Source organism: Euphorbia lathyris, chromosome 7, assembly GCF_963576675.1.
Source record: "Euphorbia lathyris chromosome 7, ddEupLath1.1, whole genome shotgun sequence".
In the NCBI taxonomy this organism is placed as follows: domain Eukaryota; kingdom Viridiplantae; phylum Streptophyta; class Magnoliopsida; order Malpighiales; family Euphorbiaceae; genus Euphorbia; species Euphorbia lathyris.
The window spans coordinates 84,329,132-84,401,220 of NC_088916.1; the positions used below are offsets into that span (position 1 = coordinate 84,329,132).

At 36.9% G+C, this 72,089-nt stretch overlaps 2 protein-coding genes and 1 non-coding gene across 9 annotated transcripts; all 3 read right to left on the minus strand.

Moving 5' to 3' along the window:
* Nucleotides 1–11,461: 11,461 nt before the first annotated feature.
* Nucleotides 11,462–11,568, minus strand: LOC136201605 (small nucleolar RNA R71). Its single transcript, XR_010673952.1, has one exon. It is a non-coding gene; the product is annotated as a small nucleolar RNA R71 (small nucleolar RNA).
* A 23,136-nt stretch (nucleotides 11,569–34,704) lies between these two features.
* LOC136235604 (uncharacterized) lies at nucleotides 34,705–37,706 on the minus strand. 2 transcript variants are annotated; one of them, XM_066025403.1, is made up of 6 exons: nucleotides 37,500–37,706; nucleotides 37,326–37,400; nucleotides 37,147–37,245; nucleotides 36,771–37,076; nucleotides 35,223–35,257; nucleotides 34,705–34,936 (listed from the first exon to the last, which is right to left on the minus strand). In XM_066025403.1, the coding sequence occupies exons 1-4, from the start codon at nucleotides 37,557–37,559 to the stop codon at nucleotides 37,005–37,007; spliced, it is 306 nt and encodes a 101-aa protein (XP_065881475.1). In that variant the 5' UTR covers nucleotides 37,560–37,706; the 3' UTR covers nucleotides 34,705–34,936; nucleotides 35,223–35,257; nucleotides 36,771–37,004. The 2 variants fall into 2 exon arrangements, with proteins under 2 accessions (XP_065881475.1, XP_065881474.1); XM_066025402.1 differs by having other exon boundaries at nucleotides 37,326–37,424.
* Nucleotides 37,707–37,805: 99 nt separating this feature from the next.
* Nucleotides 37,806–55,215, minus strand: LOC136235603 (uncharacterized). 6 transcript variants are annotated; one of them, XM_066025396.1, is made up of 6 exons: nucleotides 54,851–55,215; nucleotides 44,291–44,459; nucleotides 43,819–44,103; nucleotides 43,525–43,724; nucleotides 43,325–43,442; nucleotides 42,143–43,163 (listed from the first exon to the last, which is right to left on the minus strand). In XM_066025396.1, exons 2-6 carry the CDS (start codon nucleotides 44,451–44,453, stop codon nucleotides 43,039–43,041), a joined length of 891 nt encoding a protein of 296 aa, XP_065881468.1. In that variant the 5' UTR covers nucleotides 44,454–44,459; nucleotides 54,851–55,215; the 3' UTR covers nucleotides 42,143–43,038. The 6 variants fall into 6 exon arrangements, with proteins under 6 accessions (XP_065881473.1, XP_065881468.1, XP_065881467.1 ...); XM_066025395.1 differs by having other exon boundaries at nucleotides 44,291–45,499; XM_066025398.1 differs by lacking the exon at nucleotides 54,851–55,215 and adding an exon at nucleotides 44,690–45,576.
* Between the last annotated feature and the right edge of the window lie 16,874 nt (nucleotides 55,216–72,089).

The window sequence follows — 72,089 nt, forward strand, 5'->3', positions numbered from 1 at the left end:
ATTCAGTAACCTAATTCTATCTAACTAGGGATTAGATACAAGAGATTATAAATACCCCTTCCATTGAGATTTTCGAAATCCAAGAAAGCCATACCCTACTTGTGATTTTCGAAATTCACCTAGTCCAAGAGAGAGAAAATTCGACACCCCTAGTTCGAGGACGAGATTTCTCTACGGCTTCGTTTGATCAATTAATTTTTCATCTATTTCTTTTATCCTTGATCTTGTGTTGATTAATTAGAGACAATCTACTTTGGTTGCTATTCAACGGTTGATTCTAAATTAATCTTCCCGTGTTTTATTTCGTGTTTGGGAACTCGAAGAAGAAAAACAAACAAAAGGGAGAAATTCGTTTTACTACTCCTACATTAGGTCAGTTCACGATTTCACGGATTCCCGGAGATTAAACCGTCGGATCGTCGCGATTTTTGGACAAGAGCTTCTAGACATATTCTTCCACGTTTCCACCGAAGGGATTGTCATTCGGAGGTCTGGAAGGTCTGTTTCGGATAGGGGCAGATTGGTAGACAGTTTCTATCTCTTTTGAAGTTGTGGGCACTTCGTTTGCAACGGTAGATAGAACTTCTAAAAGGTATTTCTTCTTATCCTTCTTTATATGAAATAACGGTTAACGGATCTTGTGGTTAAATGGAAATAGGTTAAAAATTTTATATTTCCGCTGCTATACCTTCGCCTGGATTGGTGACCACTGAATCCGTAGGTTGAGAGGGCAAGAATGCCGAATCGAGATGAGCTCTTGGCCTGAAAAAGGCTGCTTGCCATGCTGATGTACTCGGCCTAGGCGGGCGGTGGTTCAGAGGGGGGACAATCCCTGTTGTGGGTCTACCTACAACGGGATTCTCCAAATAGGTCCTCAATCGATCCGCTGTAACTGGTCCATAGATGTTTCCCACAGCTCCTGCACAAACTGCCATGAAAGAATCTGGCAACATTTCCCTTTCATCGTGAATAATTGGTGCATCAGGATCAATCCGGCCAATTCTTGTTTGGGGATTATTGACTGAAATTGGTATTGACGGTGGTGTTGTTCCAGTTGAGAGGTTAGACCCTCCACTTGCCATTTTTGTGATTGTGAACTAAGACCTTTTTGGATTAGAACTTCCACATTCACCGCACTAATTGATGACTGGTGGTGAATTCTTGATCGGTGATCTTCCCTGCGGGGGGCGCCGTTGGGTTCGGCGGGGGAAGCTCCGATGCTAAAGTCAGTATAATGTAGTAGAATAAACTGTAAGCACAAGGAATGGTTAAGGATAACGTGAATGTGTACCTCAAGAGCTTAGGATGCAAGTTATTTATAGTCATGTAGTTATAACTCTTGGTAACTAGAAAGTCTCCATTAATGCCTCATTAATAGCGGTTATTGATCTTATTCAAGTATGACCGTTAGCTCATTAATGAGTTATTAGTTGCCTTTATCGGAAATTGGCTCAGCCGTTCAAGGGGCGGATCGAGATGAGATGGCGGGTCTCCCGTATGTTTGACTACGGATAGCGTATGGAGGAATCCATGTGATTCGCCATCCAGGTGACTTGCTTGATACGCCATAGCTTTCCCGATCGTCTTAATACGCGGTCGTTTGGTCAATTGCTTTTTTAGTCCTGTAAATAATATCTGGATGTTATAAGTCATATTCCTCACTGAACACTATCTTCAAATATCAAAACCATCAATCCGAATTACTCTAGATGGATATAAAAATCATAAAATCACAATATGATCAAATCTCTTTTCACAATCAAACTTCCAATTTATTCCATGACCATAAAACCACTTGACTTCAATTAACTATTTTCACAAAAATAATCACAATCATTAAAATCAATGAATATTTTAATATAATTAAAATTGGTAAAAATTTATATAAAATCATCAATTCATAATTTAATCAAATTCCAAAAATCAAATAGTTCAAAATATTCTATCGATAAAATTTAATATCGTTTAGAAGTAAATATTTTTATTGGACTATTTTCGGTCACCAAAACAAAATTCTAAACTGAATAATTAATTAGAACTATTAGACTCGTTAAACCATGTTAAACTACTAAGAGTATTGATATTAGTCCTAATTTTATATTCAAATTTATATAGACTCTATTTAACAAATATTGATATTAGTCCTTCTAATTTATAATTTATTTTAACTCGGCAATTTTAAGTCACTTAAATATTATTCAAATAACTTAAAACTAAATTTTAAACCAAACATTTTTATCGGACTATTCTCGTTTGTCACCGAAATTGTAATGTGTAAACTAAACTGATATCGCTAATTCCGACAGGAGATTCAGTTAGACTCGTGACACTGCTAGGAGTCTATCCGTATAAATTTTTCTTTTCAATTTTTTACATTATCATTATTTTTAATATATAAAAGTTCAGACGGACAATTTAATAATTAACTCGCACCAAATCTTTCCGTGACAGAAACTTTTATATAATCGTCGATTGTAATATCTAACTACAACAGTAGTAAAGAGAAAATAATATTACCTCTTAAACGTTACAAATCATATTACCTCGTGAACGTTACAAATATTAATGAGTAATGAAATTTAGGAGTCATGGAATGGTTTATGAAAAACAAATATAAGATTTTAATAGACAAGAAAACTAATTAATTGTATTATAACAAATAAGAAAATAGAACTAAACAAAAAGATAACATATAAAGTTACTAGGAAAAAAAATATAATATGGTTAATTTAATTGTGACATTTAGTTTAAATTGGATATATTTTTTAAACGTTAAGCTTAAATTTGTATTATTTTGTAAACATTAAACCTATATTGGTGCTATTTTGTACTTGAGGCCTAAATTGATGCTATGTTGTAAACCTTAAGCCTGTATTGGTGCTATTTTGAACGTTGAACCTAAATTTGTACTTCCCAAAAAACCTTAGGCCTATTTTGGTATCTTATCCCATAAATGAATAGCTAATTGGAAATCGTAAGAAAAGACAACGCAAAGAGAAGAAGTTTTACCTGAAAATTGACGGTCGGGAGACTCAATGGGAACCTAAAATTTCATAAAGCTGGAGTTCAGCGCCGCCGCCGATTCTAATCGAACTGTGCATTGGATTTATAGAAAAGGCATAAAAGGGGAATACCTAACTTTGGGAAATCTAACTTTATGCGGTGTCCTTTTTACTATATTTTTATATTTTATTTTGTTTATATCCAAATTAAAAGGATAAGGTCAAATTTAATCCTAGGTTTCAAGTGTAAATTTAGTTATAATATATTAAATTATAAACATAATGTGAAAAGTAGATAATCAAACCAATCTGTAACTTAAGTATCGGAGTGTCCCCGACGAATCCAATAGCGCCTCACATGGAAGCATTCCAGTGAAGGAAATTCCGTCAGATATCAAGGCTGAATTAAATAATTAATTATGAAAATGACCCAAATTAAAATACGGGTGAAACAATCAATGTCAATCGTGCCAGATTGTCTGTATAAATCATATTAAGGTGTCTATAATTGTCATCTACAAAATAATGTTTTTTTAGGTATTTTACCAAGACAGAGGAGTAAATTTTAAACATTTTTTACATTAAATATGTACTGCAAATATAACATGTACAAGTTGCAACTTGTCATTAAATATAATTATTTTTTGTTAGAAACATTAATTATTGATTATAATTTCCCACTAAACCTTCTCGTCTATTCAAATTCCAAGTTCCAAAACAAATATAGTTATTACTCTATGTATGCCCAATGATGGAAGGGTTGGGGGATTCGAAGAGACACATGTTTTACATTTATGATGTATTTTGCATTCTTAAATAATTCTTTCGGATGACTATAATATATGCATTATTTACTAGCAAACGTTTCATATTTTTCCAATTTATTGTTCTTCCACCGCAGCTATAGTCAATAAGTAATAATGGAGGAAAGCGATGTTGGGCTTATGGAGACTAATATATATAGGCCCAGCTGAAGCGATTGGCCTAATTGCAGCGATCCAACTGGGTAAATGTAACCTCTTTCTCTGTAATCTGTATCTTATTCATTATAGTGAAATATCCTGGCTTGGTAGTGCCCCCAGACGTAGTCATTCTAATCGAGTGGCGAATTGGGTAAACAATTCTTGTATGTTTGCTTATTTTTCGTTTATCGTAATTTCAATCATTCCTAACAACTGGTATCAGAGCGAGGGTAATTACGATGGGAGACGGAAAAACCCCTGTGGAGAAATTCGATGGTTCGGATTTCGGTTTCTAGAAGATGCAGATCGAGGATTACCTGTACGGTAAAGATTTGTACCAGCCTTTGGGTGAGCAGCCGGAGGATATGTATGATGAAGAGTGGAAGCTGTTGGACAGAAAAGCGATGAGCGTGATTCGCCTGTCGCTGTCCAGAAACGTGGGGCACCACACGGTGAAGGCAAAGACCACGAAGGAGATGTTGGAGATCTTGAGTTCGTTGTATGAGAAGCCTTCCACGGTAAATAAAGTTCATCTGATGCGGCGACTGTTTAATCTGCAGATGACGGAGAATATAGCAGTGGCGACGCACCTGAATGATTTTAATATGACAATCACTCAATTAAGTTCTGTAGATATTGATTTCGATGAAGAGGTATTAGCCCTAATTCTGTTATCTTCTTTACCAGAGAGTTGGAGCGGCACGGTTACTGCCCTAAGTGCTTCAGCAGGGAAAGAAAAACTTAGGTTTGATGATGTCAGAGACTTGATTATAAGCGAGGAGATTCGCAGGAAAGAGTCAGGTTCCACATCTGGATCAGCCTTGAATGCAGAGAATCGGGGCAGGTCAAATCGCAGGTCAAAGCAGAATCGTGGCAGGTCTAAGTCTAAAGGGAGAGGGAAACCTGCGAAGGACAAGAGCCACATCAAGTGCTGGAATTGTAATGAGAATGGTCATTACAAGAGTGAATGCAAGGCACCGCAGAAGGAGAAGTCAGTGAATTCAGCCAGCGAGGATTTTGGTGATGCGTTGATTCTGAGTAATTGAACTGCAGAAACAGCAGCAGAAGCCCTGGTATTGAGTGTAAGAAGTCCTCTGGAGTCTTGGGTATTAGACTCAGGAGCTTCGTTTCATTCATGTAGTAGTGCAGATTTGATGGAAAATTATACCCTTGGGAAATCCGGAAAGGTTTATCTTGCTGATGATGAGCCTTTGGAGATTGTAGGGAAGGGAGATGTTTCGATCAAATCTCCGAATGGATCTGTGATAAAGCTGTCTGGAGTAAAGCATGTTCCTGGCCTAAAGAGAAATCTGTTGTCCATTGGGCAAATGGATGATGAAGGTTATTGTGTAATCTTTGCAGCTGGTGCTTGGAAAATGACCAAAGGAGCCATGGTGGTTGCCCGTGGTGAGAAGGTTGGATCGTTGTACTTAATAGACAACGTTTTCAATAGCATTGATGTCATGAGGGAGAATTTCAATGGAGATTTGTGGCACTATCGTCTTGGTCACATTAGTGAAAAGGGGATGAAAGTGCTATGTTCAAAGGGTCTGTTGCCGGGTCTGAAATCTGCTGATCTTGGGCTGTGTGACGATTGCATCTTTGGGAATAAAAAAAGAGTCAGTTTCTCTAAGGGTGGCAGAACTTTGAAGAAAGAGAAGTTGGAGTTAGTTCACAACGATCTATGGGGTCCTGCACCTGTGAAATCTCTTGGTGGAGCTTTGTATTACATGACCCTCATTGACGACTCCACTAGGAAAGTGTGGATCTATTTTCTGAGAAAGAAATCTGATGCTTTTGATTCCTTTCAAAAATGGAAGGCCCTGGTTGAGAATGAGACAGGTTTGAAGGTAAAGTGCTTGAGGTCTGACAATGGTGGAAAGTATGAGCTTAGGGAATTCAAGGAATTCTGTGCTGAGAATGGAATTCGCATGGAGAAGACTCTGAAAGGAACTCCTCAAGAGAACAGAGTTGCAGAACGAATGAACAAAACTCTGTGTGAGCATGCTAGAAGCATGAGGCTGAAGTGCGGACTTCCGAAGACGTTCTGGGCAGAAGCAGTTAACACTGCAGCATTCTTGATCAACAGAGGGCCATCGAGTCCCTTGGAGAGTGGCATTCCTGAAGAGGCTTGGAGTGCCAAACAGGTAAATCTATCCTTTCTACGAGTATTTGGATGTGATTCATATGTTCATATTGGTCCCCTTGAGAGAAGTAAGTTAGATGTGAAGTCTATTAAGTGCACGTTTATTGGATACGGTGGTAATGATTTCAGATATCGGTTCTGGGACAGTCAGAACAGGAAGATTATTTGCAATTGGGATGTTGTTTTCAACGAGCAGATAATGTACAAGGATAGTCTGGGCGCATCTAATACTGGTGATGCAGGACCAGAGGTCGTGGACCTAGACATCACGAATTTTGGTGGGAGTAAGGAGGTAGTTGTGGAGGAGACAGTTGTGGTGGAGGCAGTTGTGGAGGAGGCAGTAAGGAGGTAGTTATGTTTTCAAAGCTTTATGAAGTCGATACACCTTGCACTCCTCTCCCTTCTTCACATATCCCTTTGGTTGTTCAACATACACTTTTTCACTAAGTTCACCATGTAGAAAAGCACATTTGACATCAAGTTGAAATATTTTCCAACCTTTGTGTGCGGCTACTGCAGTGATGGTTCGAACAATGTCTAGTCTTGCAACTGGAGCATAAACCTCTGAGTAGTCTACTCCTTCCCTTTGCGAGTACCCTTTTGCTACGAGGCGTGCTTTGTATTTTATCACCTCACCATGTTCATTCCTCTTAGTTTTGTAGATCCATTTGACCCCAATTTTCTTAGTACCGCTAGGTAAATCTGTTAGAACCTATGTCCTGTTCTTCTCAATACACTGAATTTCAGAATCCATTGCAATCCTCCATTTTTCTTCGTCAACAGCTTCTTCAAAGAATATAGGATCTTCAACATCACATCACTACAAGAAAATTGATTTTTGGTAACGGAAAAAGTTGTTGCCAAAAATATGTTTGGCAACGACATGTCATATTTTGCAACGACTTTTGGTCGTTTTGATACATCCCGTTACTAAAGGTTTATGCAATGACTTTCTGTTGTTGCTAAAAATATATATTTGGCAACAAAACGCTTATTGTGAAAGCTTTGTCTTTGCGAAATCTTGATCGTAGGTGAGAGAATGAAAGTTATCTTTTGCTACAAGTGTCAGCGTTTCTATATATTATAACGTTTCACAACAAGTTTTGACGTTGTTATATATGTTGGTATTTTGCAACAACATTTATTGTTGCTGTTTATTTTGACGTTTCGCAACAACACCTGTCGTTGCTATATATTTTCCTATTGCGCAGCAATACCATCGTTGCTAATATTATATTAATAGTAACAACTTTCATGTTGCCAAAGTAATTTTTTACTTTTTTTTGTTTTCCAATTATTTTAGAAATTATGATATGTTTTTATGAATTTATTTTGGACTTTCCTGTTGACGGTTCTTGAAACGTTTGGGTTTTCTATTACTTTTAGAGATTGGATTCTTAACATCCTATCCTCATCACGGATTTCAGTTATGCTGGGCGGAGCCCCCAAAGGTTATGTTAGTTGCTCGAGAGGAGTTAGACATGGAGATCCCCATTCCCCTATCTGTTCGGAATCGCTGAGGACTTTTTTTCCAGATGGATGTCGAATCTTGAAACTGAGGGAGCTTTCACTCCTATGTGTTATTCCGGTGGCAACAAATTTTCTTTCCCATCTTCTGTATACTGACGATGTCCTAATTTTTGGGGTTGCCTCCATGAGGAATATTCGCACTCTCAAGTCCGTGTTTCAATTTTATGGTTCAGTCTCGGGTCAACAGGTGAGTTGGAACAAATCGTCAATCTATCTTGGTAAATTTGTCACTCGAACCCGTGCGAACCGCCTCCCGCATTTCCTATGGATCCAGGAGGAAAAGCTACCGTTCACCTATTTGGGTGTGCCGGTCTTTAAGGGAGCTGCAATAGCTCGGTTCCCCTGCAGCCTGGCCGACAAGTTCCTTAGGCAATTCAGTAAATGTAAAGGGACTGCCCTTTCGCTTGCAGGAAGGCTAACTCTTGTGAAATCTGCTGTGACAAGGGCCTTAGTTCATTCTTTTCTTGTCTACAAATGGCCGGTAAGCCTTCTTAAGAAATTAAACAGATGTGTCCGGAACTTCTTGTGGACGGGATGCACTGATAAACGGAAGCTGGTTACGGTGCCATGCCATGTCGGTTGCCAAAGTTTGGAAGCCGGGGGGCTTGGTATCAAGGATTACAGGCTTTTTAATCAGGCATTGCTAGGGAAAATGAGTTGGGATCTGCTACAGGGTGATAGCTGGATCATCAACTTACTGAAATGTCAGTTTTTTTCAAGCACAGGGTCCCGAAACCTTCAATTGCACCTTCTTCAGTATGGTCGTCCTGTAGGCTGTCATATGCTACAGTGAGAGGCCATTCGCATTGGTGGATTGGTCAAATATCCCGTCTGAACTTTTGGACGGACAGTTGGATCCACCCTACTATGGCTGAGCAACTCGGCTGGTCACCTGCACGTCAGCGGCAAACGTTCAGCAGTGTGGATCATTTCCTGACTGACTCGTCCTGGCACCACATTGACCAGCTCCCGATGGCAGTCCAGGGTAATATTCTCGCGGTTTCGCGTGGCTTAGATCCCAGTGACTTGTGCATTTGGAAACCTTCTACTAAAGGAAAATTCACGGTCAATGAGATGTATCAAGCCCTTTGTACGGAGCTGACCCCGGTTAATTGGCACCGGTTTGTATGGGGAACTCACATCCCACCGTCCCGTTCAATAACCTTATGGAAGGTGATGTATGGTAAAATCTTAACACAGAACATTCTTCAGCAGAAAGGAATCCATCTAGTCTCCCGGTGTGTTTTGTGTCTATCATCGGTGGAAAGCATTGATCATCTTTTTCTGCAATGTTCATTCGCAAGACGGCTTTGGTAGGAAATTGGGTCTATTTTCAGTCAGCGGCTAATGCAAAATGACAATTTCGATATTTTTTTAACAGACTCATTCGATGCAGGTTTGGTGCTCAAGTGGCTGCTGTTTGGAGTTTGGCTGTCGTGAGCTGCGTATGGCTGATCTGGCGAACGAAGCCTTTATTTGGCACGGAGCTCCCTTCAATCCAAATCGGTCTCCATATGCTAACCCGCCTAATTCGGGAAGCAAATAGGAAAGTGTTAAGCCCAAAATATACCTAAAATATCATTAACATTTACATCATTTTTATTACAAATTCGTGTTATTTATATCTGTTTAGATTACTTTTACTCTCGAATATCTTTCTTTCTTGCAAGGTACCTAAATATTTGGTAAAATCCAAATAGGAACGAAAAAGGATCTAAAACAGAAGAAAAACCCTACAAAAGGAGTCAAAGACGACGTAAATCGAAAGCGCTAAGTCGAAGACACGAATGAAAGCTAAGAAGTGAGAAAAATCATCGGGCCGCGACAGTGGATCCTCAACCCGCGGCCGCGACACGCGTGGTATAGCTATTTCTCCCCTTCGTCCGAAGCTCAACTCAATGCTACGTCATTCACGGCCGCGGATTACCATCCTCGGTAAGTGCAGAAAATTTACAAAGAGCATTTAACACATGCTGAAAATCCAAGAAACGCGTTCGTTCAAGTGGATAAAGACGTCCTTTCACAACGGACACGACTCTTAACCAACGGATACATCACTTCAAACACAACCCTTCAACATCTATAAATAAAGAGTTGATGTTGAGAAAAAGTGGCTGTGAAATGTTATAATATAGATATAGAATCAGAGCGTAGAACTTATGTCGAAGTTCTAAGTAAACACATTTCGAGAGTTAGAAATTAGATTCTGTACAAAACAAGATGAGGTACACATATTGTTTATAGTTTAATTACAACTCAGTAGCGTTTAGACATTGTTCCAGTTTTAGTTTGCATCATGGTAGTGGCCGACCGAATCCCTATTACGAAGTTACAGCGAGAAGATTGAGTAGAGTGTTCGCCCTTGAGCCTGACAACCTCTTAGGAAACCCAAGGAAGCGGAACTGATCAAGCCCTTCACTTGCACGCCCTCGAAGAACTCGATGCTCCTTGTTCTCTGTAAACTTGTATCAATTTATATTTCATCTAATAAAGTCCGTTCTATTCGACAAATCGTTATGCAGCACTTATGGTAACCAATCCAATATAAGTGAGGCTGGTGTTTTCATTAATATGCACTTGAATTCAAAATCATTACAAGGAAACTTTGTTGAACACTTAGGCAAATTATCATCTCGAAAGAGTTTTAATTTGAGTAAGGGCCACTATCCCGAAAGGGTTTTGTCGCGTTCAAAGCCAATTAATTAGAGGTTCCGTCATTTATTTCATCATCATAATTGATACAAAGTTTAAGTTGTTTTCTTTGCTTAATGCAAATGAATAAATTCTTTCGTTTTTCTAAAAAGTTCTAAATGTTCCTGTTTTGTAAAATTCATCCTTAAAATCAGAAGACCTTTCTAACAATCGATTTATTCTAAATATAAAATCTTATTCCAGCATTTTCAAATACTCAAAGTTCACAAATTCAATTAAACAAATTTCCTAAATTCAATTAAACCAATTTTCACTTTTCATTTACATTTAATAGTAAATCTAACTAGTTCGAAATTAACAAATTCAAAAAATAAGTTTTTTCGTTAAAAAACGTATCCCTGTGGGATCGATATTTTTATTACTATAAGCGAAACCGTGCACTTGCGGAAATCGCTCAACAAGTTTTTGGCGCCGTTGCCGGGGATACGCCAAAATTTTTGACAAAATTTTTATTTTTCGTATTTTATTTTCGAATATAGGTTTATACATTATTTTTATACAATTTTTATATTTTATTTATTTTCAGTTATATAACATACTTGTTTTCAATTTTGTTTTGAAGGTAGTTTGGCTCGTGTAACAATTTCAAGTTCATGCGCAGTTTGCGAAATTCGGGCACGCCACCAGATCCTTTAGATCCAGAAATTGAAAGAACACTTAAGAAAAACAAGAAAAACAAGAAAAACAAAGACAAAACACCCTTAAAAACCAAAGTAGACCAGCCAGAGATTATGGCCGATCCACCGACACTTATGGATTATGCTAGGCCAGGAATGACCGGTGTAACTAATAGTGTAGTTAGACCCCGTATAAACACAAATCAATTTGAAATTAAGCCTGCTTTGCTTAATATGTTGCAAAACAACGTAACGTTTTATGGACTACCTAACGAAAACCCTAATGCACATTTGACAAATTTCTTAGAAATTTGTGACACTTTTAAAATTACTGATGTAACAGCCGAAGCAATCAAACTTCGCCTCTTTCCTTTCACTTTGAAGGATAAGGCAAAAATTTGGTTAACTTCTATGCCTGCTGCAACATTTGAAACTTGGGACCAATTAGCCCAAGCATTTTTACAAAAATATTTTCCCTTAGCAAAAACCGCAAGAGTCATCAAAGAGTTGACATCTTTTACACAAAATGATAATGAAACTCTTTATGAAGCTTGGGAACGTTTTAAAGAACTTCAATGTTTATGCCCACACCACCAACTGCCAGATGCACTTTTAATGTAGACATTCTATAATGGATTAAATCCTACAACTAGAGGTTCATTAGATGCTATGTCTGGAGGGTTATTTATGAAGAAGACGTCCGCCCAAGCAAGAGAACTTTTGGAAGAAATGGCAATCAACAGCAGTATGTGGCCCGCCGAGCGTGGCCATATACCGACGGCGAAACCATCATCCTCAGGTACATCATCGGTTAAAGGTATAATGAATCTTGATCCTGTAGCAATATTACAAGCCCAATTTTCTGCCTTATCGCACAAAATTGATAAATTTATGGCACCATGCGATCCTAATGATCCAATCCAGAGAGACATTGATTACGAAGGTATGAATGAGATAGAATAGGTAAATTTTGTCCAAGGACAAAACCAAACTATTAATCCTTATTCTAATACTTATAATCCTGGATGGAGAAATCATCCTAACTTTAACTGGAAAGATGGTAATAATAATAATAATGCAAATGCTAATCAATATCGGATAAATAATTATCAAAATCAAACAAGAGATACGATTAGCACTTTATCTTCAAAAATCGACAAATTTATTGATGCTATTAATGGAAAGGTAAGTAATCAAGACGATGGTTTTAAACGGATCGAAAATAAATTCGATCAGCTTATCAAAAACCAATCATTTAGCATCCATAATTTGGAGGTTCAAATTGGACAACTTGCTAAATCAATTCCATCCCGCAAAGAGGGAAGTCTTCCCAGCCAAACGGAAGAAAATCCGAAAGAGCATGTTAAGGCTATCACTCTTCGCTCAGGAAAAAACTACATAGGTCCGGAAATGCCCGGAAATTCAACTTTACCTGGAAATGATTTACCAAAATCCAAAGAAGATACATTAAAACAAAAAGATACAAAAATTGACTCTAATCCGAAACCTTTTGTACCAAAACCACATTTTCCACACAGGGTCCGAAATAAGGACCATGATAAACAACTTTTATCATTTTTAGATAAACTTAAAAATTTGCATATAAATTTAACATTCATGGATGCAATTACGCAAATTCCAAACTATGGAAAATTCTTGAAAGATTTAATCTCAAAAAAGAGTAGTTGGGAAGGAATTTCATCCATTTCACTTTCTGAAGAATGTAGTTCGATAGTATCAAGCAAATTACCTACTAAACTCAAAGATCCCGGATGCTTTACCATTCCGTGTACTTTGGGAAATATGGAATTCCCAAGTTGTCTTTGTGATTTAGGAGCTAGTATAAACTTGATGCCATTGTCTATTTTTGAGAAATTAGGTTTAGAAGAAGACATCAAGCGTACCAATATGGTTTTGCAATTAGCGGATCAATCCACTAAAAGACCATATGGTATAATTGAAGACGTTTTGGTGAAAGTTGACAAATTTATTTTTCCTACTGACTTTGTTATCTTAGATTTTGCTTATGATGCTAATTGTCCACTAATCTTTGGTAGACCATTCATGAACACGGGACGTGCTCTAGTTGATGTGTCGGAAGGAAAAGTAGTTTTAAGAATAGGTGACGATAAGATCGAGTTCGATATGAATCAAGCAATGAAATATCCTATGGAGGATTTCGCTTGTATGAAGCTTGATTTAGTTGAAGAATGTGTTAATGAAATTGTTCAAAGAGAAGAAATAATGGAACCTATAATGGGTGAAGAATTAGAAGATAAGGACCCAGAGCCCTTAATTCGAGAAGATGGACCAGTTCCGCCTTCAGTAATAGTTCCACCTAAATTAGAACTTAAATAATTACCAAACCATCTGAGATACACTTTCCTAGGCGGAAGTGATACTCTACCTATAATCATCTCTAACAAATTAACAGAAAATCAAGAAGAAAAATTGAAAGAAGTTGTTAGAAATAGAATAGGAAGTATGGGATGGCAGATTTCAGATTTAAAAGGAATTAATCCTAGTATTGTAATGCATAGGATTCACTTAGAAGAAGATAAGCCACCTAAAGCGGATAGACAAAGACGTTTAAATCCGAACATGAAAGAAGTAGTCAAAAATGAGATTACTAAACTTTTAGACAATGGAATCATTTATCCTATTTCGGATAGTGAATGGGTTAGTCCAATCCATTGTGTACCCAAAAAGGGAGGTATAACTGTAGTAAGGAATGATGAAGGTGAATTAATACCTACGCGAACCACCACTGGTTGGAGGGTTTGTATAGATTATAGGAACCTAAATAAGGCAACTCGGAAAGATCACTTTCCTTTACCTTTCATCGATCAAATGATCGAAAGGATATCCGGTCATGCATTTTATTGTTTTATTGATGGCTATTCCGGATTCTTTCAAATATATATTTACCCGGATGACCAAGATAAAACAACCTTCACATGTCCTTATGGAACATTTGCATATAGAACAATGCCTTTTGGTCTATGTAATGCACCAGCAACTTTTCAACGTTGTATGACTGCAATTTTTAATGATTTCATCGAAGATATCATGGAAGTATTTATGGATGATTTTTCAGTTTATGGAGATTCTTTTGATGCATGTTTAAAAAACTTAGATAAAGTTCTTTCTAGATGCGAAGAAACGAATTTAGTATTAAATTGGGAAAAATGTCATTTCATGGTTGACGAAGGAATTGTTTTAGGTCATAAAATATCCGAAAAAGGATTAGAAGTGGATAGAGCAAAAACTTCAGTAATAGAAAAATTACCCCCACCAACAACTGTCAAGGGAGTAAGATCTTTTCTAGGACATGCAGGTTTTTACAGAAGATTTATAAAAAACTTTTCTGTAATTTCCAAACCACTTACTAATTTACTTATGAAGGATTCAACCTTCGACTTTAATGAAGATTGCATTAAAGCTTTCGAAACATTGAAAACAGCCTTAGTCAGTGCACCCATAATTGCTAAGCCCGATTGGGATTTACCTTTTGAAATCATGTGTGATGCAAGTGACCTAGCAGTGGGATGTGTTTTAGGTCAAAGAAAGGATAAAAGATTAAATGTTATTTATTATGCAAGTCACACATTGTCCGGTGCACAATTAAATTACACAACAACAGAAAAAGAGATGTTAGCCGTAGTATTTGCATGTGATAAGTTTAGGTCATACTTGTTAGGATCTAAAGTTATTATTTATACAGATCACGCAGCTTTACGTTATCTGTTTGCTAAGAAAGATGCAAAACCGCGTCTGATTAGATGGGTTTTGTTGTTACAAGAATTTGATATAGAAATTAAAGACAAAAAGGGAGTAGAAAACCTTGTCGCCAATCATCTATCGAGACTAGAAGATGAAAACGGTCCTATAGGTGAAACTGTCGGTATACGAGATGATTTCCCCGATGAACATCTCTATCAAGTAGAAAGTATCATGTCACCATGGTATGCAGATTTTGCTAATTATCTTGCAACCGATATTGTTCCGGAAGGATTATCTTCCCAACAAAGGAAGAAATTTTTCTTCGATATTAAACAATATTTTTGGGAAGATCCCTTTCTATTCAAATCATGTGGTGACGGGATAATTAGGAGATGTGTTGGAGAAAATGAATATGAATCTATAATAACAGAATGTCATTCCAGCTCATATGGAGGACATAATGGAGTTAATAAAACGGTAGCTAAAATATTAGAATGTGGTTTCTTTTGGCCTACAATGTTTAAGGACGTTGGTTCATTTATTACTCGTTGTGATAAATGCCAAAGAACGGGAAATTTAGGAAGGAAAGATGAGATGCCCCTCAAAAACGTGTTGGAAGTTGAAATCTTCGACATGTGGGGAATTGATTTCATGGGACCTTTTCCACCTTCCAATGGTAAAACTTACATATTAGTAGCCGTTGATTATGTTTCGAAGTGGGTTGAAACAATTGCAACCCCTACGAATGATTCTAAAGTAGTTATTAATTTTCTTGACGATATATTTTATAGATTCGGTTGTCCTAGATTCGTTGTTAGTGATGGCGATACCCATTTCATAAATCGAAATTTTGATATGCTTATGAAAAAATATGGAGTACGCCACCGCGTGTCAACGCCATACCATCCTCAGTCGAATGGTCAGACGGAGATCTCAAATAGAGAACTCAAATGGATTCTAGAGAAAACTGTTTCATCATCAAGAAAAGATTGGTCACAAAAACTCAATAATGCGCTATGGGCATACCGTACTACATTTAAATCACCAATAGGAATGACTCCATACCATTTGGTATATGGAAAAGCATGTCATTTACCAGTTGAATTAGAACATAAAGCCTATTGGGCTATTAGAAAACTTAATTTTGATTTACAACAAGCAGGAAAAAAACGTTTGCTCAATTTAAATGAGTTAGATGAGTTACGACATCTATCGTATGAAAATGCGAGGATTTATAAAGAAAAAGTGAAAAAATGGCACGATGCCAAGATCAAAGTCAAACACTTTAATGTCGGAGATAAGGTGCTGTTATTTAATTCACGGCTTCGTATATTTCCAGGAAAACTTAAGTCCAGATGGGACAGACCGTATTTAGTCGTCAAAACATTCGACTATGGTTCTTTGGAACTTGAGGAAACCAACGGTAATCGTTTTAAAGTTAAAGGTAATCGATGTAAAATTTATTACGAAAATATTTCCGAAATAGGAACTAATTTCGTAACAAGATTTCCTGACATATAAATCATTTCATTTTTCTAATAGTTAGTTTTTATTATTTTTTATTTTTGTTTTGTTTAGATTATATCATTTTATATTAGAATTTTAGATATAGAAAAATATATACAAGTCATGATTTTAATTAATTTTTAGGAATTTAATGAGAATTAGAAGAAATTCAGTGATTCTCAGTTGAGAATTTGAAATTCTCAGTTGAGGATTCACATATATAGAATTCTTAAGGAGGTAAGAAATTTCTGAAATTATAGAGAATTTAAAATTCTCAGTTGAGAATTTGGGTATAATTAGTAGCCAGGAAAATTTCTGGACTTGTAGAGGATTTCAGATTCTCAGTTGAGAATTCTGATTTCAAATTGAAAGGAAAATTTCTGAACTTACCGAGGATGAGGATTCTCGGTAGAGGATCAGAAATTTGGAGTTTTGACAACTGATTTCCGCAAGGAAATCAGCGTGTCGCGACCGCGGGTCAGCATCCTCGGTCGCGACACGGGGAAATTATGCAAAAATTGACCCTTTTTCCAGCAGATGCAACTCTTCAGAAACGAAGCATTAAGTTTCTTCATTTCTAAAAGGTCTGTTTCATGCCTTTTCATTTAAAAAACAACACCTCTTTTCGTCCTAGGATCTTATAAATAGGTTCTAGAGGTTCAGTTTTCTGTCACTTTCTTTTCATCTCAATCAGAACAATTCTCTGATTTTCTTACCATTCAACAATCCAGAAACTAAGTTCAGAACCTTTCTTCCTTAATCATTCCAAACACCATGACTTCCTCAAACACTTCATCTAAGAAAGTTATTGCTTCACGCAATAAGCATGTTGATATATCAGAGCGTTACAGATGTAACTTTCCCATCTTCAATCATGATGAGGGAAGGCGATTCTTGAGGCTTCGATACACATTCTTTGTTGGAATGCTATACATGGATGACTTTCTTAACGATCAGTTGGGAATTAAAGAAGATATGAGTCGCTACATGGAACGCTTAGGATGGACCAGATTTGTTGATATGAAGTTTCCTATAATTGGAGACTGGATATTAGAGTTCTTCTGTACGGTTCGCTTTGTTAACAAGCATCGGGTGCGTCTTAGTTTTCGTCGGGATGGCAAAACTTTCACTTTTGGATATCTAGAATTACATGCTTGGTTTGGTTTTCCCTTGAAGGATACTACCAAACGTCATCATGGAAGAGATATGACGTCCACTGATATCTGGCCTTTCCACCCAAAACTTGCCTATAATAAGTCTTTCTATTCCAACTCTATGCTATATTTGCATAAGTTTCTGAGTCACAGCCTGTTCGGTCGCACGTTCAGTAGTGTCGTCCAAGAATCTGATCTTTATGTCCTTGGCGATATATTTCAAGGCAACGTGGTTGATTCTTCAAAAATTCTGATGGAGGGTCTTGTTGCCGCATCTAGATCCAAGGCTAAGAAGGTTGGATTCGGGAATATTGTATGTGGAATAATTCTAGGGACCAAGGGAAGTATTTCTGTTCCTTGGAGTGATGCTGAGTCTTTCCCAATGCTAGACTATGAGTTTTTACAATATGAAGGTCTAGTGAAATGAGTATTTCGATCAGGACCCAATTTTCTTTCTGCACAAGAACGTCAAGCCTTCGTGCAGTTGAAAATAGAACGCTATAGGGCTAAGAAAATCCCGATTGAAATGGACGAATTTTTAGCATAGCTTTTGTTTCGTTTGTTTGTAAATATGTTTCTATTCAATAAAAATCTTTCTCTTTTGCATTATTTCCTGTTTTTGATTATTTGGTTAAACTAACATTTAATTCCATAATTCTAAACTAATGCACTTATTAAGTGCAAACTTAATCCATTCATTACTAATTAAATGATTAATAACTAAGTTTCAATTCCTTAAATAAAGATTCATTTAACTTACATTAATACATGCACATAAATGCTTCAATTAATTTTAGTTCCAAACCTTTCCTATTCTTAATTTAACAACCATTAATTAAAGCATTTTTCATTTATTTTTCCATTAATAAGGATAAACCTTTGGTTTTCCTTATCATTTAATGTTTTACATTTATGTTTTTAAGTACAGATAACATTTTTAAGGAGTTCAGGATAGGATTTATCAAGAAAATGCACGAAATGAAGTTAATATGCAGATTTGGGTCGCCACGAGGTGATTCGCGGCCGAGAATTAATGGATTCTCGGTAACTTCAGCAAATTTACTCCAAATTCAGACAAAAAATTCGCTGCCAAACGCGATTCGCGGCCGCGAATGGTGTATTTCTCGGTAACTTCAGCAAATTCCCACAACAATTCAAAGAAAAAATTGGCTGAAAAACGCGATCCGCGGCCGCGGATACACATCCACGACCGCGACACACGTGTTAAAGGCAACTCCAAGTCCGGATTTTTGGCCTAATTTTCAACCTTTTTCCTATTTAACCTCTACCTATTACTCTTCCTATTCCTCCTCTACTTACACCTCTTCCTATTCCAACTATACTCATTACTCTTCCTATTCCTACTCTACCTATTAAACTTCCTCTTCAAACCCTATATATATACCTATTCCTTACACAACCCTTACACCACCTCCAATTTTAACCAATTCCCTACTCTTACCTCTTCCCAATACTTCACTTTTACTCTTCCCAATTTCATCATTACCATTTTTAATCACTTACCCCTTTCAATTCAAGTCTACATACAACACTTCTACTTCATCTTCAACCTCAAGCTTTTCTCTCTTTTCATCTTTTTCATCTAAACCCTAAACACCATAACCATGCCTAGAGCAAAGCGTGTTGGACACAAGCCGACTGTCACTGAGGCTAATCGCCTAAGGATTAGTTGCGGGGCTTATTTCGACATTCATTCTGAAGAAGAAGTTGGACGTTTCAAGCACTTTTCAAACGCCAATTGTAAGTTCGTGGATATGCAGTTTCTTGACTTTGATTCGGTAAGGAAGTTGAACTTCACTACACAAATTACTGCTTTTATTGAAACTTTGGGATGGGAAACTTTTTCTTCTATGCGTTTTCCACAAATTCAAGAGTATGTGGTTGAATTTTTGGTTACTTTGACGATGAACAAAAAGAGGACTGAAATTTCTTTTCGGAATAATGGTGTCATCTATACCGTTGATTATGAGGCTATGGGTAACATGTTTGGTTTCCCTACTAGTGATTTTTATGATAAGCCTCGGGATTTTGACAATAACTCTTTTTGGCAAACTCTTTCCGACCAAACTTCTTTTGATTCTAAAAACACTTCAAGCAAGTTGATTAAGGACAATTGTGTGTTCTTCTTTCACAAGTATTTGAGTTTTTCACTTTTTGGTCGTGTTGAGAGTTCGAAGATTCAAGTCCGGGATTTGTTTGTTTGGGATTGTTTGTTCAAGGGTTTACGGGTTGATAGCATTGGAATGATTTTTGACAATTTATATCGTGCTTCGAGGGCTCATACCACTCAAGTCCCTCTCGGTAATTTCATAACCGCTATTGTTTTGGGAGCACGGGATGAATTGGCTACTTTTGATATGTCCACCTACCATGGATATGTTCCGGTTTTGGACATTGCGGCTCTTGAGCGGGCTCATTTGTTGGTTTCTGCGGCTCCTTCGGTTTTTATTTCTTATGCTACCCGTATTGCTCATCTTCGTGGCACTATGGGTGGAGGTGCTTCTAGTTCTCATAATGTAGGTACCGAGGAAGAAGGAGCGGAGGACGGAGCGGAAGATGCCCCACAAGCCCAAGCAACACACGATAATGATCCGGTGGATTTAAGGAGAATTTTGAACCAAATCAATGCCAATAATCGGCAAATGAATTTACGGATTGATGATTTGGTGGAGAACAACATGGTGATGAATGACAACCTCAATTCTTTGAGGCGTGCGCATAGATCGACTCGGCATCGGATGCTTTCGTTTTTCCGACGCCGAAATGTGGAAACTTCACCAACACCTCCGAATTCCCCGCCGCATGCTTAGGTTTTATCTTTTATTTTTATCTTATCTTGTTTTCATTTCAGTTTCGTACATTTTTATTTTCTTATGTTTCGTACAATTTCAGTTTTAATTTAATTTTATGATGCTTGTTTTCTTTGCTATATCTTTCATTTCTTTCCGTTTGTTTTATCTTTAACGTTTTATCTCCATTTTTGCATCAATGAGGACATGGTCCAATTTAAGTGTGGGATGAGATATATACATATTTCATTTTTATACAAACGAATGAATGAACGAATGTATGCAAATGAATGAATGAATGTATGCAACACTTGTTTTCAAAAATACAAAATGCAACGTATATTGCAACACTTTAAGTATATTGCAACAAATGAAAAATTAACATTTTTTATGAAATATCATTTTTACATTTATAAATTAATCATAAGTTAAAATTTTTATGATTATTTTTAGGTTATCATTATCGATAGAAATAAATATTTCTATACGGGTAATATTTTTCAAATTTTTCACAAATCTTCGACACGATTTTAAGTAAAAATTGTCTCGAGTAAATGTATTTAAGTAAAAATTCTTTATTTTCAATCTCTATTTCATATTATGAAATTCATGATATAATAAATCTTATTTTTAATTTTCAATTAGGTTTATAGGCATTAAATTAAACTAACAATTTTTAGCTCGGTTTTGATTTTGTCTTACATTAACACCAATTGAAGTTTTTAAGGAAACTATAGCCATAATACATGTTGAATTTTAAGTCAATATAGGAAGAATGTGCTAATTTTCTTTTTCCCAAGTTATAATCAATAAATCGTATTCTTAACTTTTGGCCACGATTGAGACCAACCTTATCACAATCGAGGTATGAAAGGGAAGAAATTAATAAATAAAGCGTACTTTTGGCCACGGTTGCGACCACCCTTATCACAATCGAGGTATGAAAGGAACGTTTAAATAAGAAAAAATTAAGCGTGTTTAAAGTTTAAAGTAACGATTGCGTCCACCCATGGCATGGTCGGTACCTCTTAAGCGAACACAAAACAAATGCATATAAAGTTACGATCGAGACCACCCTTATCACGGGCGTAACTAAGCAAATAAATTAAACTTAATACTCATATATAATAATTCAAGTTTGGGAAAGGAAATTTGGTGCTTTGAAATGCCTTGAGATGAAAGACTCAATAACATGCGTGCTTACATCGTCCCGAATACTTCAATTTAAACATTGAAATACAAGACGAATGATATACCGTACTTATACTAAGTTAGTTTGATATTTTGCGTATAAATTTTCCATGCAAAGTTAGTCTTTTCGGCTTAACTAATTTAAAAGGTAAACACAAAGATATATGTTTTATTTTCATAAAGAGATTAGTTAAGGAATAAATTCAGTGAAATTTTGCTCGGGACTAGCAAAAGATTAAGTGTGGAGATTTGTTAAGCCCAAAATATACCTAAAATATCATTAACATTTACATCATTTTTATTACAAATTCGTGTTATTTATATCTGTTTAGATTACTTTTACTCTCGAATATCTTTCTTTCTTGCAAGGTACCTAAATATTTGGTAAAATCCAAATAGGAACGAAAAAGGATCTAAAATAAAAGAAAAACCCTACAAAAGGAGTCAAAGACGACGTAAATCGAAAGCGCCAAGTTGAAGACACGAATGAAAGCTAAGAAGTGAGAAAAATCACCGGGCCGCGACAGTGGATCCTCAACCCGCGACCGCGACACGCGTGGTATAGCTATTTCTCCCCTTCGTCCGAAGCTCAACTCAATGCTACGTCATTCACGGCCGCGGATTACCATCCTCGGTAAGTGCAGAAAATTTACAAAGAGCATTTAACACATGCTGAAAATCCAAGAAACACGTTCGTTCAAGTGGATAAAGACGTCCTTTCACAACGGACACGACTCTTAACCAACGGATACATCACTTCAAACACAACCCTTCAACATCTATAAATAAAGAGTTGATGTTGAGAAAAAGTGGCAGTGAAATGTTATAATATAGATATAGAATCAGAGCGTAGAACTTATGTCGAAGTTCTAAGTAAACACATTTCGAGAGTTAGAAATTAGATTCTGTACAAAACAAGATGAGGTACACATATTGTTTATAGTTTAATTACAACTCAATAGCGTTTAGACATTATTCCAGTTTTAGTTTGCATCATGGTAGTGGCCGACCGAATCCCTATTACGAAGTTACAGCGAGAAGATTGAGTAGAGTGTTCGCCCCTGAGCCTGACAACCTCTTAGGAAACCCAAGGAAGCGGAACCGATCAAGCCCTTCACTTGCACGCCCTCGAAGAACTCGATGCTCCTTGTTCTCTGTAAACTTGTATCAATTTATATTTCATCTAATAAAGTCCGTTCTATTCGACAAATTGTTATGCAGCACTTATGGTAACCAATCCAATATAAGTGAGGCTGGTGTTTTCATTAATATGCACTTGAATTCAAAATCATTACAAGGAAACTTTGTTGAACACTTAGGCAAATTATCATCTCGAAAGAGTTTTAATTTGAGTAAGGGCATCTATCCCGAAAGGGTTTTATCGCGTTCAAAGCCAATTAATTAGAGGTTCCGTCATTTATTTCATCATCATAATTGATACAAAGTTTAAGTTGTTTTCTTTGCTTAATGCAAATGAATAAATTCTTTTGTTTTTCTAAAAAGTTCTAAATGTTCCTGTTTTGTAAAATTCATCCTTAAAATCAGAAGACCTTTCTAACAATCGATTTATTCTAAATATAAAATCTTATTCCAGCATTTTCAAATACTCAAAGTTCACAAATTCAATTAAACAAATTTCCTAAATTCAATTAAACCAATTTTCACTTTTCATTTACATTTAATAGTAAATCTAACTAGTTCGAAATTAACAAATTCAAAAAATAAGTTTTTTCGTTAAAAAACGTATCCCTGTGGGATCGATATTTTTATTACTACAAGCGAAACCGTGCACTTACGGAAATCGCTCAACAGAAAGCCAATGGCTGCTGCTCTACTGTCAACGATCGTGTAATCCTTGACAATCTCCATATCAGACCGAGACCCCCACCTGCGGCAAATATCATTTAGGTCCACTAGATCTGTCCACCTCAGGGATGGTTGAAGGTCAATGTGGATGGTTCCACCCTTGGGGCTCTAGTCGCTGCTGGTGCTCGTGGCATTTTCCGCACGTGTCGCGGCTTTGCAAGAGGTTGTTTTGCCTTTGCAATCCTGGAAACCTTTGCGTATATGGCTGAGCTTCGAGCAGTGATTTTTGCAATTGATATGGCATGGGAGAAAAACTGGCACCATCTCTGGATAGAATCAGACTCACTGTTCGTTGTCAATCTCATTAGAACCCACACACAGACAATTCGTTGGACTATCCGTCAGACATGGTTGAGATGTCTTGAACAATGCACGCAAATGACAATCACTATATCTCATATCTATAGGGAAGGAAACCGGGTGGCCGATGCGCTTACCCGTTTTGGCGTCTCCTCATCAGGCATCAGCTGGTGGCCCTCCGCACCTCGATTTTGTCAAGAACTGATCCGTGATGATTTGTGTAATATTTGCCACTATAGGCTTGCATAGCTGTCCTTTTTTACTCTTTTCTCTCCTCTCTTGTATGAACCTTATTCTTTCATTTATTTTATTCTTCAGGTTTTACAGAGCTTGATCTAGGGTGCCGACCTAGTTGGGATGTTTAGTGATAGTCTCTGTATCGTCCCTATTCTTATAAAAAAAATAACAAATTAGAAAAAGAACACAAGACTAAAGCCATACCACTTTCTAACATTGGGGAAGGAATCTCTTAGCTTGGCTGAAACGGTAGTGTGCACGTTTATGTCCTTCCTCTGTAAATTGATACCTAGATAAAAAAAAAGTCCATCACAAACTCCAGGCATTTTTAGTATTTCAAAAATGAATGTGAAATGAAACTCACCTGGTGCTAGCAACACAATATACTCTCTGGCGATATTCGTTCCGAACAAAATCCAAACAATCACAAACTATACCAAAACTGTCACAAGGAATGAACATGAATTAAAGAAATGTTGTAGAAGCAAACAAAAATATAGGTTGCCAATGTATCATAGTTCTTACACAAAATGATGCTATAAAAGAGAGAGGGAGACACACCAAGCTATCAAGTGATATAGAATAAACATAGTAATTAATTAATTAAGCAATTACTCTTCCTATTTTATACATAGACATGATATATGATCAAAATTACAGCAATTACATCATACGATATTATGTAAGGCATATACATATGATTTAGAAGTGAAGAGAGGTAGCAACTCATACTGTCAGTGAATCTATAAGTGAAATGATTTAAGACCAGGGCGTACCTCAATTGGTTGTGTCAGTGGGAGGACTTGAGTTTAAAATTGTTTTGTATTTGGTGAATTGTTTTGGTTCCAAATATACATGACAACATTTTGTATCTAGATTAATCATATACACATATAAGCTTAAGCAATTGGCATTTGACAACTGAAACTGCCCATTCTCTACTATATTTATTCAATTAAACAAGTCAGTAACATAAAATCATAAAGTTCACTCCAGAACATAATCATGAACTATTGGTACCTGAGTTAAAGAACATTACATCAATCAGTTCTTCGGTCCAAAATGTTGATATAGGACTAGAATGAAAATTAAAAGGAATAAAATTTAAAAATACTCCCAACATTAATATTCAAGAGCAATTTCAATATTAATTCTAATGTTTAAAATTGCTCATGACTATAAACGTTAAGTGTAAAACTAAAAAAAGGCATACCTTCCCCTACAAAAGTAATCAATTCATCACTTGGATTTGTATTTTCTTCAGTTTCTACAACAGTTGCTTTTCTTTTCCCTGTAATGAATCAAACATACTTAACAGATTAAAGATCAGTAAATTAAATGGAAGATGACATTCAAGCAGTCTGAAAAACCTGAAATTGTTAGATTCACATTCATAGATGCATATTTTTCTACATTCATGATCAATATCCTCCCTTCTAATTCCTTGATTCTCTTTTGAGATAGATCAACATCAGTCTTAGCTTTCAACTTGTCACATTCTAGCCCACAAATTTTCCTTTTAAGTTCAATAATTTCATTTTGATCATCTTCTTTTTCTTTCAATATGTTACACAGTCCATCTTGCTCTTCCCTTAAGCGAGAAGCCATCTCTTTCAACTCCCGGTTCTCCTTCTCCAACCTTTATCTCTTCGACATTTCAATCTCAATTTCCTTCTTCAATTCATCATTTCTCCATACTAAATTCCCCGTATTTTTTACAGCCGAATTCAAACAAGTTAACAATTCTGATCCGTCCATATGCTTCTGAGTCCATGTAGCCATATTTTTACAAAAGTAGATGATCAAAACTGTTAAGAAAGAAAACAAATCAATCTCTCAAATTTCCGAGTTAAGAAGAAAATAAAACAATCTAATAATATTAAAATAACCTCCTGAGTGATGAATGATCTGTTCTTTTTGTGGTTCAACCAGAAGACATGCTTAAAAAGTCTTGTTCTGTTTTCGAGGTGTGGAGTTGGTAACTTTTTCCTTTTTATTCATTTTAAAAATTATTTGATTACAATTGTTGAATTGGAAAAGAAACAGGAAATTACAATTGAACTTACGTCAATTCCATAGAGGAATTGGGTCCAATATAATAAATAAACAACAACAACAACAACAAAGCCTTAGTTCCGAAATGATTCGGGGTCGGCTAACATTAACCATCATATAAAATCGTGAAATCAAGTCGTGTCAGCGACACAAATTCGCTCCCTGCACTCTGTCCTATCCACTACCATATTTTCCTCAATTCCCAGTAAACTCATATCACTCTCGATCACCCTCCTCCAAGTTTGCTTAGGTCTTCCCCTACCCCTCACCACTACATCCCTTTGCCACTCTTCGGTTCTCCTAACCGGCGCATCAAGCGCTCTACGTCTCACATGGCCAAACCACCTTAGTTGGTTTTCTCTCATTTTATTCTCAATAGATGTGACCCCTACTTTTGTCCTAATTATTTCATTACTCACCCGATCCTTTCTCGTATGACCACACATCCATCTCAACATACGCATCTCCGCCACCGACATCTTATGGATGTGGCAGTGTTTCACTACCCAACACTCCGTACCATATAACAATGCTGGTCTAATTGCCATCCGGTAGAATTTTCCTTTCAATCTGTTAGGCATGCCGGGGTCACAAAGGAAACCCGTAGCACTCTTCCACTTCGATCAACCAGGTTTAATCCTATGAGCAACATCTCCATCTACTTCTCCATCAGTTTGGATAATAGATCCTAAATACCGGAAGCAATCCGAGGCCTGAACAACTCTGCCATCTAGGGTGATTGTCCTTGCCTCCCTACTCCTATGGCCGCTAAACTTACACTCCAAATATTCTGTCTTACTTCGGCTCAACTTAAAGCCTCTAGATTCTAGAGTTTGTCTCCATAGTTCCAACTTCCTCTCCACTCCTTCTTTCGTCTCATCAACCAACACAATATCATCTGCAAACAGCATGCACCATGGTATACCATCTTGAAGTGAACTTGTTAGTTCATCCATAACGATGGCAAAAAGAAATGGGCTTAGTGCGGAACCTTGATGCACTCCAATCGTAATAGGGAACTCTTCAGTCTTCCCAACAGTAGTACGTACACTCGTGCATGCTCCCTCATACATGTCCTTTATGATGTCAATATATTTCCGCGAAATGCCTTTCCTTATCAAGGCCCACCAAAGTACTTCCCTTGGTACCTTATCATATGCTTTCTCCAAGTCAATGAAAACCATATGCAAGTCTTTCTTCTTACTTTGATAGTGCTCCATTAATTGTCTCATTAGATGGATGGCTTCCATAGTTGATCTTCCCAGCATAAAGCCAAACTGTTTTCCGAGATCTTCACCGTCCTCCTTAGCCTTTGTTCGATCACTCGCTCCCAAAGTTTCATAGTGTGACTCATTAATTTGATTCCCCGATAGTTGGCACAATCTTGGACATCACCTTTGTTCTTATACAAAAGGATTAAGATACTTTTCCTCCATTCTGATGGCATCTTATTGTTTCTCCAAATTTTGTTGAAGAACGTCGTCAACCATTCGATTCCTCTTTCTCCCAAACATCTCCAAATCTCAATAGGGATGCCATCCGGTCCTATTGCTTTCTTCAACTTCATCTTACTTAATGCCATTTTGACTTCACCCTTTTGAATTCTCCGAAGGCATTCACCATTTATCATATCGTGATGGATACTTATATCTCCAACGTCTTGTCTGCGATCTCCATTAAATAAGTCATCAAAATAGGACCTCCATCGTTCCTTGATATCCTTATCTCCAACTAGGACTTTCTGGTCCACATCCTTCACACATTTAACTTTTCCGAGATCTCGCGTCTTCTTATCTCTCATGCGAGGAATTCTATATATGTCTCTTTCCCCTTCTTTCGTATCCAATCTTGTATACAGATCCCAATTCACCTTTGCTCTAGCATCTCATATGACCTTCTTTACTTCCCTTTTAGCCTCTTTGTATTTTTCATAGTTCTCGTCACTCCTACATTTCCCCAATATTTTATAGGATTCTCGCTTACTCTTTACTGCTTGTCGTACTTCTTCTGTCCACCAAGATGTGTCCTTACCCGGTGGCATACTACCTTTAGATTCCCCTAGAACTTCCTTCGCTACTTCCCTTACACTATGCTCCATCTTAGTCCATATCGAATCTATATCTAAATCCATATTACAAGTCCAAACATCTTTTTTGGTCATCTCATCCAAAATTTTTTGTTGATTCTCCCCTTGCAATTTCCACCACTTAATCTTAGTCTCTACTTGTGGTGTTTGTTTTCTTATACATTTCCTACTTCGAAAATCAAGCACCACTACTCTATGTTGGGTTGTCGTACTCTCACCAGGGATCACCTTACAATCAATATAACTCTTTCTCCAAGCACTCCTTACTAAGAAGAAGTCAATTTGGCTCGCATTACCGCCACTCCGATAAGTCAATGTGTTCATGATACTCAAGTCATAGGCTGATGTGAATTCCAAAATATCATTTCCTGCTTCATTCTTATCTCCAAAACCATACCCTCCATGAACACTCTCAAACCCATCTCGCCTAGAACCCACGTGTCCATTGAGATCACTCCCAATACCATTTTTTCATCCCTAGGAACCTGTTGCACCACTTCCTCTAGGTCCTCCCAAAAAGCTTGTCTGATAGAGACATCTAATCCTATTTGTGGCGCATATGCACTAATGACATTCACAACCTCATCCCCTATCACTAGCTTAACACTCATAATTTTATCGCTCTTCCTAGACACCGCTACTACATCATCAATATACTCCCTATCAATAAGAATACCTACTCCATTTCTACCTTTATCCTTTCCTGAGTACCAAAGCTTATAACCCCAAGGAGCTATCTCTCTAGCCTTGGCTCCAACCCACTTGGTTTCTTGTAGGCACATTATATTTATTCTCCTCCTCTTCATAACATCTACAATTTCAGCTAATCTTCCTGTCAAAGAACCTATGTTCCATGTCCCAAAGCGTAACCTACTACCCTTACCCCTAACCCTACCATTACCGTGGACTAGCTTATTTACCCGCAACCCTTGCATATTTGACACCACCCCCGGGTCTTGGGGTGGCGCACCGCTTCGGGGCGATGACCTAGCAACCCTTGCACATTTATCACTACACCCGGGTCTAGGAAGTGCAGCGCGTCGCTGAGTAGGGAACGCCCCAACGGTATTTATAGTATGGTTCATGTCATAAGATGTGGCTAAGTTTTACGCTGGCCACCACAAACATACCGCAACACTCCTCCTTTGTCCGGGCTTGGGACCGGCTCTAAAGGCCACCAAGTGACCCTCACAGGCGGAGTTCCAATATAATAAATAACTTAAAAAAATTGGAAATTGAAATAATCAAATGCGTTAACGAAATAAAAATTGAAATGACAAGCTTGAAGTCAAAACAAATGACAATTTTGAGGTATTGAAGCTGGAAGTAGTGTCGTGGTTATGGATAATGATCGGTGTATAATTCAGCTGGGAAATGAGTGAATATGATGTGAAAATTAAGTGAATTTCGATAATAAATTTAAGTAGATACGAGAAAAAAAGCAACAATACCTTCAAGAAAATTTTAGGAAATCGAGAAAAATAGACTTGAGAAAACTCAAAAAATATGGCCGAAAATGATTTCACAAAGTGGGAGTTAAACCTTATGGTTTCGGACGATTTTAGGCTAAAGGGGTGGAGCTTAAAAGTTTGGAAGATACTACAACAATGGTGAAATAAATTAGACAAAGTGATTACTGGAATGATTGTATGTGAGCTGAAAATTAATTGATGTTAAGTAAAATGGAAGGCTTGGAGAAAATTAACTATGGCTGTAAAGACAAGTTTGAATAAAAGAGAATGAAGTTAAAAAAGCTTTGAAGCTGTTGGAACAATGGTGGAAAAATCGGATAAGGTAACAGTTGGAATTTTGAGTGATGGATATTCTTTAAACAGTAAGAAATGAGATTGAAAGCTTTGAATTGTTAGAATATCCGTCTTGTGTCTTTTTAGGCTATCCGTCTCATCACCGGGGGTATACATGTTATGATATGGAGTCTAAGAAAATCATAGTATGTCGTCATGTGATCTTTTATGAAACTCAATTTCCTTTCGCCACTATTCCTCCACCCACTGTGTCTAGTTATGATTTTTTGGATCATGGACTTACACCCTATGTGCAATTTCATCTCACTAATGGGCCTCCTCTTGACACCCCGCTGGTTTCTACCCCAACCCAAGCCCAAAACAGCCCTCCTATTAGCCGCGGGCAGCCACTCTTATCCGGCCCTCTCTCACCCGACCCATGCCGCTGGTCCATTGGAACCATCCTTGCCAAGCCCAAATCTGACCCCATCTGATATCTTGGCCTCTCCTTCCCATCATACAAACAGCCCACCTCTACTTCCCTCACGGATCCCAACTCCACCACCATTACCTCCTCTTCCCAATATGTCTTCCCGTCCTGTTACTAGGAGTCAACGTGGGATTTTTAAACCCAAGAGTCAATTTAAGCTAAATACCGTCGTGTCTAGGTCTCATTTGCCTCGTAACCCCGTGTCTGCTCTTCATGATCGGAATTGGAAAACTGCTATGGATGATGAATTTAATGCTCTTATTAAAAATAAGATGTGGGTGTTGGTGCCTCGTCCACCTGATGTTAATGTTATTCGTTCTTTGTGGTTTTTTGCTCATAAAGAGCATTCTGATGGCTCTTTTGAGAGGCATAAAGCCCGTCTTGTAGGTGATGGGAAAACTCAGTAGGTGGGCGTTGATTGTGGTGAAACGTTTAGTCCGGTTGTAAAACCCGCAACTATTCGTACTGTTCTCAGTTTGGCTCTCTCCAAGCATTGGGATATCCATCAATTGGATGTCAAAAATGCTTTCTTACATGGTGAATTGAAAGAAACCGTGTATATGCATCCACCGATTGGTTATCGGGATCCTGACAAGTCGAATCATGTATGTCTGTTGAAGAAATCCTTGTATGGCCTCAAACAAGCCCCTCGTGCTTGGTACAAGCGATTTGCAGATTTTGTGTGTACTCTTGGATTTATTCATAGTACTTCCGATCACTCCCTCTTTATTTATCATCATGGGTCACATATTGCTTATATGTTGTTATATGTCGATGACATCATCCTCACAGCTTCCTTTGATGCTCTTCGTAAGCACATTATTTCTACTCTTAGCTCCGAATTTGCTATGAAGGATTTGGGTCCCTTGAGCTATTTTCTTGGTATTGCGGTTACTCGTTATTTCGGTGGTTTGTTTTTATCTCAAAAGAAATATGCCAAAGAAATTATTGAGCGTGCGGGAATGTCATCTTGTAAACCTTCCTTCACGCCTGTGGATACTAAGTCCAAGCTTTCTGCTACTGACAGTCCACCATATGCCGATCCTTCCCAATATCGGAGTCTTGCCGGAGCTCTTCAGTATCTGACTTTTACTCGACCCGATATCACTTATGCTGTTCAGCAGGTATGTTTGTTCATGCATGATCCGAGGGAGGTCCATATGCATGCTCTCAAGCGTATTATTCGGTATGTTCAGGGTTCTATTTCTCATGGTCTTCATCTTTTTCCGAGCTCCACATCCACTCTTTTGGCCTATACCGACGTTGATTGGGGCGGTTGTCCGGACACTAGACGGTCAACCTCGGGTTATTGCGTATTTCTTGGGGACAATCTTATCTCCTGGTCTGCTAAACGCCAAGCAACTCTTTCCCGGTCCAGTGCCGAGGCCGAATATAGAGGGGTTGCTAATGTTGTTTCTGAGTCATGTTGGCTACGTAATCTTTTACTTGAGCTTCATTGTCCTAACCAAAAGGCCACGTTGGTATATTGTGATAACGTTAGTGTGATTTACTTGTCGGGAAATTCTGTTCAACATCAGCGAACTAAGCACATTGAGATGGATATGCATTTTATTCGTGAAAAGGTTGCTAAGGGCGAGGTATGTGTTTTGCATGTTCCTTCACGTTATCAAATAGCTGACATCTTTACCAAAGGCCTTCCCCAAGTTGTGTTTGAGGAATTTCGAAAGAGTCTATGCATTCGTCCTTCTCCTGCTTCGACTGAGGGGGAGTGTTAGAATAACCGAATGGTTATTATTCTGTTTTAGGAAATATTGTTGTAGAGTTATTTGTGATTAGTAGGTTGATTTGTTTCCTAGATTAGCTCCTAAAATTACTCCTAGATTAGCTCCTAAAATTACTCTTGTTTCCTAGATTAGCTCCTAAAATTACTCTTGTATATTTGTATATATGTCGTGTTAGGCTTAAGAAATAATCAACAGATTATCTTCTATTATGAATATGAAATTGATGGCTTGAGATTAATGATTTTAAACTTGAATGTTTGAAAACGGCCATAAAGATGAAGAATGAGGTTCTAATTATAGTTGTGATTTCCTAAAATCACTAACCATGTTCTCCACTACTTTAATTTACAGATTTGAATATAAGGACAACATTTTTACTAATAAAGGCACAAAATATTGTAGAATAATCACCTCATGAACAGAGTGAGTAACCTTAGCAGTCAAAGCCATCAGTGGGACATTAGGAAAATGCTTGTTGAGACATTCCAATGCCCTATAACCAGAACGAAAGTCATGTCCCTAGTCGCTGGAAAGCATCAATGAGATTATTAGAAATTGATAAGCTGCAGATGATTCATTTTAGTATTGATAGGCAGGGCATAAAACTGATGGATAGACTGCAATTAATCACAGTAAAAGCATCAACTAAACCAGTTATGTACCGAAATATACTAAAGCTAATCGAAAATACCATACCTCGGAGCTGTATCAGATTCGAACTAGACCCCATTTCACCTCCACTCTTCCGCTCAATAAGGACTCAAACAGTTATGCTTCCCGTGCCGTGTGTTTACTACAGTCGAAATCGAAAAAACAATGGATGGAAACCAAGATCGATGTTGATTCCGAAGAAACCCTATGAAATTTGGAAGGAAAAGAAAGAAAGAACCAAGAGATGAAAGACTAACCACGATGAGTGAGAACGAATATGTGGAAGGTTATGGAGAGCTGCTGACGTTGGTAGAAAGGAGCCTGTTTTCCGCCGGAGTTCGTGCATCTGGAGTAACCATGGAGAATTCTGAGTAATAAGGTAAGGTTGTGAGATAAAGGAAGAGAAAAGGGTGGGTGGCTGTGGTTTCAAAGAAAGAAGCACAGAAAGCACAAAGAAGAAAATGAGCAGCTAATGTGTTTCATTCGAAGAGAATATGATTAGGGTTTCTAAATATAATTTTTAAATAGATAATTAATTAATATTACTAATAATGTGACCTTCCTCATTACGGAATGGATTCTCTTATTTACAACATTATTTATTGAATTACTAACTTCTAAAATTTATTCAATCTATATTTAAAGTTAAAATTTATTAATATAAAAAAAATAAGAAATGTCATTTTTTGTAATATTTTGCAGTTCAATTTAAATTATATAATTTACTAAATATAGTATATAATTTTAAATATTTATTTTATATTATATGTATTTATTTTATTTTTTAATTAGTTTAAAAATTTCTTTCACAACCATCTCTTTTGTTGTAAAAAATATTTAATTCTTATGCAACAGCATAGGGTCGTTGTTAAAAATTTCTTTCATTTACAGCAACAACATAGAGTTGTTACTGTAAATTGATTTGTTACAGCAACAACACATATTCGTTACTGTAAATACATTCATTTACAGCAACAACACGGATTCGTTACTGTAAATACTTTCATTTACAGCAACAATATTTTGTCGTAGCTATAAATGTTTTCGTTACAGCAACAACAATGCGTTGTTGTAGTAAATGCTTTCATTTAAAGTAACAACATGGAGTTGTTGGTAAAAATATTTTCATTTATAACAACAAAGACATTGTTGCCAAAGTTATTACCTTTTCTCATCAAATCCCACCCGTCGAAATAAATTTACAGTAACAACCTTTTGTAACGACTCAAAAAAGTTGGTTGCTAACGTTCGTTTATAGCAACAACTTCTTCCATTGTTGCCAAAGCTTGTTACCAAAAAGCGATTTTATTGTAGTGATGCTACCATATAGGCTGTCTCGTCTTCTTCACTTAGATCCTCCCCACTTACATACTCTCCCATCCAAGTTTGCATCCTCCTATCTCTCCTATTCATTGTTTTATATGCCCCTTCTTCATTTTGCTCTTCTCCTTCACTATTTTCTTGTCTCAAAATGTTTTCTGCCCCACTATCAAGATCTGTATCTATCACTACAAGAAATTTGGTCTATAACGAGAGTTAATCTCGTCGTTAATTAAATAAATACCGTCGTTATTAACTTATAACGACCGTATATACCGTCGTCCACCCTCGTTAAAACCTCCGACGCTAAAGGTATTAACGACGGTATACCGTGTCCCGTCGTTAAAACAAAACAACGACGGTATGCAGCCTGTCCTTACTACTCAATAATTAGGACAATAATGACCGTCGTTGTTAACTGATTTCACCGTCGTTATTAAGACGTATTAATGGGTGAATAAACGGTCATTATTCACATAATTCACTGTCGTTATTATGACCTTTTAATGAGTGAATAAACGATCGTTATTTCCGTTCTTCACCGTCATTATTATGAAACGTTAATGATTGAATATACGGTCGTTATTTCCAAAAACCACCGTCATTGTTATTATACTTTAGCGAGTGAATAAACAGTCGTTATTATAACCTTTTAATAAGAAAATAAACCGTCGTTATTTCCAATTTCTACCATCATCATTATAACATTCTCACGAGATAATAGACCGTCATTATTTCTATATGTACTGTCATTAGAAGTGATATTTTACAACTAAGAGATCAGTAATTATATCATGAATTAATGTGTTGTGACACTAGAATCATCTAAATACAAATTCAATAATTGAAACGTAAATTCAATAAAATATAAACCAATTTGTCATTTAACAAGATTGAAAATAAAAGTGCAAAACTATGAACTGAAATGTGTTCTTGTTCTTTCTAAAATAGGAAAACAAATCATCTTGTTTCGTACATTAATATGATATAATCAAAGGCATATATAATCTTCATTAAAGCTACTTCAACAGTTTGTTCCAAATCTCATCCCAGAAGAATAATCCAACCGAACAGAACAATTAGCTCTACTGTTACAAATGTAAACATCCAATAATAAGGGAAAGGTATAAGAGAAAAGAATAAGCAAAGACTTAGACAAAGCGTATTGGTCTATATTAGTAAGATGGACCAAAATAAACATTATTGGCATAATATTGAACATTATTGGTCTATATTAATCATATACTCCTATATTATAAGGTAATAAAGTTTGAAGATAAATAAACCTCAAGTACTTTTTCACTGTCCATACTTTTTATTTTGTGGGTGAAATTAAATATATACTAAAACTCTCAAAGTAAAACAAAAACTTACTTGAATTTTGGGGAATAAATGAGTAGCTAAACGCCCTGGAGAAAGAAAAAATGAACTTAAAATTAAAAGATCTAATGTAAAATATTATGAACTAATTTTCTGCCACATGTTATACATCATGAAAAAATGCCTATAAATAATTAGACAGAATAAACAAGAGAATATGAGACATGTAATTACCAAATCATGCATCAAGAGTAAAAACTGTAAAAATGTATATTAGAATAGAAATTACAGCCTATTAAATCCTTAGCAACATAAGCATTCAATTTGCATTAACTTGATCACCCTGTAAACTATCATTCATTAATTCAAGGGCATAGTACAAAAATAAACGCTATTGTTAGGGCCATTTTCAAGCAATAAACTATGAGGATTAAAGGTTGTCAAATAGGTACATTGAGGTTTATATCAAGTTTTTAATGTGCAACAATGGCTATTGAAATAAATTATTTGATTCAATCCAGCTAATTTCCAAGTTAAACTCAAAAAAGCACCAAATCTTAGACAAACATAAAGCTATGGAAAAATCCAACTGAGAAAATTTAAATTCCTTACTCTATCCAATAATCGATGACAAATCAAACAATCTCATGTTGTTATTGTTATTACTAGGCTCAGCAAGTTACATGATGAAAATTGTGTGTTTAGCTCAAACATAAACTCAAAACACACAATAACGCAAAACTGTTAACCCAAAACTGAAGCAAAAATTAATTGAAAATTTAAAGCAATTGAATTTTGATAGCCTGAACATAGTTTTTAAAACCTGGGACAACTTAATTTCTTCTACAAATTTAGAGCTATTTGCTTATAGTTAAGTTTTTAAGTTTGTATTTGGGTTTAGTAATTTGTTTTCATATAAATTGTTTGCATTAAATTGTAAAACGCATCCCACAGCCAAACAAAATCTCAGAACTCAACTCTACTAACGAAAAGTCAGATTGTTATGTAATTTATGCATTGAAACTAAAATAATCAGCATCAAATATATCCCACGTGATTTTTGCACCAGATTAAAACAACAATTAAGAGGGATATGACATTGAGACACATGATTTTTTTCTTTTTACAACAACAGTACACTAATGAAAATCTAAGCACACAAAGCATGAAGAAAAGCAAGGATAATAGACATAGTATCATTTCATTTCAAACTTCTCACTTTACTTCAAAACTCGATATCACCAGTTAGCTCTTAAACAAACTTTGGCAGAAAACAAAAATAATAATGCATCCCTAAATCCATTAAAAAAACACACAAAAATGAAAAGAATGTGAATATAAAACAATCCAAATTAACACCAACTAGATTCTTTTATCATTGAACTAGCACACACAATTTTTTCCCTATATTCAAGCACATTTTCCTACAAATAATTAGACAGAAACAGTCAACTAATATTGAGAGAACGCACATTCATATCCTTTGTATATCAATCCTTGAAAGCACTAATAAGAGACCTTATAAGGATGACACTTTATCTAGAGTAATGATGCAACCAAGCTTAAGTAACAATATAATGAAATTAGAGGATATGAATGTACCTTTTGATGCTCATCATTAGTATTTGATGAAGTATTTGTATCTGAGTGTTCCACACGTTCATTCTCCACTTGGACTAATCGATTTTCAATTTGCTCTAAACGATCCATAAGCTTACGGTTTTCCTCTTCCTTATCATGAAGCTTGGTCTTGAGTTCTTCGATTTGAGAAGTACTTTCAAAATGTTTTCGCTTCAAGCCACCTCCATAACCAAAGACACGACCATGGCGTTGTCGTCAGAAGCACCTTTCCACAACTTGTAAATTAGTAAGAGTTGGCTCTGACTCCATTGTCATCTTTAGTTCATCCTACAAATTTTAATTATGTCAAATATAATAAATATAATTCAATGGGATGACTTGAAAAATTGGAACTTACATATTTTTTTCTTGTTTCTGGTTCAACTATGTTTTCATCAATCTTTCGAGTTTTAATAAAGACTTCTCTTACATCTGGAGGGTTGCCGTCTTTGCCTCCCTATAAAATGATTACAAATTAATAGAAAGGAAATATTGATAATCAAACTAATGAAAATTTTGAAAGAGTGGTGAAAATACCATTTCATATATCACTTCCCTATGAGGCTTGCTTCCACAACGATGGATATGCATACTTTGTTGACAAGCCCTGTTCTGAGAATTTCTTACGCTTATCTCCTATGAAATTACACCACCGACATCAAATTGAAAACCTTGTTAACTAAATTAGATTTAAGATGCACAAAATCATACCAGAAACTTTGCTGTATAGAATACGTTATTTACTAGCCATTCCCAATCTTTTGAATCCATGCCTTTAGCCACATTTTTCAAAGCCTCCACCTTACTTTCACAAGTCTTCACATACTTTTTATTCAATTCTGCCCTCTAATTTCCCCACAGTTCCTTCATATGCTCTAAGGTGTGAAGATAGTACGACTGGATATCAGGATGTTTAAAATACTCCTACATCAAATTGATTATAGCCAATATTATTAAATATATATATTGAAATAGTTTAAATTGATTAGTGTTGAAACTACTTACTGTAACTGTGTCCCACATGTGCTTTTTTGTGACATCACTTATATCCATCCATGTTTGTACCCGTACAGGACAAATATGTCAATTACGTACAATCTTCCCTAAATGCATCGACCAATACTTCTGATTCTCTCCAACGCCACGATTGTTGTAGAAACTGTTGAACTACGCTTCGAACGATCAATCAACCACACAGAGAAACAAAGTACACAAAGATCACAGATTGGATCTTGAAACAACAATCAAAAGAATACACACAGAATTTACCCTGGTTCGGCTTAACTGCCTACATCCAGCAACTTCACTAATCAATGGAGATTACAACAAGATTGAAACAGTTTCTCCTTTTCCAGAAACTCTCGTGTTTTCCCAATCCCCAATTCAGATTATCACAGTGTACACTTATGACTTAGTCTAAGAATCTCTCGTATAAAACTACTTCCCAACCCAGACCTTTTATAGCCTTTACAAGATTGTGAAAATACCCAAAATATCCTTACTCAAAATGTACTAACTCAGCAAGACCTACTGACCAGTGGTAACACAGCAAGACCATGTTGACCTGTATTATCACCTCAGTACCATGCTGACCACAGCCATGCTGACTTGATAACTCAGCATTTCGACTTCTTGATTTTACTCTTGCTGACGGGTTGACTTACAATTACGCTGACTTGTTGACTCAGCATCATCATCAGCAAGTGATAGAAAAACAAAGACTTACAATCTCCACCTTGTCTTTCTATTCACTCCATCAACTAGTGAAGAAAATACACTCAAGGACCACTGACCATCCTAACCAGTTTCAAGCAATGTTCAAATTTATTACTTGAAACAGATTTGGTCAGCATGTCGGCTGGGTTATCCTCAGTTCCCACTTTCACCACCTGAACAGTACGAGTGCTAATCACATCCCTGACGAAATGCATTCTCACATCTATATGTTTGGATTGCTCGTGAAAAACTTGATGTTTTGACAGATGTATAGCTCCTTGGCTATCACAGTAAATCTTCAAACCATCAATCTGTGTCACTCCAAGTTCCGTTAAGACTCCTCTCAGCCACATAGCTTCTTTTACTGCCTCTATAACAGCAATAAACTCAGCTTCGGTTGTTGACAAAGTCACAACTGACTGTAGACTTGCCCTCCAACTTATTGCAGTTCCAAACACAGTGAATACGTACCCGGTTTGGGATTTTCTAGTGTCAATGCTACCAGCATAATCAGAATCAACAAAACCTGCTACATCATCCACTAGGGCTTCAGTTCCACCATAACTCAAACCTTTACTCAGTGAGCCTTTGACATACCTCAGCACCCACTTCACCGCTGACCAATGAGCTCTTCCTGGATTTGCCATGAACCTGCTGATGAGACTCACAGCATGAGCCAAATCTGGACGTGTACAGACCATCGCATACAATAGACATCCTACAACACTCGAATATGGCACCCTCTCCATGTCTTCCTTTTCCTCATCAGTTTGAGGACTTTGCTTACTGCTCAGCTTGAAGTGACTTGCAAGTGGAGTGAGAACGGCCTTTGAATTCGTCATACCAAAACGTTCTAACACCTTGCTCAGATAAACTGACTGACTTAGGAATAGCCTCTTTCTTCCTCTGTCTCGAGAAATTTGCATCCCTAAAATTTTCCCTGCTGACCCGAGATCCTTCATCTCAAACCGTGTGTTTAGTTGTGCCTTTAACTGATTTATGGCTGCTTTGTTTTGACAAGCTATAAGCATGTCATCAACATATAACAAGAGATAAATCTTAGAGCCATCACTAAGGTCTCTACTATAGACACACCAGTCATAACTAGACCTATGAAAGTCCTGACTTATCATAAACTCATCGAACTTCATGTACCACTGTCTAGGGGACTGTTTCAGACCATATAGAGACTTCTTAAGCAAACATACCCGCTGGTCTTTATCTCCTATTTCAAAACCCTCTGGTTGTTGCATATATATGACCTCATCCAGGTTTCCATGAAGAAAAGCTGTTTTGACATCTAATTGTTCTAATTCTAGATCAAAACGAGCTACAAGAGAGAGAATAATCCGGATAGACCTATGTTTAACAACCGGTGAATAGATTTCATTAAAGTCTATACCTTCCTGCTGAGTAAACCCTTTGGCCACCAACCTAGCTTTAAACCTAGGTTCCTCTACACCAGGTATCCCTTCCTTTCTTTTAAACACCCACCTTGAACCGACCAACTTCTTATCAAAAGGTTTATCTACCAAAATCCAAGTTTCATTTTTATCAAGGGATTTTATCTCATCCTTCATAGCGTTAAGCCACTGTTCCTTGTCAACCGAATTCACAGCTTCCCTATAGGTTACAGGTTCAGACTCTTGTACTTCCTTAGCAACACTAAATGCATAAGCTACAAGGTCCTCAAAACCATATCTAACCGGGGCCCTAGGGACTCTTCTTTCACGGTCTCTAACAAGTCTATAGCTTTGACTGGACTCAGTATCATTACCATCACTGACTTCTTGCTCGGTTTTACGGGTGTTTTCACTATTTTCTTCAAGCTCCACCTCATTCTTAACACTCTCAAGGTTTTGAATGGACTTAGGACTACTCGGTTCTAACTAAGTTTTTTCTTGGTTTTTCCGATAAGGAAAATCCATCTCATTGAACACAACATTTCTGCTGACTATGGATTTCTTATAACCAGATTCTAGGCACCACAACTTATGGCCCTTGACTCCTATAGGGTAGCCTATAAAAACACATCTTAGAGCCCGAGGTTCTAATTTTCCCTGTCTAACGTGTGCAAAAGCTGAACAACCAAACACTCTAAGTTTTTCATAATCCTCTGGGTAATCAGACCACATTTGCATAGGTGTTTTAAAACCTATAGCAGATGATGGGCACCTATTGATTAGGTAACACGCAGTTTGCACTGCTTCAGCCCAGAAAGACTTAGGGAGACTGGATTGGATTAACATGCACCTAACTCTTTCTAGGATAGTCCTATTATACCTCTCTGCTAGGCCATTCTGCTGTGGAGTTCTAGGAACGGTATGATGTTTAGTTATACCTGACTTCTTGCACAAAGTGATGAAATCTTTGTCAAGAAACTCCAAACCATTGTCGGTTCTCAACCTTTTGATTTTCTTTCCTGTTTGGTTTTCCACTAACACTTTCCAATCCTTGAACGTTTGCAAAGCCTCATTCTTATGAGCTAGAATATAAACCCATACTCTTCTAGAGTAATCATCAATAAGAGTCATAAAATAGGTCCTCCCACCTGGGTTCTATGTATTGCTGACTTAGGAAACTTGACTTTACTAGACTTCCCTAAGACACAGTTCTCACAGAAATCTATCTTTCCTATGTGATCTTTACCAAGACAACCCTGCTTCCTAAGTTCATGTAAACCAACTTCACTCACGTGACCTAGTCTAAGGTGCCAAATATTGGTTCTATCAGTTTTAGACTCGGTGAGATTTGCGGTAGAGACTAACACAGTACTACCTAGGAGAGTGTATAGGCCATTACTCATGGTACCTTTCATAACAACTAAAGGTCCTCTAGATATCCTTATGATACCCCCTTCGGCTCTATAATTGTATCCTTGTTTATCAAGCGTACCCAAAGAAATTAAATTTCTTTTCAGTTCTGGCACATACCTCACACCGGTCATAATCCTTTCTTGACCATCGAACATCTTCAGCCTAATGGAGCCTTGACCCAGTACCTTGCACAACTTGTTGTTGCCTAGAAGAACCCTCCCACCTTCCTCTTGAAAGTCTTCGAACCATGTCCTATTGGGAGTCATAGGGAACGTACATCCGCTGTCCAAGATCCAGTCAGTGTTTGGATCTTTATCAGTGACAGCAAGGACCTCAGCGCTCTCATAACCTTCTTCTACCACAGCGGCTTCGCCTTGATCTTTAGGCTGACCTAGACTCTTATTCCTCTCAGGACAGTTTTTCCTGAAATGTCCTTCCTTATGGCAGTGAAAACACTTGTAGACCTTGCCTTCTTTATTGCTTGAGGATGTAGTTTTGGACTTTTTCCCGTTCTTGTTCTTTGGCTTGTGAGAGTCCTTTTTCTCAGACCTTCCACGAAAAAACAATCCTTCTGCAGCTTCAGTGTTGGTGTTGGCCTCAATCTGTTTTGACTTTAGCGCCATCAGAACTTCTTCCAGACTTAGTGTTTCTCTAGCGTACTTCATGGTTTCAACAAAATGACTGAAAGACTGGGGTAAAGAATTCAAGATCATTATGGCCCGATCTTCATCTTCAATCTTTACCTCTATGTTCTCTAGGTCAATTATGATCTTTGAGAAATCATCAAGATAGTCTTCAACTGGCTTGTCCTCGTTCATCTTGAAGCCGAAAAGCTTTCCCTTAAGATAAACCCGATTGGTAAGTGTCTTCGTCATGTACAACTGTTCAAGCTTGAGCCAAACCCCAGCAGCTGAGGTTTCCTTCGAAACTTCTCTTAGCACTTTATCGCCAAGATACAGGACGATCGTACTGTAAGCCAATTCAAGAAGATCTTCTTTCTCCTCCTTCGTCATTGTCGCCAGAAATTCCTTCTCGCCCTTCAGAGCCTTCGCAACCTTCATTTGAACCAAGATTGCCTTCATCCTCTGTCTCCATAGAGCAAAATCTCCCTTACCATTGAAACGCTCGATCTCGATCTTTGTAAAACCCATTGCTCTGTTCTTGATTAGTTCTGATACCAATTGTTGAACTACGCTTCGAACGATCAATCAACCACACAGAGAAACAAAGTACACAAAGATCACAGATTGGATCTTGAAACAACAATCAAAAGAATACACACAGAATTTACCCTGGTTCGGCTTAACTGCCTACATCCAGCAACTTCACTAATCAATGGAGATTACAACAAGATTGAAACAGTTTCTCCTTTTCCAGAAACTCTCGTGTTTTCCCAATCCCCAATTCAGATTATCACAGTGTACACTTATGACTTAGTCTAAGAATCTCTCGTATAAAACTACTTCCCAACCCAGACCTTTTATAGCCTTTACAAGATTGTGAAAATACCCAAAATATCCTTACTCAAAATGTACTAACTCAGCAAGACCTACTGACCAGTGGTAACACAGCAAGACCATGTTGACCTGTATTATCACCTCAGTACCATGCTGACCACAGCCATGCTGACTTGATAACTCAGCATTCCGACTTCTTGATTTTACTCTTGCTGACGGGTTGACTTACAATTACGCTGACTTGTTGACTCAGCATCATCATCAGCAAGTGATAGAAAACAACGACTTACAGAAACATATGTCAAGTTTCTCTCCTTGTTTGAGAGAACAAATTTTTTTGTTCTTATTACAACCTCTAACTTTTCTCACAATTTTTGGAATATCACCTAGAAAATGAATAAAAAAGAATTAAAAAGAAGAAACAAACTCATACTAAGAATTCAGAATGTTCATGTTTTATTTTCTTAGGAAATTAAGCAAAATAAAACAAGCACAAGAAAGTATACATTTATTGAAATGAAAATATACATCAATTAAAGATGCTTACTCTTAACAAATGTTTGAGATATTGCATACTTTGGATCACCAGATTTTCCATCCTCTGTCATGGGAGTTAGTTTGGCAACAACAAATTGACCAACAGCTTGTAATGGTAATTCAAGCTCCTAAATAAACAATATCATCATCATAAATTAATAATGCAAATATGTCCAACATAATAATTATTGAATAACAAAGAATATTTACCTTCTCTTTGCTAGGTGAGCTGATAGGTGTAAGACCATTCTCAATATCCAATTTTTTATTCATAGTTATGAAAAAATCGGCAATACTCGCAGTCTCCACCCCGTTACTAATAGCACCATATACCATCACTTTCTGATTTACCTTAAGCTCACCCATTATCTTTACATTTGTCACTATTGGTATGGGTGCAATATCAGAAGCTAATAACATGAAAATTTAGATAAGAGTTAGAGTGAAATAGGATATATAACTAAATGTTAAAATAGATTATCTTTAGCAATAATATGAAAGTACCTAGATTAGGATTGTCACTTGGGAGTTTGTATATTAAACCTCGTGAGTTTATGTCTCTTTTGGCATAAAGATGTATGACTGTAGAACCCGAATAATTTTTGAACATATTTAAGACATCTAAATCATTTTGTACTGGTCTTCCATCATCATCAGCAAATCTCAAGCCAACAGAATAAATATCGACAAATTTTTTGCATATGCTCAAAATGTCCAGGAAACAACATTCTTCGTTGAAACCTTTATCGTGGTATTGTAAATCACCAAAATGCACAATCAAACCAACATCTACAAAGCATTAATTTAATAAAGATAATTATAGTCGAATATAATAACACAAATACAACATTTTACCATCAAATTGCAGATGCAGAGGCAGTATATATTTACAAAAAAAAATCAATTTTGTATAAATAGAAACTATTTTAAAGAAATTATATAAATGGAAAACTACCTTAAAGAAATTGAAAAATACCTTTAAGGTTCTCTTTTCTTGGAGTAACACCCTTCGGAGTGTCTTTAGTACTTTTATCATGAGGTACGCTTGAATGTTGGAAAGCACTCAATACTCGATTTTTGTTCCCCAGTTTGCCTGGCTGGATGAACTTTTTGCGAGTAGGAAGTTGGCTTGATTGCATTTTCACCTCAAATTGAAAAAAAGGTATATGCAATATTTGTCAATAGAAAACTATAGAACACAAACAAAATGAGCATAAGGAATTAATATTGAACATATTTGAAAGGAAGTGCATGTCTGAGCATTTTACTTATTTAAAGAAGTCAAATAATATAACGACTTCAAACATATGTGATACATCAGAAAATAATAATGAACATATTGAAAAAAAAATCTCAGCTTCAAGATATTATTTACCGCTTTCTTTTCTTTTTAGATTTTGACACATCATAAGTAATTGGTAATGAATCACTTCGTGCCCAATTTTTCCCGTCTGTTGTATTCAATGTAGTGCCACATTGAAACTTGAATGATTCACCCTCTTGATAAGCCTCACCAAGATCATCAAAATTCTCATTGTCATCATCTATTTGAGAAGACATATTGTATGAATCTCGTGGTTGTGTCTTAATAACAACATGCCAATTCTTATTAGCATTATCTATAGCATAAAAGACTTGAGAAGCTTGACTTGCTAGAATAAATGGTTCATTTGTTCTCAAACAACGTTGAGGATTGATACAAATGAATCCAAATTCATCTATTTTTGATCCCCACACATTGTCATGAACGTCAAACCATTTACATTTGAATAGGACAACTCTTTTCTCACCAAGATACTGCAATTCAAGAATCTCAGTTAAAATCCCATAATAATCAATAGGTCCTCCCTCATTTCCAACATCACTGCTCACACACACACCATAATTTTGTGTTCTACGTCGTTTATCACAATCTTCAATGCGAAACCTATACCCATTCACAATATAACCATCAAAGTTTGTAGCATATTAGGATGGACCACGAGATAATGACAACAAATCTCAAATATTGGATTCCTTGCTAGATGCATACATTTTTGCAACCTACAATAAAATTACGTATGAGACATTTAAACGTGGTATATATTTTCTTGATGAAGAGTTTAAAGATATACTCATTGTATCTTTAAACCAATCATTAAAAGATTGTTGTGGATGAATACTTTCTCGAATCTGGGAATACTCTCTGCAACGAATTTTTAGAAATTATTATTCATAATTATTTAAGAATTTAAAATACAATTATAGATCTTCAAGATATTGACTTACTCGAGAAAAGGTATGACTTCATCACAATTATTTATGACATATGCATGTGCTTCCACCCATTCATCGCCCATGTTGCGAAAATAAGGAAAATCCACCATCAAAATAATCTGAACAACCATCGCCATTTCTATCTGGTTTATTAAATTTTGTCTCAATACCATTCAAGTACCTTGAGCATAAAGTCATGCACTCTTTTGCAATATACCCATATGCAATTGACCCTTCTGGACGAGCCATATTACGAATAAGAAGTTTTAAATCATGTAATGTCCGCTCAATAGGGTACATCCAACGAAATTGTACAGGGCCACATATCAAAGCTTCATTAGCCAAATGAATCGGCAAATGAACCATTATATCGAAAAAGGAAGGAACAAAACATTGTTCCAATTTACATAGAGTTATAGGAATCTGATTGCGAATTTCTTCCAACTCTTCTGCCTTTAATGCCTTAGCACTCAAACTAATAAAGAATAAAGATAGCTCGATAAAGGGGTTCGCAAACATTTTTTGGAAGGAGGCCACGTATTGCAAGAGGAATTAGATGTTGCAACAAAACATGACAATCATGACTCTTCAAACCAGAAATTTTGTGCTCTTTCATGTTCACACTTTGAGAAATGTTAGATGAGAAACCATCAGGGACCTTTAGTTGCTTAAAAAATGAACAAAATGAGTGCTTCTCATCATGAGATAACATGTAAGATGCTATAGGAATCTCAAACTTATCCTCCTTGAGAATCAAATCCAAGTCTGGACGAATGTTCATTGCCTCCAAATCTTTGCGAGATTGCATAGTGTCTTTAGTCTTCCCTTTCACATTCATGCTTGTCCCAACAATATTATCACATATGTTCTTCTCAATGTGCATCACATCCAAATTGTGTCGTAACAAAAGACTACTCCAATATGGAAGTTCAAAGAATATGCTTTTCTTGTTCAAATTGTCACCTCTATCTGCATGCTAAGGTCTTTACTCAAGATGATTCCCTCAAGGCTAGTAACTTGAGCAATGATATCAATTCCAGAGGGTGATTTCGGTGGCGGCCTCAATTCTTGAGTACCATCAAACTTTTTTTTTATCTTTTCTCCATCTGTGCTTGCTATCAAGAAATCGGCGATGTCCCATATAACATTGCTTCTTACAATTAGCTAACCTCAAGTAACAAGTGTCTTTGTTACAACAAGGACAAGCCATATTACCTTTTGTACTCCAACCAGACAAATTTGCATATGCAGGAAAGTCATTGATAGTCCATAACAAGGATGCATGTAACATAAAGTTTTGTCTTGTCGACACATCGAATGTTGCAACTCCTACTTCCCACAAATCTTTTAATTCTTCGACTAAAGGTTGGAGATAGACATCAATTGCATCTCTTGGACCATCAGGACCCGGTATAAGGGTAGAGAGGATAAAGTTAGGTTCTTTCATGCACATCCATGGTGGCAAATTGTATGGAATTAATATGACTGGCCAAATACTATATGAAGTTTTAGAATGATTAAATGGCTGAAAACCATCACTAGCAAGGCCAAGTCTTACATTACGAGGATCAGAGGAAAAGTTTTTATGAACATCATCAAAGGTCTTCCAAGCGGGGGAATCAGCAGGGTGTCTCATAACTCCATCATCTACTCTACCTTCCTTATGCCATCGCATCAAAGAAGATGTCTTCTTTGACATAAACAATCTTTGAAGTCTTGGCTTTAAAGGAAAATAACGCATTGTCTTGACTGGTATTTTCTTCCCATTTTTTCGAAGTTTAGTTTCCCCATTACGAATATCATCTTTCCATCTTGAGAGACCACATATTTTGCACCTGTCCAAATTTTCATCTTCTTTCCAATACAACATACAATCTTTGACACATGCATCAATCTTGTCATAAGAGAGACCAATATCTTTTATAATTCTTTTTGCCTCATAATATGATTCTGGCAAAGTAGAACCATTTGGGAGTATTTCTTTTAACACTTGCAATAACATGTCAAATGATTTATTACTCCACCGACCAACACTTTTGATGTATAGTAATTTGACAAGAGCATCCAACTTAGAGGTCTTGCAACCAGGGTAAACTACTTTATCTAAATCTTGTAATAACTTATAAAATTTCTTCGCTTCATCATTGGGTTCCTCTTCATTCAATTCAATATCAGGATATATATCATTTATAATATCTTCAGCCCAATCATCATCATCATCATTATCACTATTGTCACACCCGATCCAAAACGGCATCGGGTATGAACAGAAAACAGGACAACCAACTTCTAATATCCTGAAAGCCGAACCAATTTTTTTTAGATAAAAATTTATTCGGACTACCTAAAATTTTATTTATTATTTGGCTTGGACTTGATAATTCTATCAAGCTTCCTACGTATCCCGAGCATCTTTTAATTTTTAAATCGGGAATCAAAGCCACGTAGTTCTACCTATTTTAGGTAGCTCTCTTAACTCCGGTAGTTCTCTTAACTTATGAACTCATTGTAACTTATTGACACGTTGATTGACACGTTAATAACTTAATTGTATATTTCATTTTATTACTATATATATATATATATATATCACTTTATCAAAACGAATCAAATCGAATAACGTTTTATCAAAACGAATCAAATCGAACAAACCGCTTTAACAAACCAACTCATAATCAAATAAATCGTAAAACATTATAATTCAGATCATCAAACATTATCAAAACGTAATACAAAATTTGCGTGTGTGTCCATCCTCGAATTCCACCCGTGTAGCTTATCATAACATCAATCATATCAATAATCGAGATATCTCATTCATATCTCGCCTTGCCTAACGTTAGGACTACCAGCCGTGCACTCTGGCCATACCGCCCTTAGGTATGGTCTTAAAACTTACAACTCCTACCCCGGGCAATCCTAGATGGACAAAACCATTTTATCTTTCAAAATATCATAACAACAACCGCAATAGTTTCTTCAATTCAAAAACAATTCTTAAGAAATCGTCAAACTCATTTTATCAATCCGATTTTCAAAGTACCACAATAATAATAATTATTCTTCCAATAATCAAAATCCAGAGTATTCAATCGAAATCCAAAGTATATAATATTTTAAACAATTGAATCGAAGTATTCAAAGTAACTCAAATATATTATATAAATAATTTTAAACTAAACACTTTTATCAAACCGTTTATGTTTGTTACCGAAATTGTTACGCGTATCTCTAACTGAGTATCGTTATTTTAGACCGAATATACCATTAGACACATTATATTGTCATAAATCTATTTGAACTAATTTTATATTCAAATTTTTATACAAATTTTATATTCGACTCGATACCGACTTTATTTGGAAAATATCCGTATTAATCCTTCTATTTTCAACTTATTTTAACTCTAACTGTTAAAGTCGCTTAAAATATTTTACTGATCCAAATATTCTTATTGGATTATTTTCGGTCACTGAGATAGTTAATTCAGACTGATTATACTTTTAAACTCATACCGATTATACTTTTAAACTAGTGACGATGCTAAAATACCGACTTGAATAAATCTAATGGACAACTGTCTAAATTTTACATTTTTATGAGTAATTGATAGACGCTAACTCATTAATCGTAAATCTATTAAATTTGACGGAACTATTGAAACTAAACTTACTCAAAATCATACTTATAACATTGATAAAATAATTTAGATAACAAATACAGCTACCGAAATATCGTCGTCGGTCACTGAAAATTAATCAGTGTAATCCATTGATAGCTGATCCGAAATATCGTCGTCGGTAGCTAATCCAAAATATCGTCGTCAACAACGACCAAAAACGCTTTTCTCCAATTCCTAACAAAAACTCTTTTGTTTTCCTCATTCATCCCCCTTTTTAAGATACCCTCCAATATATATAATTGTGTGTATATTTTTATTTTAATTTCAATTTATGAAACACTTGTCATCACTAAATTCTATATTTTGACACATCATCTATTATTAAAGCATTCTTTTAATATCTAGTTGACACATAGATATAGAAAACCATGTTTTCATATTTAATTGACACATACATATATAAAAGCCATGTTTTTATATTATAATTTAATTAATTGGATGTAGTAAAAAGCTTTGTGCACATTACATCATAACCATATTAATCCATTTACTTTAATATGAATTATTCTTTACTTTTTTTTTTATATAGGATAAGTTGAAATTACTTTCAACTATACTTACACGTGTATGTATATTAGTAATTAAAAAATATCAATTTTGGTCCTTGAATTTATAACTTTTTATTACACTTACCCAAAACTTTTTAATTTAAACTTAAAGACATTAAATTAAACCCAATAGTATATTTAAATTTATAAATAATTAACGCTATGTATTTCGAAAAATAAAAATTTTAGACACGGATGTTACAATTATCATCTTCATCATATTCTTCTTCATCAGAATCAAGATCATGTCGTCTTTCACCATGATGATACCAAAAGGTATAGTTTTCCATTATTCCATTTGTTATTAAATGTGTGTGAACCAAGTTTCGAGTTCCAAAATTGGTGTTGTTACACCTAACACATGGACATCGAATTTCGTATGCTTCTCCTGTTTTTTTGAAAGCGTAGTTCAAGAATTCTATAACACCAATATTATACTCTTCACTCAACCGATCTATCTTAGTAAGTCTTATCCATTCTTTATTAGGTGTCATTCTCCTAAAATCATCAAATAAAGAAACACATGAAGAATAGAACATGCAACAACAAAACAATTAATACACTGAAATATAAATGTAATAATAATTATAATAATACACTTAACTCAAACCATTAACCAAATTCATCTAAAAAAGAGTATTATTTTAGTTTCTTAAATTAATTCTTCATGATGAGGGTTTTTGTTGTGACAGTACCAATCCACACACTAAAAAATATAATTTGACAGTTTCATATACTAGACCAAGTTTATTAAAAGCTGAGCCATTGTCTATTTGAGTGACTAAAAAACTCTATGTTTCTACCATATTTCATTGACTAGTTCTATATATATATAGAGAGAGAGAGAGAGAGAAAGTTACATGAGTAGAACTGGTCTGCTGTGTTAAGTGTTTTCCTTTGGTGAGCCATATATATATATATATACAATGATGATAGCCTCCAAATTAGATGGCATCATTTTTCACAGCCCAACATTGAGGTCTTATTGTGTCTAAAGCCTCAAATGTATCAGATGGAGAAAGGGTGAATGTGGAGATGAAGAACAATGAAGAAGAAAGTGTTAATGGAAGGAGAGATTTGGTGTTTGTAGCAGCAGCTGCTACTACTATTACTGGATTTTCATTTGGCAAAGTTGCGGTGGCTGAAATTGAGCCGCTAAGAGGGACACCAGAAGCTAAGAGGAAGTAAGTGTTAATGGATGGAGAGGTTTGGTGTTTGTAGCAACTGCTGTTGCTGTTACTACATTTTCATTTGGGGAAGTTGTGATGGCTGAAAATTAGCCGATGAGAGGGACACCAAAAGCTAAGAAGAAGTATGGTCCTATTACACCTTACAATGCCTACTGCCTACTACTAGTATTTGTCGCAAGTGATACATTTTCACTTCTTTGTATTATTTAGATTGATGTAAAAGTTGTGAACTTTCTTGTATCATTTTCATTGCCGAATTCTTAATTTTCTCTATCTTCATTTCATTCTCTGGTTATTCTTTAACTACTTCACAAATTTAAGTAGATGTTCCTCTCCAATTTAATAATTTGGGGTGTTGGTTTCGTGTACATATTATTGTTGCTACAACTCTTAACTTTAAAACCTCAAATACAGATGCTTTGCTCTATAATTCAATCAAAGGTACAAAATTTAAGATGAAAAGTTCAAATTTTGACAAGTCTCATTTCTGGGGAGGGATCAAAGACTCAATCTAGTTCAGAGATTCATAATAGGTGTTTTGTCACTCCAAACTTTACTTTGGAGGTCAGATCATACAGATTAGATTTATGCTTATTTCGGTTCTTATTCTAGACTTATTCTAGAACTCGATCATGCAGATCCTAATTAACAAGTTGGATTACAATTAGGGAAATTTATCCCCTATCTTATATTAATCAAATCGGATTTTGTAATTAATTACACATTTAATTAGCTAATGCAATACACAAGTTATTTTTCTAGATTCTTTTTTCCTCCTTGAGGTATGTATTTTTATGATTAGTATGGCCAGGTTTAAGGATATTAGTTTGTAGGTTTTTAAGGATGTTTTGAGCTGTTGACTTTGTAGATCTACTACTACTTTAAGGTAAGAATAAGAAGTTGTATGTTTGGATTAATGTGGATTGGATTTTTTATGATATCAGCTAACATAGCACATAACAGGTGATTAGATTTGGGTTCTGCATAACTTTCAAACAATGTTTTCAGAACCTGACTGGATATTAAACTAGATTTATAATTGGGTTATGGATCATTTGGTTCAACCAATTGACTCGGATTGGTCGGACTGGATGACGTAATAATAATTAAATAAATAATATAACATATATTTATATATAATAACTTATTATAATCCAAAAACTTAGCAAAGACAAAACTCATTCTCTGATGTTGCATCAAGATAGTTCAGCTCATAAGGTCTTAACCTTAAATGATTTTCTTCTTTAACTCTTCCTAAGTTCACCTCATCCAAGCTTTTATTTTTTCAATAAAGTCAGCAAATAACTTAGCACATGCAGCAACTAGTTAATTTAGTTAATTAATCAATTAGTTCATAGCAAAATTAGACAATAGCTTGCGGAGAAGAATCAAGAGAGAGAACACGCAAAAGGGAAGCAGCCGAGACTGAGAGAGCAAAGCAGAAGACTAAGAACAGAAGAAAATCGAAGAAGAAGCCGGTTGTTGAGAGTTTTCTAATGACTTTTCAATTTTTTTTTTAATAATTAAAAAAACAGGGTGAATCCGGTTCCCATGTTGACACCAGTTTCAGATGGGTTGTTGCAAATTGAAAAACCCATACTAACCCAAACAGGAAAGCAATCCAATTCCGGTCCAATTCTGACAACATTACTTTCAATCTTTGTTTTCACTATAAATTATTTGAATAAATTATTCCGAACACATTAATTCTTAGTAATTTTGATTAGGAAAAGTCCTATAGCATTACTACATTCTAAAGAAGTGAAAATCCTATCAATAGAAATGACATTTTACATAGGCTATAACTTATATAGAAGCCATAAAATATAATAGGGGTAAGGTATTAAAACAGATTTATGGTTTTTGGAGAAGTATTAATTTAGGCTCCACGTACAAAATAGCACCAATATAGACTTAACATTTTAAAAAAATATCAATTTAGGCCTCGATAACGGAATGAGACATGTCATTGATATTACTCCGTTAAGTTCTATCAATTATCAATTGTACGTGGAGGGAGAAGTCAGAACTTAATGGAGTAATAGGAATGACGTGTCCAATCCATTATCCGAGGTCTAAATTGTTACTCTTTTAAACTTCAAGCCTATATTGATGCTATTTTGTACGTGGCGCCTAAAATTGATAACCATAAATCTGTTTTGGTACCTTATCCTGGCCAAATAATATATATTCTAATTTGGGTCCATGAACTAATAGGATTAATAAGAAGAGACTTTCTTTCTTTCTAATTCTAAGATCCTAAATAGTGTAATCAGTACCATAAGAGTAAATGCAGTGTCATTTTCATCTATGCTTAAAAGTGAGACCCCAACAAATGAATGATAATTACATTATATACAATTCTTAGTTTCAGAGGAGTAGATGAGGGCGTGCAAGGAGTGCTAACGCACAGGGCCTCAAAATTATAAGGGCCCCAAAATTTAAGATGTGCTTAGTCGAATATAGATATTAGCTTAAAATAATAAAATAATAATATAATGTAATAAGATTTATTTACACTTTTTCATTACATTGAGTACATATGTGATTTAGATATTCAACCATTCAAAAATTTAGCACAGGGGCCCCAAAAAGTTTAAAACGGCCCTGCTTAGTTTCTTATATTTTGTGAAATATTGACATAAGATAGTTGGCACATGTCAAGTTAATATGAAAACTACTTTTTTGGTTGATTTAATTACAAACAGCACTCTTAAATATTGTTGGTAAAACCATTTACTATCATTCTCTGTACCTTTTTCTGTTTTGATTATTATTTAATGTATCTTCAAATTTTTTGTTAAACTACTTATCCATTTGATGTTGTTTCTATATCTGTTACAGGATAGGCATTTTATATCACCATTTACTATCATTCTACCTTAAGGTTTTAATGTGGTGCAAAGGTTACCACTTGAGCTGAAGGTTTAGAGTTTTTCTAGAAAAAAGGTAGGGGAAGGACTCCAAATAATAGATGGCCTTTAGCTGGCCAGGGTGAAGTAGAAAGTTGCACACAATTAGTTATACATTTTAGGCATGTTTTACAATGTCTGAACTGATAAACTGAATAAATAAATTGAATCAGTGACATGAAAATACATTGATGAAAAGTGTTGCTCTACACTTTCGTATAATACCTATATATTGCCTTGTAATATTAACAGAAAATGAAGGATTTTATTGAAAATTGAAGAAATAACAGTTACAGTAATCAAAATGATACTTCTGCAAAACAGAATTACCTAATGAATCAATAATCCATGACAAGTGATAAAAGGACATTTGGACCTATGAGTTGGCTTTTTAATTGCAAAATTTAACATATTCATAGACAGTAAATTCAGGAAAACAATGCACTAGGAACATATTCGGGTAAGTTGGTCGTGTTGTCCATTATGGTTGTATCCTTTTCCTTGCTTCTATCAATATGGACTTGACACTGTATCCTCATTTGAACCCCAAACACATAGAAAATGAATTTGTATAATTTTTTAATTCTTTATATTTATAAGTTTTTTTTTTTTTTTTGCACTCAATTAACTCTGTACCCTCATGTTCACCACATCCCTCATCTCTCTAATCTTAATTCGTACTAGCCCTAAAAAGCTTAACCTTATCAATCTACTTTATGGGTTTCTAATTTCAGAGTTTAAGCAAATAAAAACTGACAGCAATTTCTCTAAAATAAATAAAACCAGTCTTACCAATTTGGGAACAAAATTTCTAAACAACAAAAAAAGCACAATCAAATTATACAACACTGAAAATTTAACAATTCCACTAAAAAATCAACTTATGTTAAGATGAATTCCACCATTTGACTTTTAATTTTCATAAATTGGAACATTGAACAAACATACCTGAGTTATGCTACAACTTCAACTTTATCTTTTCACTGTTTGTAGACGTTGAGTTACGGAACAGCTTCAACACTTCAACTTTTTGGTGCTCGTGAAAGTTTTCTGAACTTATCTATACCGAATATAGAGAAAAAAAATGGAATGAATGGAGGTGTGGAGATGGTGTGGGAGACAATGATGCATAACGTGGGGTTTGGGGATTATGCTTGTGAAAGTATCTAGACTGATACAGAATGTAAATGCGATTACGAAACGGTGGAGGCGTGGAGATGTTGAGCGTGGCGGCCAGGTTAACATCGTGAGGTTTTGGGGGAAATCGTCTTCTCAAAATATCATTATCCCCAATATTTAGGGATTTGCTCCAGAGTTTGTTTTGTTTTCAATGACCCCACTATATTAATTTGGGTGCTATATCTATTTAATTTACGTAAAAATAGGATTTCCTACTTAGAGTGGAATTTTTTTTTTACAAAAATTTAGTAAGATTTTAGCGCCAAATTTCTGAAGATTTATTGTGAAGGTAGTATTAATAAATAATGACCGTCTTTTTTCTAGTTAATAAATGATAATATCAATGACGACAGTAATATGTGTTAATAACAACAACTTCAATTTACAGTCGTTAATAATGTAATTTTAAACGAGAGTAATTTTTTACCCACGTAGAAAAGCATTTTTAACGAGAGTATCAGAGGTACCTTCGTTAAATTTGGTCGTTATAGAATGAATTTCTTGTAGTGTATTTCAGCTCCGTTGCTCTCATTATCATCTTCTCTTCTATACTCATCATCGTCACGAAGATCATCATCTCCCCACACCAAGGTTGCCTCTATTTGCTCTTCAAAAAATTCCCCCCAATCCTAACCTTTTTCTTCCTCAAGGATCACGTCTTTAATGACAACAATTCTTTTAGTCTTAGGATCAAATAAACGATATCCTTTCGACTCATCACTCACACCTAATAGAATACATGGAAAGCTTTTATTATCGAGTTTACTTCGCTTTACCTCCGGGATGAGAACATGTGCAACACATCCCCAAACTCTGAAATGATGCACCGAGGGCTTAACTCCACTACAGGCTTCTTGTGGTGTAACATTCTTAACAACCATAGTAGGACATCTATTCAATACATAGAAAGTCCAGGTGACAGCTTCAGTCCAAAAAGGTTTGGGAACCTTTTTAGCAGTGATCATGCAGCGAACCATGTTCATGATTGTTCTGTTTTTGCGCTCTGCTACTCCGTTTTGATGAGGGGTGTATGTTATGGTGAGTTGTCTTTTGATTCCTTTTTCACAGAAATTCTTGAAGTTTAGGGAAGTGAACTCTCCCCCTCGATCTGTTCTCAAACATTTTATGAATTCTTCTGTTTCTTTTTCCACCAATTTCTTCCAAATTTTGAAACATTGGAGAGCTTTTGATTTTTCATTAAGCAAATAGGGCCAAGCTTTACGACTGAAGTCATCAATGAAATAGAGAAGGTACCTTTTTCCACTATTGGATATAGGCTCTATGAGACTGCATATGTCTGCATGTACGAGCTCTAGGATTTTGTTTGCACACCATTTACTTTTCTTTGGGATTGGATTTCGATGTTGCTTGCTAATGAAACAGTCCACACATATTATGCTTGACGTCTCCAATTGAGGCAATCCTTTCACCATGTTTTTGCTCTGTAGAGTTTTTAAACCTTTGTGATTTAAATGCCCATATCGCTGGTGCCAGAGATGAGTGAGATCAGATGTCGTATGTAAGCATTCACCAACATTAGAACTTGAAACATCTGTAGGTTGATGAAACAGCACGAACATTCGATTGGTACTCATATTCGTGTGAGTAATTAAGCCCTTGTGAGGATGATAATTGTTGCAGATGCCATTTTTAATCAAGATAGAAAGTCCTCTCTCTTGCAACTGACCCACACTTAATAAGTTGTTTTTCAAATCAGGGACATAATAAACATCTTTTACAGTAAATTTAGTGCCATTGAATACTAGATGGACACTACCTTTTATAGCTACTGGCATTTTAGAATTATTTCCACATCTAACAGAATGTTGTATCCCATCAACCATGTTTGAAAACATACCTCTATCTCCACACATATGATTTGAACAGCCAGAGTCTACGAACCAAGCATGGTTCCTTTTGGCTTCCTTTTCTTTCACATATAACATCAAAACTAACTCCTCGAACTCAGCATAGTTAGCCTCCTTGTCCCATTAAGGACATTCATATTGAAAATGCCCCAAATTATGACATTTGAAACATTGTACAGTGGCTTTTGAGAATGATTGTCTTCCTCTTCCACGTCCTCGACCTTTGTAAGTTCCTCTGCCTCTGTCTCGGCCTCAATTGCTTTCTACTTTGAAAGCTTGATCAATGGCGTTGTTGCTCTTCTCCACCATCTTCTTTTTGAACTTCTGTTCATGTATCACCAGACAACTTTGAAGCTCATCCACAGACATGGATTCGGTGTCTTTGGATTCTTCAATGGAAATCACCACATAGGTAAACTGATTTGTTAATGTGCGAAGAATCTTTTGTACTACGTCCGAGTCTTGCATATTTCCTCCATTGATGCGCATTTTTTTGGCTACTGTCATGACCCTGGCAAAGTAATCTATGATAGTTTCTCCTTCTTCATTTGCAGAATTTCAAAATCTCTCTTTAAAGAGTTAAGAATTGATCTCTTCACTCGTTCATTTCCTCCAAACTTTCTCTTCAGGGACTCCCAAACGATCTTTGAATTGCGTCTATCCAAGATCTGTTCGAAAATTGCTCTATCAATGGCTCGGAAAAGATAGTGCTTCACCTTATGGTCTTTGGTTCTAGCATTCTCTAGTTGCAGCTGTTGTGCGTTTGTCAACACAGTCTCAGAGACTGGTTCTTCAAAACCATTTTCTACTAGACTCTGAAGGATTTGAAGCGGAAGTATCTTGGTATTTAAGAAACGAATTTCAAAAAATTTCCCTAAACAAACAATCAGTGTGATCCAATCACTCTGATAAACAGTCAAGCATCTGATGTCTGACATCAAATCCTTAACTAAGATCATTAAGTTCTTCAATAATCAAATTAATATTTATACTACGAGATTGGAAAAATACCTCTTGTAGATTCCAATCCGGTATTAAAGCTTCTCTAGTGGTGAAGCCTCTAGTCAGTCCACTAAGTCGATTAGATCAAGCCTTGAAGAAACTGATTAATCTTGCTCAAAATCGAAAACTGATTTCGGATCCGATTTTTCTGAACCGCAAAAATCGTATATCGCTATTATTATTCCGTAGTATGTATATATATATCGTTTGATATATATATATATATATATATATATATATATATATATAAAATAATTAATATAATAATAATAAATTAATATAATAATTAATTATATTATTATTATTATATATAATAATAATTAATTAACAACTTAATTAATTACTATTATATTCCTTAATACATACTTAGAGGAGCTAATTTAAGACACCTCTTAAACGGTCAACACTTGACTATTATATTCGGAAAAAGACATCAATTTAAATTGAGCAAGAATTATTATTTATTCCTCATTTCAATTGAATATCAAACAGTGTTAGAATGTTTTGTCAATCCCATTGACATATTCAATTGTGTCAATTAATTAATTAAAACACTTTTAATTAATCAATTTAACAAAAGCTAGATACAAACAACTTGTATGTGTGTGACTTTCTAGGTTCATCTTTAACTGGCATTAGAGGCATAGTCCTAACTCTTAGTAAGTATTTGAGCCCTCACTATCCCTTTCCACGCAATCAAACTTTCCCTGTAAAAGGGGCGCTGCCCTTTGCAGCCTGTACATAGTGCTCTGCGAACTACTCCTTCGACTAGGCTCCCCGCGAGGGGGTCGGATCTGTCTTTTCTACGTGATATCTGGCTGGTCAATGTCATTCTTTGTATTGCTTGACTGGAGTCATCCCTGACGGGCCCGAAGGCCCAAGAATGAGTGAAGGCAGCATTCGTTGAGCCCGTCTGATTGTTGGACTTACTAACTCTATGTTTGATTGACCGACTCAGGACTGTTTCCGTTAGGCCATTTCAAGCGTAGGTGAAGCCTCGCAAGAAGCACAATCGCTCTCTCGTTCTTTATATAAAACTTCCCTGGGTTGGTTTGGCCTCTGCCGTAGGCTAGCATACATATCATATGGTAGTTATTTTCGATTGGGCTTTTTCTTTGGCGAAAGCCATCTTCTATCCAAGCGGCGGGTCTTACCTTCTTTGGCCGCATGATTGTCTTGGCCATGGGATCCCCCCCGAGACCTTTTCTTATGCACTCCCGCATATTTGTAGCAATTTGGCTTGAGGTGAGGTGTGCCATCCGTTTCGACGGTCTCTGAAAGCGTCCTTCCTGCTTCCTGGGAGCTCTTAGTCTAGCCTATCTCTTTTTTCTCGACAGTAAATCGCCCTTCGAATCTTATATGATATTTCTACTTTTTCTTAAACAATACATTCAATAATGAACTAGATCATTTATGCTTTCTTTCAGTATTCAATGGTTGAGTTTAACTGATGTGGCAGTTGAATTGCATTTTTTTTCCATATCCATAATATATAATGCTATTCTTTCAATTTTACAGGGGAAAGAAAAGTGGTTTGCTTTGTTTTCTATATATATGAAGATTTTTTCAATTGTTTTGAAATCGGAAAGGAAATGTAAACGAATTCATTAGGCGAAAACCTCGAGTCAGTGACAAGATTCAGAATGAAAAAAAAAGCTTCACGCGACATTCTACTAAAAAAAAGAAGGGCCCTTACTTTCACTATAGGATATCCACGGCTCTTGAGCCTTCCTTTGGAACAAGACCGCTACCTTCTTAATATTAAGACGTAGCTCACGTTACTCCCTTGCAGCACTCACATAACTGAGCTTAGCGTAAGAAACCGTTTGGGACTCCCTTGTCTTCTCAGGAACTGGTACCTGCCGATACACAAGGAAAGAGCCTCTCTTAAAATGAAAGAGCTCTTTATGTCCAATTCCCCGGGTTTAGCGACTCGAGAGTACATCTATTTTGAGCTTGCACGAGTATCGCCAAATAAAAGAACCACATGTGTTCCCGGGTCTCTCCCTTCAAATCTAGTGAGCAAGAGCTTAATCATATTCCCCAGAGCAGAGGGAAGAGAAGGCTAGACTAGTGAATCACGTACACCGGTGGGCTAAGAAAGATCCTATTCTATTTAATAAGTATTTAAACTAGTTGCCCTGTAGCTAAATAAATAAGCTTGAGTGTGGGAGCTAGTTGGGAGGGAAGTTGTCTTGATCGATCCAACAAGAGCAAGTGAATTCCTTAGCTGTGGAGGATCCTCTCTTAGTGTGCCAAGCCTGAATAGATGGTCCTCTTAACTAACTAAGTCTGCTGAAAATTGTCTTGGATTCGTATGGGATAAAACGAACGGAATACTTAGAGTGAGAACTTTGGACCTGAATATTCTGAAGAAGACCAAGGCCCACCTTCTTCTCTTAATGCAGGCAAGGCATATCTCGTAAGAGCAAGTCGAAGCTACTTAGCATGGGACACATCAACTAAAGTGGCTTTTGAACGAGTGACGTTTGAAAAGCAGCTCTTCCCCACAAGAAAAGTAATGAGAGTGAAAGACAAGAATACCCCCTTTTCGTGGGTCTTTAAGAAGGGGGATATATTCACTATTCATATGCCTCTCGAAATGCCGGACATCAGATATGAATTTTTTATTTAGGAACTTCACTGAAAGCTGGGGACAAATGCCACAGAAGTCAGACCGTAAAGAGCTCTTGTCGGTGTAACCATTGAAGAAGAATTCGCAGTATAAGAAGGTGCTGCTAGGTTGTTTACAAATGTCCAAATGGTGAGTGAATAGCCGGTGAATGAAATTGAATCAGAATAGAATCTCCTGTTTGAGAATAAGCTGCTAGTGGAAAGAGGAATTTCACAATGTGCTATCGAATTCGCTTCATCGAATAGTTTGGCTCTTTGATAGAAGGAGGGAATGGAAGAATTGGACAAATAAATAATGTTTGCGATGAATATACTGCAAGTCATTTGGGTGGGGGATTTCCGCTCTTAGGGGAATATCCCCTCTTTGACACATCTATTAGACCGTGGGGCACGAACACGAAGGGGAGCCTTTCTTTCTGCGCAGTTGCAGTTAAAGAAAAATATGGTACTTCTATAGCTTTCATGTGGGGGCAGCGAATAGGGGATTTCTTTTTACTCTTGAGAGAGATGCGAGCAAGTCCAGTCTTAGCATCCGCTGTGGTAATAACCGCTTCAAAAAGATCTTTCTTTTGCAGATAGAGTACACATGTACGTTATGGAATCTGATTATATATAGTAACTGCGGTTCTGGGATGGGAGTCAAATCAATGTTAGGGAGTCAAAGCTATTGGAACAGTGTAGTGAGTCTTTATATTTAATCCCTTGGAGACTGGCAAGCAAGACGCGAATAGAGCTGTCTTTCACAACAGGAGAGAATACTTCAATGAAGCAGACCCGCCACAGGTACATCCTAATGATTCGGTAGACATGATACGCTTAAAGGTAGCTGCTATATTGCTTGGTCTAGTTATGCTGTTCTTCGGGACGAGTACACCTGGTTGGACACGGCACAAAGCTTCAACCCCTCAACAGCTGCTTCGCCGACATATCTATATATATATTATTATATATATTGGATCTTCCTCAAGGGCCTATTGGGTAGGCTTACTCACTGGCTTTGACCTCAGATTCATTAAGAAAGTAGTTTACGTAACTGTCACAGCTCCAATGCGATAATCTTGTTAATCAGCAAAGTAGCTAGCCTAAATAAGGAGTTTACAATTGCTTGATCATAAAGGTTGTTGTATTGCCGTGCCTGAAGCTAGATGACAAGGCAAAAAAAAGTGTATCTTTATTGGCTACAGTCATGAGACGAAAGGTGACAAGCTGTATAATCCGAAGACTAAAAAGTCAGTCGAGATCTTACTTTTCTTTTGGCGAGGATGGTGTTTGGGATTGGTCAGTTCAAGATAATATTATCTTTGCCGGTGCTAATTGTTGTCATGTCAATAGAGAAAGACAAGTTGAAGATCAAATTGTGCAGTCTACTAATGATGTTCCTCCATCACATGTGACGCCTACTCCTGCAGAGTCTTCTAGTCGTCCACAGCACCAACGCCGCTTGCCTGCTCGCTTGCAAGATTATGTGGTTGGTAATGAGAAAAATTACCCATCTGATGATGATAATGATGATGTAGCACATTTTTTTATTTATTTGTAGATTGTGATTTACATATAAGGAAGCTGCCTATGATAGGAAAAAGAAAACTTGATTTGATCAGATAGTTCCCCTCTCCTGGCGAGATTATTACTCGTAATTCATGCGAGAGTGTCTTCCTTTGCATCTGTTCTTATGTCTTTCTTTCAATACGATATAGCTACTACTTGAAAGGGCGCCCCTTACGATCTTTCTTCCTTCAGTCCGGGAAGAGATTGACTATTTCACAATAGGTTTTTGTATTTTTTATTTCCCGATCACTGGAAGCAATCTTCACTGGCACAAGGATCTCTTCACAGCAACCTTCACTACGATAGAACCCAACAATGAGTTTACGGAGGCTTCGCTTCGAGTAGTGCGAGCTCGTCTGATGCAAGAGAAAGATCCAATGGATGATTGATGTCAAATTTTTCTTTTTTTTCAAAGGTTTAATTGAATCCTAGCTCATAGATGTGACCTCTGTCTCGAAAGCGAAAGACCCCTTACTTTTACTTTACTCGATTTATTTGATCGATGGTAGGTACCCTATCTTCATTGTAGATTTGTAGATGGACATTCTAACTTCTTCCTTCTCGATCCTGGGAAAGACATCTCGAGCTTAAGGGAAGACATGGTGATAAAGAGCTGCAACTCCATCAAAGAACTTTCTCAGCAGAGGGAGGCCCCACCACGACTTAATCTCAAAAAGCTGACTCTTCATCTTACAGGGTGTCAATGCAAGCAAGCTTAAACTAATAAAGTAAAAAAAGAAAGCTGGATAGTGTCCTTAGGAGAGGAGCAAGAACTTCCCCTTGATCTAATAAAAAACAAAAAGAGTAGCCACGGCATTACATGAAAGCTCTTCTTTCCTACTGTTCTTATTCTTTCTTAAGTAGGGCTGCTAACACTAGATTAGATGTAAGCCCTTTTGATAGAAGGGTAAATTCCTCTTTTTTGTTTCTGTCCGGCTGTTTTTTCTTGGCTCGTTTAGTAGACAGCGAGCGAGGTGACAAACGAATGAATGAGCAAGCCTGCCTGCGAGTGAATAAACTCTGCGAATGCTTCTCGTCTTCAGCTGTGGGACCGGTCTGTCTGTAATAAGCAATTCCTTGGGTGGGAATAGGTGACATCGCTAGGAGAGCTGAGAGGGACGGATTTACCAATGTCCAAGGCAAGAGAAAAAAGGACCCTCCTCGCTAGCAGCACAGTTCACTCATGCGGATTCTTTCACAACGGAGCAAACCAAGTCAGGGAAGAGGATGAAGACTGATTCCCAGAAAAGCCATCTCTAGTAGACCTACCAATCAATATTATGCCATACCTTTATATGATATCAGCTTGGCTTTATTTCCTCTCTAGCACAGCACACACATAGCTGCCTCACATCGACATCGAGTATGCTCGCAATTCGCTTATCCCCATTATACAAACGAATTTGGAGAAGTAGAGCGGAACCTGGATTCTTTCTATCTGTGAAGGATCTTTTCGGGTCGTGCTTTTGCTTCTATAAAAGGGAATCAAAAAAGGAACTCCAGGCCCTCCACCTTAATAAGATGGATTAGACAAAAGGATATCTCTCAGAAGGTTCAAGGATGATTCTGATTGCCCTACCAGCTAAACAACTTAATTCCTATTGTCTAACTCCTTTCCTTTATGGGTTGGCTACCGGGGATCCATTGTGGCTTGTGACTAGGTTGGTACGGGTGAATTACCATCAAGCCTAAGTTATCTGGTTCTGGCTAATGCCCTAAGGGGTTGGCCTTGCTTTGAGTTAGTAATACTCTAACTGCGGTTAGTACAAGAAGGTTCTGCGGCTTACTCTTACTACAGTTAAAACCTCTGTCCTAGTGTCGTGCACAGTCGGGATATCTAAATAACAATCGATTCCCATATTATGGACTCGGAAATCCCACTCCATTCATCTGTAACTAGACTAGAACATCCTCACTTCCAGATCCAAAGGTGGGTGCTAATAGAATTGATTGACGAAGAAAAACGACGCTATCTGTGATTACTCTTTGCCCCCCAAGAAGACTCAAGACAAACTTCCCCATTTTCTTTTGTTGGTTTTGTTATCCAACTCTCTTTTATCCCTAGAAAGAAATGAAGTATGAATGACCTTCCGAGCCACTAGGATCAGGCCGATACGCTTTCTCAAGTGAATTCATCGATCAGGCACTGGGCCTTCCCTTCTCTCTCCTTTAAAGAAAAGCGATTACCTACCTTATAATTGCGCTATGCGTAGCCTTGCAGCAGAATGAGTTGGATATAAAAGGTGTGCTAAGATCGATCTATGCCTTCAATAGCAAGTTGGCAACAGCCTTCTCCTATGCTTTTTTCTGGGATTCAATACCGGCATTAGAAGTATGTGCGGAAAGACTGGTTATGAATGCAAGATTTCTTGATAGAGAAATGTGTGTTGAGCCAATCCGTAAAAGAAAGAGTACCACTGAGATGAGAAAGCAAACTTAGCTAAAACAGCCAATAGGAAGTCCCAAGAGACACGTAAGCCTTTTGCATATCAACTTTGCCAATGTCCAAACCATAATTCTTTTCAATATCCGCAGCAGGCAAGGGCAATATTTTCAACAATATTACGGCCAGGAACAAAGCCCGTTTGTTCATAAATTCGGGCCAATCTATCAGACAACAGTTTAGATAGAATTTGAGAGCTTCCGTTTTTCTGATTGGGCGCATGTCTGAAAAAGAAGCCCTGCCCTAGCTATGCCACTCATTGCTGGAGAATGGTGAAGGATCAACTTCCATTTGTGTTTACTTACAGTAAATGGTTGATTGGTAAAGGGAACAGAGATTGTTTTGTATGGAACTATCATGAGATGCCCTGTTTAGTGGAGCACAAGCTTCTAAGGCTTTCAAGCAGCCACCAAGAAGAATAGCACCTGGGGGGAAGAGATCTAATTGCTAAGAAAAGGAAGTGAAGCTCGGCTCGTTATCGAGGAAGCTCTTTAGCCTTAGAAGGCAATAGACGGAATGCGTAGGGTATAGCTCTGAGTCTTATTAATAGTAGTCTCGGACTGACTGTCTTTCTGCCTTGAGAGATGCGAAGAATGGCTATCTTTCGTACCCTCGCTCTGGGGATGGGACTTTCCTTTTTTATTGAATTTGAATTTACTTGCTCGCCGCAACTACATCGGCTTAAAACAGAGTTTACCAAGTAAGAAATGCTCCCACCCAAGCCATTTCGGGCAACAGAAAAAATGACTGTTCTTTTGAAAGGAAGGAGACGACTTGCTCGGCATTCAAAGACGAAAAGCAACTCAATTGAATCTGGTTTAGCTACTAGCTACTTTGAAAGAATTTATGCCTTTTTTATTTTTATTATATATATACGCCTATTGAGCTGAAACCCTTATCTTTCAAATTAAAATCCAGGGTCTGCCCGCATATCCGTTATGACAGAATCAAGCCTAATGCAGTTTCTTTTTCAGATTCTATTCTCTACTGATCACGCCTGGGGTAGGTGCAAAATGCATAGGAGAGAGATTCCACATCCTGCTCTAATTATTTGTCGCTCTCTCTTACTTGATAGAGTAGAGTAAGTCGATGACGCGTTTGAAAAAATCACTTTCTTCACCCTTTGACGAGAGGTCTAACACTATACTATGTTTTTCAGATCCCAAAAGGATTGGGTCATAGGGCCCTAGGTTTCCTTATATATTGTCTGAATCGCCCAATTCCATCGGTTCGAGTGCTCGTTCTGTATATGTATAGTGCCCTTTCCCGATGTCAGGGAGTCTGCTGCTATGGGGTTGAGGAAAAGCTTGTATGTAGTATTGATGCTTTTGGCATCACTTGTCTGTCTCGGGACCCTTGTAACCGTGGGTAAAAAGCTTTTGTAAATATGGTTGAGGCTAGACTAGGGAAATTGAATACCTACTGGTTTATCGTATAATAAGATAAAGTAAAGGCTGCACATGAAAAGAAAAGGAAGAAATTCGACAGAAGGAAGAATTAAAGCCTTTAATAAGTTTAAGTAAGGACTTTACCTTTGCGAGTGCTGTCGTATAATAAGCCCGGAGTAGGCTGCTATTGACTCCGATGTGGATGGGATGCATGGGATTTCTATCGAGGCTAAGGCTAAAGATTCGACAGGCGAGACATCTATTTTCATTAACTAAGAAGGGATTTACAAATAGTAAAAGAGGTGTCGTAGATAAGAAACTGATTGCCCTGAAGTGAAGACAGTAACTTCACTTCCTACTTCAAGCTGGGTAAGGGAAGTGTGGAATTGAGACAGATTGCCTATGGGGGGATAAATTGTTAATTGTATGTCCTAAGTAGGGCAAGGTTTGACACTATATAAGGTCCAGGGCTCGCTCATTAGCTCTGTTACCTCCTTTACTTACTTTCTTTTGAAAGCGCTAGGCACTTATTAAAAAAAATATCCCCCGGCGGCATTTAGTTTATTTGAGAACATCTGTGCAAGGATAAGTGGCAGAAGAAAAGGCGCGTAGCAGAATCGGATTTTTCTACTTTACTTCTCCTCAAAAACCAACAGGTAATACCTCACAGTGAACGAGGCCTAAACTTATTAAAGCTTCATGTCTATCTATCACTTAGAAAAGTGATGATGAAGGTGATGAGGTTAACCCATTACAAAGGATGATAGGATGGAATAATCCGAAAGAAAGGTTCTTTTATTCGCGCCTCCTAAACCTGATCATGATGCTAACAACAAGAGCAAACAGCAAACCGAGCTAGAATAGCAAGCTTGGTTTTTATGAAAACTCGCTCCAATAGTGCCTTCGCGGAACTCTCTTTAGTTTAGTGCACCAAAGGTAATTCAATGCTGCCACTCTTTTTCTCAGCTAACAAAACACTCTATCCAATCCGACGCACCCTTCTCTTCGTAATCTTTAACGGCTTTGTGTCCTAGCAGCCGTCCCTAGTTGAGAAGGTGGAAAACCTACCTCGACACGCTTTCAATTCGATTTTGGGAATACAGTTAGGTTAGCCTTCTCCTTTCTCCTTCATCTGGTTTGGATGTTGAAAGATCTGCTTTGGAAGATTATTAAAAAACAATTGATTAAGCAGATTCGTATGCTTTGAGTGCTTCTGTTCTAGTTCTAGCTTCCTTACCCTGTCCCTGTGGATTAGGAAGTGAATTGTACCTATCTTACTCTCTCTTCTTTAATGGTTAATTCCTGTTTTTTATCGAGGGACATGTCATAAATGTGGAAATCGGTGATCTCGCTATGGCTAAAACACTACTTTTTTGCCTCTTTCAGGGGTCGGTCGTTCCTGAAGGGAAACCGGCCATTTGAACCAGCATTTTTAGCAATGATCGTAGTTTCACGCATAGATGATATAAGCCTTCTTCTGACTGACCGGACCAATGCATGGAGAAAGTTATTGACTCCGATCATGCTACGCTACGGAATATCCACTAAAGATACTTGACTGACCTAAGCTGCTCTTTTTTCCTAGCAAACGACTCCAGTGACTAGACCAAGGGGAATCACGACTGAAGATGGGGTGTTTAACCATCTCAAAGTGGACTCATTGGCTTATATAGAAACCGCCCGGAATCCCTTTTTTGGAGGCTATATAGTGTCACGGATGGAAGGCGTCCATTAAACTTCGCCAAGTCAATTTGACCACAGCCCTTAATGGCCAGACCATATAAGAAAGATGGTTCGGGTCTTCGTGCCGAAAAAAGCGAAAGTAGCCCATAGATCTTTCTACTTAAATACGAGTTCCGACAAGAGCTCCAGCTGAAATGCTGAATACTTAAGGCAGTCTATGAGTGAAAGACTTCCTTTTTTTGGGCATACGGAGACGGAGGCTAATAAGTAAGTCAAGGGCTAGAGAAGAAGAAGAGGCCTTCCTTATAAGTCTGGTCTCCCAGTTGTTGTAGATTCTATAGATCTTTCTCCACCCTTCCTTCTCCAGCATTTCGCTTCCAATTCATCAATCTAATGGGGAGGTGTGAGAATCAGATCCAGGGAACAGCTAGAGTTTTGATCAGGATTTTCCGAAGTTGCGCCCAACTCGCCTTTCTAATCAACGTAGGGACGAGGCTTTCTAGACATTTAGCCAAACCTGATCATAGCTAGTGGTAGAGCCCCGAGGTGAAAGGCTTGCTTACCGGGACTTCACTTATTCTCCTCTTCGGCCTATCTCAGGATTCGCACCTATAGGAAGCAGAAGGGTGCCCAGAAACTTCATGCTCCAAGTCTTGCGGTCGCCGAGGGCGTACGCTGAACCAGATTAAATCGGTGCCTTAACGTCGGGTGATTGCGCATTCATTGTGGCATTGGTGAACTCGAGTTGCCAGAAAGAGCTAGACTAGATGGTTTACTGACGTCTCCCGACCCCGTTTCTCCTCTCATCTAATTCCCTTCAATTCAATTGAAGTTTTCTTTAGTAGTATAGAAATTAATATGTAATTTCAAGGTGCCATGGAGAAGACGGAGGACCTAAAGAGAAATATGTAATAGTTAGTATTTCCTTAGGTTTGCCCTTTTATTCCGTCTCTGGCTCGACGGAATAATTTAGATGATATGTCCATAACGCCAATGTATGTGAATGTATGTGTCTGATGTATGCTAAAGCAAATCAAGACTAAGTTAGATTATGAGACCTAAAATAAAATCCCTCATTAAAAAGTTAAGTAAATAAACAAGTTATTAAAATCGGTTGCCCCTCCCTAATATTATAATTCAGCCGGCAGTGCTGAGGGCCTTTGGGTTGTTGAGTAAACTCAAGCTCGGGGTCCTTTCGGTAACACCTGAATTATCAAAAATCATTTTTCATGAATATGGGGTAATACTTAAATTAGATTATGATAATTGGATGAGTAAACTCATGTTGTCATAAACTAATGGGCAAGACGGTTGGGATTAATATGAATAGCATATTAGTTACTAATGTGGTTAGTAACCCAATAACCTAGGAATCACATTAAAGATGTGATTGATTACATGAATCTACCTAATGAATGAGACTAGCTTGTTGAGTAAACTCAAGGCGAAATCTCAGGAGTTAGGATCCTAGCTCGCTAAAGGATTTGTGAAATTCTTCGAATTAATATGGAGGGCTATTAATTTGGAAAAATAGTGGGAGCAATCTAAAATAAACTAAAAGGCCTATAATTTTAGATTGATATACTTTAAGCAAATGAATGACATACGTTTACTCTTTCTCACTCTCAGGTTTAATTAAACCCACTCTTATAATCATGACTAAAACCAATCTGCAAAACATTCTTACCGATAACAAATTGAATGGTTCAAACTTCACCGACTGGTTTCGTAACCTCAAAATTGTTTTGAAGTTCGATAAAATAGGGTATGTACTTGATACATCGATACCCCCTCTCCCTGCTGATGATGCTCCCATTGAGGAAATTGATGCTTACCAGAAGCATAAGGCTGATGATGATCATGCCGGATGCATCATACTTGCATCGATGACACCGGAATTACAAAGGCAACATGAGGAAATGGATGCCTATTCCATCATCATGCACCTAAAGGAATTGTTTGGGAAACAAACCAGGTGCGAATGCTATGAGATATCCAAGTTGCTATATCTTAGTAGGATGCAAGAGGGCACATCTGTCATGACACATTGTGTCAAGATGATTGGCTACATTACCAAACTTTCTAGTATTGGATTTGCGATGGATAACGAATTAAGTATAGACTTAATTCTTCAATCCCTCCCATAAAGTTATTCATAGTTTATTATGAACTATCAGATGAATGACTTGCAAACCTCTCTTGAAGAGCTTGCAAATATGCTCAAGTCAGTTGAGCCCAATATGAAGAAAGACAAAGCCATACCGGCTTTTGTCATTGAGGGATCAAAGAAAAGGAAAGGGAGCTATCCCAATCCTAATTATCCCAAGAAAGGTAAGAAAGTCGTGCCCTACAAAGCTAGGGGAAAGGAAGTGAAGAAGCCCAAAGAAGAGTGCCACTTCTGTGGTAAAGACGGGCATTGGAAAAGAAACTGTTGGTGTACCTAGCCTTCCTCAAAAGGGGAAGAAGCTGGGACTTCAACATCTGGTATGTTTTATATTGAAATTTCACAGTCTGAATCTTTTGGTACTTGATACCGGATGCAGCCTGAGGATATTCCAGGAATATCTAGAAATATTATTTCTAATTAGCCGTCTTGTTGACGACGGTTTTCATATTTCAATAAAAGACAAGAGTTGCAATTTTTATAAAGATTCGATCTTTTATTTTTCAGGAATTTCACAAAATGGGATTTATGTGTTAGATAACAAAATTCCTGCTTTTGCAATTGATACCAAAAGACATAAGCTAGATAATTCAACTTACTTGTGGCATCGTCGTTTAGGCCACATAAACAAGAGACGCATGCTAAAGCTACATTCAGATGGGCTTCTAGATCCAATCGATCCCGAATCATTGGAAACATGCGAATCATGTTTAAAAGGTAAAATGACAAAGACACCCTTTAGCAATAAAGGTGAGCGTGTATCAGACACTCTAGGACTCATTCATTCAGATGTATGTGGTCCTATGTCAGTCCAAGCAAGAGGAGGATTCAGATTCTTCATAAGCTTCATAGATGACCATACCCGATATGGTTACATCTACTTGATGAAGCACAAGTCTGAAGCTTTTGAGAAATTCAAATGCTTCAAGAATGAAGTAGAAAATCAATTAGGAAAGAAAATAAAGACGCTTCGATCTGATCGAGGTGGCGAATATCTTTCAGATGATTTTCTGAATTATCTAACTGAATGTGGGATATGCTCACAATGGACACCTCCCTATACACCACAACACAATGGTGTGTCCGAGAGGAGAAACCGTACCCTATTAGATATGGTACGATCCATGATGAGCATGGCCTTACTTCCAAAGACGTTCTGGGGCTATGCCTTAGAAACTGCCCTCTTCACCCTAAATCGAGTACCAACTAAATCCGCTAGTTCCACACCATATGAATTGTTCGTTGGTAGGAAACCCATGTTTTCATTTATGAGAATATGGGGTTGTTCAGCCTTTGTCAAACGCATTGCGTCCGACAAACTAGATTCGAAATCTGATAAATGTTTCTTCATTGGATACCCTAAGGAAACTATGGGATATTACTTCTATCATCCAGATGATCAGAAAGTAATCATATCCAAGCACGCAACCTTCTTAGAGAAAGAGTTTCTCGAAGAAACACAAAAGGGAAGCATGATTGAACTTGACGAAGTTCAAGAAGAAGAAACACCGACTGAAACAACAGAGGCGGTTGAGGTACCCGAAGGAGTCCCATTAGATGAGACTCTAGTGCCACCTATTCGTAGATCACAAAGAGTTCGTGAACTCCCAATTAGATATGGTTTTCTAGTGGGAGATGATAATGAGGTTCCCGTGTTAGATGACGAACCCGAAAACTTCGAAGAGGCTCTTACTAGTCCAGATTCTAAAGCATGGCTTGAGGCCATGGATTCTGAAATGGATTCCATGTATACTAACCAAGTGTGGACGTTGGTTGATCCACCCGAAGGGATAATACCCATTGGGTGCAAGTGGATCTTCAAAAAGAAGACAGACATGGATGGAAAGGTTAGCACCTACAAATCTAGGTTAGTAGCGAAAGGATATCGTTAGAAGCAAGGAATCGATTATGACAAATCTTTCTCTCCTGTGGCTATGTCCAAATCAATCAGAATCATGCTTGCAATTGCCGCTCACTACGATTATGAGATTTGGCAAATGGATGTGAAAACAGCTTTCCTAAACGGAAACCTGCTTGAGGATGTATATATGATGCAGCCTGAAGGTTTCATATCGAAGGATGCAAATAAAGTTTGCAAACTTCAGAGATCCATTTATGGACTCAAGTAAGCATCTAGAAGCTGGAATAAGCGTTTTGACGAAACCATAAAACAATTTGGTTTTGAACAAAATTGCGAAGACGCTTGCATTTACAAGAAAGCAAGTGGGAGCTCTATAGCATTTCTCATACTATATGTGGACGATATATTATTAATGGG

Coding starts and splice junctions, on each gene's coding strand:
- LOC136235604 (XM_066025402.1), bottom strand. CDS start 37,559: ATGGATTCAAAAGATTGGGAATGGCTAGTAAATAACGTATTCTATACA. Junction 37,246..37,325: donor GGGAAGTGATATATGAAATG/GTATTTTCACCA, acceptor ATCATTTTATAG/GGAGGCAAAGACGGCAACCC. Junction 37,077..37,146: donor CAGAAACAAGAAAAAAATAT/GTAAGTTCCAAT, acceptor TAAAATTTGTAG/GATGAACTAAAGATGACAAT.
- LOC136235603 (XM_066025396.1), bottom strand. CDS start 44,453: ATGCAATCAAGCCAACTTCCTACTCGCAAAAAGTTCATCCAGCCAGGC. Junction 43,725..43,818: donor AAGTGACAATCCTAATCTAG/GTACTTTCATAT, acceptor TCATGTTATTAG/CTTCTGATATTGCACCCATA. Junction 43,164..43,324: donor ATCTCAAACATTTGTTAAGA/GTAAGCATCTTT, acceptor TTCATTTTCTAG/GTGATATTCCAAAAATTGTG.